The sequence below is a fragment of the Pinus tabuliformis genome, chromosome 1_1 (assembly GCF_031772625.1).
Source record: "Pinus tabuliformis cultivar Carrire ecotype Pingquan chromosome 1_1, CPIR1, whole genome shotgun sequence".
Taxonomy (NCBI): domain Eukaryota; kingdom Viridiplantae; phylum Streptophyta; class Pinopsida; order Pinales; family Pinaceae; genus Pinus; species Pinus tabuliformis.
Genome location: NC_142297.1, coordinates 731142356 through 731214444, shown reverse-complemented (window position 1 = coordinate 731214444; position 72089 = coordinate 731142356). Strand labels below are relative to the sequence as shown.

At 37.7% G+C, this 72089-nt stretch overlaps 1 protein-coding gene and 3 long non-coding RNA genes across 16 annotated transcripts; all 4 read right to left on the bottom strand.

Moving 5' to 3' along the window:
• Nucleotides 1–18822: 18822 nt before the first annotated feature.
• LOC149216015 (topless-related protein 3-like) lies at nucleotides 18823–22088 on the bottom strand. 7 transcript variants are annotated; one of them, XR_016251046.1, is made up of 10 exons: nucleotides 21978–22088; nucleotides 21602–21681; nucleotides 21366–21482; nucleotides 20989–21122; nucleotides 20289–20879; nucleotides 20045–20184; nucleotides 19801–19940; nucleotides 19374–19696; nucleotides 19124–19286; nucleotides 18823–18988 (listed from the first exon to the last, which is right to left on the bottom strand). XR_016251046.1 is itself a non-coding variant. In XM_089392652.1 (7 exons), the coding sequence occupies exons 4-7, from the start codon at nucleotides 21100–21102 to the stop codon at nucleotides 18889–18891; spliced, it is 309 nt and encodes a 102-aa protein (XP_089248778.1). In that variant the 5' UTR covers nucleotides 21103–21122; nucleotides 21366–21482; nucleotides 21602–21681; nucleotides 21978–22088; the 3' UTR covers nucleotides 18823–18888. The 7 variants fall into 7 exon arrangements, 2 of the variants coding, with proteins under 2 accessions (XP_089248778.1, XP_089248779.1); XR_016251047.1 differs by having other exon boundaries at nucleotides 19422–19696; XR_016251045.1 differs by having other exon boundaries at nucleotides 19124–19696.
• A 169-nt stretch (nucleotides 22089–22257) lies between these two features.
• LOC149216014 (uncharacterized) lies at nucleotides 22258–32915 on the bottom strand. Of its 6 annotated transcripts, none has more exons than XR_016251054.1 (12): nucleotides 32726–32915; nucleotides 28372–28450; nucleotides 28205–28281; nucleotides 28065–28102; nucleotides 27864–27940; nucleotides 27702–27776; nucleotides 27275–27598; nucleotides 27054–27135; nucleotides 26477–26556; nucleotides 22890–22997; nucleotides 22457–22609; nucleotides 22258–22355 (listed from the first exon to the last, which is right to left on the bottom strand). It is a non-coding gene; the product is annotated as an uncharacterized LOC149216014 (long non-coding RNA). The 6 variants fall into 6 exon arrangements; XR_016251051.1 differs by having other exon boundaries at nucleotides 22457–22614; nucleotides 32726–32909; XR_016251055.1 differs by lacking the exon at nucleotides 22890–22997 and having other exon boundaries at nucleotides 22457–22614.
• A 453-nt stretch (nucleotides 32916–33368) lies between these two features.
• LOC149216013 (uncharacterized) lies at nucleotides 33369–45907 on the bottom strand. 2 transcript variants are annotated; one of them, XR_016250518.1, is made up of 14 exons: nucleotides 45591–45907; nucleotides 44937–45451; nucleotides 40564–40642; nucleotides 40397–40473; nucleotides 40056–40294; nucleotides 39894–39968; nucleotides 39467–39790; nucleotides 39246–39327; nucleotides 38813–38891; nucleotides 34460–34538; nucleotides 34293–34369; nucleotides 33952–34190; nucleotides 33790–33864; nucleotides 33369–33686 (listed from the first exon to the last, which is right to left on the bottom strand). It is a non-coding gene; the product is annotated as an uncharacterized LOC149216013 (long non-coding RNA). The 2 variants fall into 2 exon arrangements; XR_016250517.1 differs by having other exon boundaries at nucleotides 38813–39327.
• A 110-nt stretch (nucleotides 45908–46017) lies between these two features.
• Nucleotides 46018–49761, bottom strand: LOC149216012 (uncharacterized). The gene is made up of 3 exons (XR_016250516.1): nucleotides 49265–49761; nucleotides 46180–46256; nucleotides 46018–46092 (listed from the first exon to the last, which is right to left on the bottom strand). It is a non-coding gene; the product is annotated as an uncharacterized LOC149216012 (long non-coding RNA).
• Nucleotides 49762–72089: the final 22328 nt, after the last annotated feature.

Sequence of the window (72089 nt, the reverse complement as noted above, 5' to 3'; positions counted from 1 at the left end):
CATTTATCAATCAAAGAAAAAGAAGACTAATCGAGATGTGTCATGAGAAAGGTATGGTTGTTTTTGTTGCACCAAAATTCTCTCACATGCCTCTCTTTCCCAAAGCAGAAATGAAATCAATTCTAAGTTTGTTGAAGCATGTTACTGTTAGAAACACTGAGAAGGGGCGAATTGATATTTCTTTTCAGTTGTTATTGTTTACTAGTTAGATCACTTATAACTTGAACACAAAAAGAACAATGATAGAATAAATAATTTTATTAACCAGAAATAATGAGGACTCCAATCCTCTTCTTTACAATAAATTAAGTACAATAATGTGTAGGGCTCCAACCCCAGATGAAGACACCAATCCTCAATCTCACAGGCTCCAACTTGTAGTTTGCTAAGCATCGACTTGGACTTCCCAAGGTTCCAACCTTGTCACTTTGAGGCACCAACCTCTAGGGCTCCAACCCTATCTTTTGTACAGGCTCCAACCTGGTCTTCTTAAGGACTCCTATCCTTTAGCGCTCCAATCCACTGCTTCAATCTATACTTTGCCAAGCACCAACTTGGACTTCACGAGGCTCCAACCTCTAGGGCTCCAACCCTATCTTTTCCATGGCACCAACCTTGTCTCTACAAGGCTCCTACCTCTAGGGCTCCAACCCTCAGCTGAAATTTGTCAAGATAAGATTGATGATCCTTTATGGCTCCCAATATCTTCTGCAACAAGCCCTATCTATCTTCAACAATGCCTCCTCCAAATCACTTTATCAATGAAAACCTTGTTTTCTTAGAATATGTTACCACAACTCTTCATGTTACCCAAACAATCTTTCCTTTTTTCACCTCATGATTGCTTCAACACCTCATAGTCTCCAATAATATCTCCAAGACCTTCAAGATGTCTTCAATAGGCAACCCAAGTTCTGCACCCACTCTAAGCCTCTTCAAGGGCTTCTTCAAGAACTCTTCAAGAGAGTCTTCACAATGCTTCAACAACAAAATATTTCTTAATGCTGCTACTGTAATATGAGTTTCTTCACGAGCCTTCTTTCAAGATGACTGTCTTGAGTTAACTCTAAAGGATGTCTATCCGAGCTCTCCACAAATGATACTGTTAGTTTGAGTCTCTCAAACTGTTTACTGGTTCGGGGTTTGCACAAGTCTGAGCTCTCTATTCGCTGTAGTGTAGGTTGAGCTGTTTACTGGTTCGGGGTTTGCACAAGTCTGAGCTCTCTATTCGTTGTAGTGTAGGTCAAGCTCCCAACAAACATAGGTGATTGTCCTTAAAGTAATCACAGATCCGATGCGTAGTTCGAGCTCCACTAGGATTGTACTACCCATGATTCCGTGCTCCACCAGAACTGCAATGTCCCATAGATCTGGGCTTCACCGAAATCGAAATGTTCCTCGATCTGAGCCACAAGTCTTCTATAGATCCAATTTTCGAACTCTAGAGCAGATATCCTTCAATTCCTTCTCGATGTTCCTCATTCACGAGTTGTGACTGTAATGTATCTCTGTAGTATATCTTCACTGAATCGATACTTGAAATGAAGTATTTGACTTGTGTTTATACGAGTTTCGCCAATAAATGAAAAGACATGTTCATTAGAGGAGAGGCCAACTTGTGCATGAGGTGGCACATTAAAAATTTATTAAATAACTGTCGGAATGGGTCTTTGTTAATAATTGACGAAATAGAACATAGTTTTATTGTTACAGAAATGATATTATAATAGCAAGATAGGAGGGATCATAGCGAATAACGCGAAACCATATTATAATGGATGCCGTGAAGTCCTACATGCCACATCATCACTTTAGTCTTCGTACATCGGCACTACAAGGATAACAAAGGTTTGTATTGAAAGCTTTAACATGACATGCCTGTAACACTTATGATATAGAAAAGTTCCGATGAGGCGGACATGATAATATATTAGACACATTATGATAAAGCCAATAGGGTTTGCAACCATATCAACAATCGACAATCGAAGGATCTTATTGGAGGTGCTATTCAAAAGTTCCGATAAAGGCAGATGTAATTAGATAATTAAGTCGTTAACTTAAATCATGTCGGGTCCGCATATAGGAAGTCAGAGATTAGAGGTCCATATCGGAGATCGAGGGTCCATATCGCACATCGGAGATCGGAGGTCCATATCGCATATCGGAGATCGGAGGTCCACATCGCATATCATAGGTTGAAGACTGGAGTTTTGAGTGGTGACACAATAAAAATGCCGATATGATATTTCCTTGGTTTGGTTTTATTATATCCATTGTGATATGTTCCAATAATGGATTATTAAGGTTTCCAAAGTCTATTACTCTCATAACACTGCTTTTCCTTTTGGCTCTTTCTCTTGGGCATATGCGGTCTTCTCTTGGATCTGCTCCTCCTTGGATTGTCTTGGCTCTTACTCTTGGCTTCCGATGACTTTCGTTTGGCTCCCGATGGCTTCTTTTTGAACTGCTTCTCGCTCTTCTCTTTGCTACTGCTCCTCTTTCTCTTTGGGTCCAACGCTTCTTGGGATTCTGTCTGTGTGTATATATATATATATTCAATGCTTATGCTATATTCGATCCATATGGCGATCAATGACGACACTGACATCTCAACAATTACGTCCTAAATGTTGTTTTTCCATGATATTGGTGTCTAGGATAGAATCTTAAATCACCGACGCTACCAAACCAAGTATCACAAGAAGTCTACTTTGCACAACGAAATATTATACAACAATAAATATACTATTGCACAAAATATACACAACTTTTTACACAATTTTACAACAATCCAACTTTGTTATATTTTAATTAATTTGATAATACAACAATCTAGGGCTCCTGTACCAGGGATAATGGCCCTCATCCACTAGTACAAGAATACAAGATACAAAATACACTGACGATCTAGCTGATGTAGTGCACAATCACAACTTGTTGTATCTTGTACACTGCGGGTCCTTTGCTTCTGTTCTACAACACTTGCCTCTATCAATGCAAGTCCTTTAGGCCATTGAACCTTAGCTATCCAATCTGCTCTCTAGCTGATCATAAGTCCATCTACAACCAACACATAGGGTCTTTATGCTCACTAGCTGCTCCTTTGTCCTTCAAGGCAATAACACTTTGAGACTTCTACCCACAGTTTCTCCTCAACTCTTTTGTGACTTTTCTTCCCATTATAGTCTTTTTGCGTTGTTTCAATGAAGACTAACATAGGGCAGGAGGGCTACCACGTATCATCATCGAATGTCGCTTCTCCAACAATGAACACGTGCTATCCAATTTGCTCCTGGTTAGCCAAACCTTGAGCTCCTCCAAATTGCCACTCCTAGCAACCACCTTTGTCCATCAAGGCGCTGCACTAGGGCACTTTCACGCTACTCTCCAACATACCTCAAATGCCCAATACCAATGTCCAATCTAGGACCTCATCCCTAGCATCAATTCAACATAAATACATCAATAATATACCTCTTTACTCCTCAAGGGTTAGTGTAGTACAATTGTAGGTCTGGTTCACCTAGTTAGGGCTATTGGCACGCTGCTACAACTCTCTTTTCTACCTCCTTACCTCCTCCAAAGGCTGTGACCTCCTTTCAAATAGTTCTTTGCACTCTCCTTAGCTGATTTGGGCTAATTCCAGCCCTCAAAGCTGCCTCACGACCCACTTGCTTCCAAAAGACAAGGCCTGCGGCATACTTGGACTGTTCCTCAACCTTTCGGCCCCCTGTCCAAGCTGTTGTAGGTCTGTGGCGTACTTGAATTAGCCTTTCAGAGCTATGACCCTCTTGTAGAAGAGAGTTCCCATGCAAAACAAGGCTAAGACACCGTGCAAAACTCCCTCAAGGACTGCAACTGCCTACCTGTAGCTTCTCAACCTTGAAAGATAGCTCAAGAGACACAAAATAGGCCTCGTCTTTCACGTCTAGCCTTCTTCTCTTGCTCGATTGCATAAGAGATGTATTATCTATGAAGTGATGCACTTGGATGTGAGGAAATGACCTCACAATCACCTTATATTTATATCTAATATAAGGGCTTCATTAAATCATCATGGAGGGCTTGTACAATTGTCATACAACACAAGCATACATGACTTGTCATCCACAAAACCCACCAGCTACAAAGAAAAATGAATATCTCATCATAGACACCTCAGATTTGAGTGATTTTTGTTGCCTCTTTCTCCTCTCGTGGTCCTCTATCATCTCACATAATCACATGTCAAAATATCCTCATGGTTTCACACCCACATCCTTGGGTGCAAAAGCCACACCTTGGGTTCCAAGCCCACAAAGCACTTTTGTGGTGCTCCAATGCCTAAACCTCAAACTCTAGGGCTTGGAGTACCTCCCAAGCTACCAAAAAGTCAGCACTAAGCTGCATTTGTTTTGGCTTAGGGAATTTCTGAAAGAAGAAAGACAATAAGAGCATAAATATTTGAAAACAACAACTAGAGAATACCAGTTCTAATCCTTTAAGAATATGGGTGATTTATGGTATTTGGGAACACGCGGACAACATTATGCATTTATATTAAAGAAAACATTCATGATATCAAACACCAAAATAGAAACTCAACTTCTCAACCTTGAGGTTCCAAGCTATTAAATGAGTTGTGTTTTTTTGGACTATTTGCACTCGTAACATTCATCTAAAAGAAAATATATAACCCAGTCTCACAAAAATGTAAACTTAAATCTGTTCTAAAATCCAAGAAAATAAATCAACAAAAGGTTCTGCACTAGTCCGCCAATATTTTTCAATTAGTTCACATAAATTCGCAATGCTTGACATTGAAGTGAACAAAATCTCTCATATCCCCAAGGCACATCTTGAGAGTCAATATAGAAAATGTATTTTTGGTGGATTCAATTTACTGGGACAATTTCATCATGGATCATATCTTGAATGCTTAATTCCTCTCATTAGAAGCTTGCATTCTCATTTCCAAACTCGACTGAAGTTGCACAATTATTTCTTTGCCTCAAGGTTGTTATGAAATACAAAATAAAATAGCAGTGGCAGTGGACAATATTTCAATTCTTAATGCCCCAATTTTCTAGGCAATCCAAGAGAAAAATATACTGAAGTGTTCTTGATAAGTTTCAGCGCTCTAGGAAAATTTTATCATACATAAACCAAAACTGAAAACTCTTATTTCAAGCATTAAAATAACGCTTATCTTCTCCAATTTAGATTTGACCGAACTCGCTGGTTTGATTGTTTTCCAGCAAAAGCTGGTCTGAACTACTACGAGGGGCTGGAAAAGACCAATTCAGTACCTAATCGACCTTTTTCCAACGAGCTTGCTAGTTTTGGTACGATGTGAATAAGGACCCTTGGAACACAATTTTTTTAAAAGAAAACAATAATTTATGAGTGGGGCAACCTAATATTTTGTTGAAATTCTAGTGTTGCAATGGTCAGAGTAGTTTTTCATAGTTGATAACGACTGTTGATATAAATTGTTTCTTCTTTATACTTTATTCAACAAGTAGCTATACATGAAAATCTTCAACCATTAATTCTTCAACAAGAGGAGTAAATAGAGATCATAGTAAACAATGAACAAAAGACAATAAGCAAGAGCCAAAGGACACCAAGATTAGGCTCATAGCCAGGGCAAAACCACAAGGCAAAACCCAAAAATTCTTTCCTTATGAGAGAGAGATTCAATCCATCAATAGTACATCAAAATGTTCCAACAAATCCAAAATAGTCAACAATGAAATACCCAATCAAAGTTTGCTCATAGAAGGAGAGAAATTCCACTTCTGTTAATGAGTAATGTTTGCGCAAGGAGGTCAAAAAATATGCTTGAAGTCATTGTGATAGGAGTTCAAAGTCCCATTGAAATAACCACAAAAGTTGCTAACGAGCTGTCCAAAACCCTAGATCAACTTCAGAATTATGTCACCTCAAAAGGAGCGAGTTTCTCTGCAATCTTTTGCCAGAAAAGAGTCAACAAAATAGAAGTATAGATGATCCCAACCAGACCCAAGTCATTGTAGTCAACGAGCCTTTGAAGGAGATCCAAACCGTAGTCAAAAGAACCCTCTTTATCCTCTTCGCACTTGTGGATATCTTTGTAATTGTAGACTGAATTGTTGTGATGGATGATGATTGAAATGAATGCCAATGAACTTGTAGGTGTCATGTGAGGGCTAGTTAGTCCTAATGGGGTCAACATGATGATCTTAAATGAGCTGACTTGAAGGGCTTAATTGAGCTCACTTGAAAGTGACCAAAAATTGATTTCTTCTTCGAGTATGCAATGAGAAATGTCAACCATAGATACGTTATATTTCAACATATTCGACCTTTAGGGCCTTACTAATGCAATGCAATTAATGGTAATGTTAAATCTATCACTTTTACTTAAATTTTTAACATTAACATTAATTATTTCAGAATGTTTGAGAGTAGTTCCAACCTCATTATATTTTGTATGGAGAAAGTAGAATTTTAGGTCCCACTCAAAATCCAACAAACTTAACAGTTTTTAGGATATCATGATTGGGGAGATTGCAATGTTTCCATTGGAGTTTGTCATATATGAGGGTATGGAACCGACATTTAATCAAGAGTAGCAAACTCTCTATGTACCTCGATTTTGGCGGCATTGATTGTTGAACTCCTTTGTCACGATCCTAGTAAAAATGTACCCATCACTCAAGCAAAATCTCGATTTGACATGTTAAGATTCTTTTATCTTATTTTAATGCTTAGAGGATGATAGCGACAATGAGGATCCCAATAAAGGCAATTATTTTGATGATATGTAGGTATTTGTTGTAGCATGATTTTTTTTTGGACTCTAGAGGCCATCTAGAACCAGTTTGTTGATGTATTTTTGGTTTAGAGATGGATTGCACTTTGTGCTATTTTGGTTATATGCACCCTTACTAGCTATATATATGAGAGTTTGCATGGTTGTTTATAACGGTCTGGATTCACATGAATATGCATTTTTTTTCAAAATTTGTATATTTATGAATTTTATGGTCGATTGGTTTTTTGGTTCGATTTTTTTAGGTTTTGGTCTAGTTCACATTTTTGGGCTTTTGCTGGTTCAGTGAATGATTCAGTTTGGATAACATTGATGTTAAATCACTTAAGGTAATTTCCCTTACATCAAATCGGGTTGTCTATATAGCTCGGAATTATAGACCATAAAGAACATAGATGGTAGAAAATCAAATTTGTGATTTACACAACTATTGAATAACTGAGAACTTCATTAAAAAGTAGTTGTATAGGTAAATACCATAGGTTTATTGCTCTCTAAAACCCTAGCTGGGGAAAACAAAAAAAAACTTTAGCTCAACCAAGGAGCTCCAACATCCATTAAGCACTCAAACAAGTCCTCCAAGGCAAGACATATTTTCCTCCTCTTCTTCTTCACCAAATATACTGCTAGGGTTTAATCTCAAAACTCTAATTTCAATACTCCAAGGAATGAAACCCTAATTATAGACTTCAAGATGTTGTGAGATGATCAATAAACCCTAGCAACTCCATGAGAGAGAGAAAGCAGATATAAATGAAGATATAATAGAGAGAGAATGAGTAGTGTGCTTATCTTAGTCACATCTCTAACCTAAGTTGTAGGAAACACACCCTCTCGTACTAGTCAGGTTTTTGTATTGAAACGTTGAAACATGACTAAAGTGTGTTTGAAACATTTTTCAATCCATATCAAATGCATTTCATGTGTGGAAATGTGTTTTGTGCATATTGAAATAGGTATCCAAAAAAAATATTGTCATGACTTTACCACAATTTGATTGTTGGGATACACATTTTTTGTTTTAATGCTTCATTAAAGGTTAATTATGAATTGATGAGACATTTAGAAGCATCTAAGACTAGCAAATTTTCTTTAAAAGATGGTTTCACTCTCAATTTGCACCAAAAATACTGCCAATTAATGGTAATGTTAAACTCTTTAAAGTTGAGAGTGGTTTAAACCTCATCAGACTTCATATGGAGAAAGTAGAATTTCATATCTCATTGAAAATTCAATAGACTTAATAGCTTTCAAGATTTTAGGATTGGTAGGATTGCAACATTTTCATTAGATTCCATCATGTATAAGGGTATGGGATTGACATTTATTTAAGAGCACCAAGACCTAATGTACCTTGATGTTGGTGATATTGATCTTTTGACTTCTGTTGTGGCCTTAGCAAAAGTGCACTCTTCACTCAAGCCAAAGTCATTGATTAGGTATGTTAACTTTTTCTACCATATTTTAAAGCTTGGATTTAAGTAGTTTCATCAAAACTGCATGTTGTTGACTAATGTGCTTCAAGGATTGAGATAGATGCAAAGGGTGATGATATTGATTAGGATCCCAATGTAAGAAATGGTGGAACATTGCTTGTCATTTATGTTTGTCATTTAAATGTTCTTGCTTGTTTATTAGTAATGCTTTCTTTTCAAGTTTCAGTATAATGTGCTATATATAAAATGAGACTATACACACGCACACACACACATGCATATATGTGTGTGTGTGTATAGTTCTATATATACACATGTATATGTGTGTGTGTGTGTGCATGCCTATATATATATATATATTGAGTGGGTCTAATGGTTAAAAACACTTGTTTCATCCTAAGAGTTCACATGTCCAAATCTAGAGGGGGGATAGAGTATGTGCACCTCCGTAAACTTTAGCACAATCAAATTGTTGCTTGGAGGTAGGTCCCTTATGCCACAAACAAAGGCGTATCATACTCCACTAGGTCCACTCTCCTTGCATGAACATCATCACAACCAAGTTTCCCCAAGCCAACTTCAAGCTTCCATATAGGAATTCAAGCTACCTCATGCTGTCTAGCGCTTGATGCCATCCTCAAAGATGTAATATGCTCCTTCTCTTAAGGACAACTTTCTCCAAGCGAGCAACATCATCATGTGGCCATCATGAAGGATGTGACTTAAGCTATTAAGGGAACTCCAAATCCATAAGGAAGAATGTCAGACAATCACCTATAACTAAGGTCGATCAATCACTAATTAAGCAATATCCAATGTGCAAATCCACCTCGAACCAACCAAGGGCTAAACATACACCATGCATCCCAAATCTCATTAAGCACCCCTAAACATGGTGTAAAGATTTTTGGAGTCACTTGAAAGTTGATAGGTTTCTGTGGTGAATTTTTTTCTTGAAATGGATTTAGGAGTCAATGGATTGCAACTTGTGCCTAAAGATTGTGAGTATTGTTATAGAAATCTCACTCATAATCAACTTTGGCAGGGGTTTGAAAAATGAAAATTGGGAAAATTCAACAAAAAATTGTCGACCAATAAAAGATTCATAAAGTAATATTTTTCAACTAAATGAAAACATGAACTTAAATCATCAGATAATTACATTGTGACATAAATATTAAAAGAAGGTATTCAATTATCATATATAGGTTGTCCAATCACATACATCATATATTAACCATCAATAGTTGACTAGGGTTGAGTTAAAATTCAAGAGTTTAAAATAAAATAAAAAATTAAACTATAATATGGATGCGTTAATGACCTTTGCCTCTTTTCTAGGGCCTATTGGTGGAGGGTCTTGGAATTGCATGTCCAATGGAGCTACAAATTGGTGGTTCCTACACTTGATTTTGTTGGTTGTGCATTGGTTGGTCGTGAGTTGGCTAATCTTGCTCTAGTTGGTCTTGTGCTCGATCATGCTCCCTATCTAACTAGGGAAATGAATCCTCCATAATAGGTCTCTCACCCTCCTCAACATTGAGTTAGAAGTGGGATGAATCACATCCAAGTAAATGGCTTGTACATCAAGTGGGTTCTTCAACTACCCCACCCATAATCAAAGGATGTCGTAAACATACATCATATCATTGAGGTGTTGATACTCCATCTTATTATGCTTTTGTGAGTGCTTTTTCAAAGAAACTCTAATTGTGTTGGCAATCCAAAGCACTAGAAAATTTACTTAGTACATTGATTACATTTTTTTGAAGATTTGATGTTTGTCCACCATAGTTATCCCACCACACATCTTAAAAATTAAGAAAAGAGAGAACAAGTAAATTAAATTTCCAAACAATATACTCTTATTAATAAAGTCTAAATGTGAACTTTAAAGTTGAACAATCAATCATACAATTTGAAAGTTGAAGTGAAATTGCTTATCTAGCCACAAAAATGTTCTTACCCACATTTCTATATCATAGCCAAATAATCCTAGAGCTCTCTTGTAATTCTTTAACTCAGACTATATTGCTGCATGCACCTATAGGTCTAGCACCATTTTCTACACACACTAAAGAACTTGGCCAATAATGTTAGTGGTGAAACTTGTAGTGAAATTCACTAGAGTAAAACAATGTGAACTTCTTGCTCTATGAACTGTAAAATGCTACATGTTGTTCCATATATCATCAATCAAATCCCATATAATGATGTGCTTGGCCTTTCCCTCGTCACCTTTTTAAACTAGAACAAGAAATTTGTATTAAGCAAAAATCTGCGACTGAAACATGCAGTTGAAGTACATCGACATAAATGGTACATGGAAAAACTTTTCCATGACTCTAGAAAGAGGGGGGCAAAAAGCCATCCTCCTCCCGACAAAAGAAGAAAGGGGGGAGATCCAAAACTAGACCTTCTAAGACTTGAGCCTATTGCTTTTTGAGAACAAGAGTAGTTTCTTACAAATTGCTTGCACAAAATGGTACAAAAATAAAACATTTCTAATATTTAATCAAAATTGACACCCCATTAGAATCGCGTGAGGCTAAAGAATTGTGGGCACTATATTTTGGAGATTTCTTGCTTCATTCTTTCTATTTCTTGTTAATGAAGGGGACGATCGTTGATTGCTTTCTAAAACTTCCGAATATGAAGGAGAAGAACAAGAGAGATTGACCCCATTCTCTTCCTCTGAATTGACCTCTTCTTCTTTTTTATTTGAAGGAGAGGCATTTCAATATCCTTAGAACTAGTCTCTTCCTCAATGTGACAACTAATGTTCTCTAAAGCCATTTGATCTTGATCTTCTTGAACTGTGACTTCTGTGTTTGAGGACTTCAAAGCTTCATATCTATTATTGGAGGGAGGATGTTGATTAGATTCATACTTGTTGGAATTAGGCCTCTTAAATGAATGATTCTTGTGCTTCCTTGAAATTGGTTTGAATGCTTCTTGCTCATCATTACTTTGAGAAGATGGAGGGATAGAAGGACACTGAGGTGCTATAAATTTTGGACAATGTCTTGCAAAGTTCCCATACTCATGGAAAAAATTGCATTTAAAAGGAACTTGCTCATAATCTAGAGCCTGAACCTAGGACTAACCCTCCAAGTCATGCTGAATCTCCTCAGGGAGTCCTTTGCAAAATCCATTTCAACACAAATTTTGATACAAGAGAAGTTTTGTGTTGAAATGGATTTTGCAAAAAAGAGAAGAAGTAAATTAAATTTCCAAACAATACAATGTTATTAATAAAATTTAAAATGTGAACTTTAAAGCTAAACAATCAACCATGCAGTTGAAGTGAAATTGCTTATCTAGCCACGCAAATGTTCTTACTCGCATTTCCATATCATAGCTAAATAATACTAGAGCTATCTTGTAATTCTTTAACTCAAATCATATGGTTGCATGCGCCTAAAGGTCTAGTACCATTTTCTACAAAGAACTAAAGAACTTGGTGAATTATGTTATTGGTGAAACTTGTAGTGAAATTCACTAGAGAAAAACAATGTGAACTTCTTGCTCTGTGAAGTGTGAAATTGCTACATGTTGTATCATATATATGTTAAAATTGGCAACTAGGGCCAAACTCCACATGGGTCATCTTATTTATGATAGTTGATATTTTTCTTGGATTCCTCTTTTCGAGAGGTCTAGGATTGATCTAAAGATCATCTGATTCCGACATGTAAAAATGAAGTTATGAATTTATTTTGATCATGGACAAATTGTCATGGTCGGCCAACAAACTTATGTAGGCTCAGAAGCCCAACAATCACGTCTATTCATCCACAATGTTTGCTATAAATAGATGATGCCTTAGCCACATTTGGATACACTCATCTTCACACTTCTCTCTCTCTCCTCATTGATTGGGTACGGATTTTGAGCTTCTCTCTCTCCACACGTTCGAAATTTCAGGAGAGCGAAATTTCAGGAGTGAGGAGACCGAATTTTTGGACAGTAAGACCAAGCGTTGACCAGCATGCATTGACCTCCTTTGATTGCGTTTTTGTGAGGGCTATCCCTGTTTGGCCAGGCCGCATTTCTGGTCACAAAAATCCATGCTAAACATTGACTGTTGACCAATGTTGACTGCAGCTAGGGCTGATCGTAGGTGGGTTGTTTGACCAGACTTTGGCTGGGCTGAATTTCACTGTTTTGAGGGTTGTTTTATCGCTGTTTAGGGGCCGAAGTTGACTGAAGTTGATCGACTTGCTGAGGGTCAAATCTGCCCTGTTGACCAACGTTGACTTTTGGTTAGGGCTCTTTTGCTGCTGTTATAAATTATCAGATTTGTAAATTGTACTATCTCTCTCTGCTGAACTATTGAAGACAAAGAAGATTTGATCAAGGGTTTCCCCACATTGGGGTTTGTCCCTGGTTGGTGCCACATCTTGTGTCCTCTTGTCTTGGCTTGTCTTATACTGTTTATGTTTATGTTTATGTTCTATCTGCATTTTACTATCATGTTGATGTGATTGCTAATCTGAATATTGATACTGGGCTAATAAAGAAATTGAAGTAAAATTGCTCTAAAGCATAAAACATATCATTGTTGCTTAAAATTAATATGGTATCAGAGCTGAGGTGAAGACAAAGCGCAAGCAAGAGTGAAAGAGCAATCACCAAAGACAGTTGGACAAGGACAAAAGGCTCAATGGGTTCCTCCTCCTACTTCCCTGCTGAAGACAAGCTCCATGATAAATCTGACTATCATGGATGGAAGAAGTCTCTTGATTTGACCTTGGAAGAAAAAGAAGTGATGGACTATGTGCAGGTTAAAATCCCTAAACCTCCTTCAAATGCACCCGCTGCTGTGAAGACCAATGTTTTAAAACTCCGACACCAACTCGGTTGAGGGTTGACTCCGACTTGGTATTGACTCGGCTGGCTCGATTTCAGTGACTTGGTCGTTGTAAAAAATACATTATATATATATATATATATATATATATATTTTTGGTTATATATAAAAAACATAATTTTAAAGATTTTCATTCATGTTTCCAAACACAACATTAGAATATAGATGGAAGACCACATATGATCAAAATAGGCTCATGAATATATCCATTATATCAAAATGGCACCCAGTGCACTGTCCAATATATACATGATCATGAATCATGATATGGAGATCAAAACAAAAATACATAACCAAGGAGGCTAGAAATGGCTTCTACAACAAAAGTAAACTGTGATCAGTACTACTGGCTAGTAGCTACTGCCAGAGGAGCCAAGATCACGTGGATCAATCTCTTGATCATCATCATAGTCAGGGCCACACTGTTAACCACCTAAGAGTTACTAAGCCCAAGCTAGATGAAAAGGGCGGCCCTAGAGGTCTATCTAGTATCAACCAAGCTTATGCTTGGAGGTAAGTTATTAATGCAAGTTAACTTAGAATGCGATGCAAGGATGGAGAGTGATTTTTAGGCTAAGTTTCTCTTAATGATTTAGTACTTTAAATTATGATCAAATTTTTAATTAAGAAAACAAGTACTCGACAATAATATCCAAGAGATAATCTTAACCATAAAACAAATGCTAATATGATATCAAGATATGCCCAACAACAGAAATGATTCATCAATATGCTCAAGATAGCAACACTATAAGCTAATAGCAACAAAATGCCAACTAGAGATAACAACAGAATACAATTTGCCAATGTTTCAGTATGAGATGCTAAAGCCAAGTATCCAAAGAAGCAGTGAGATTTGTAAATGCTCTTAGTCTACTTCAATACAAACTACCAAAGCTTGAGATTTTTAATAAATGCCCAAATAGCAAGTCCCTTAGAGCCTAAGTGCCCATGTAAGGTTACCTTTCAACAAGATGTATTAGCAATGAGACAAGAGAGTTATACCAAGGCTTCTCTCTATAGTAAATAGAAAATTTTTGTATAGTAAATACAAATTATAGCGACATTTCTCTCTGGTTTTTTAAAGGTTCCCTGATAGAGGAGAGAGTTGATTTATAGCCATATGATATGTATGTGCACTGTAATATAAAGTTGTAAATATACTATTGTTGGGATCGTTCCCATAGCCCAATAGCCCAATCCGAGTCAACCTGTAAATATATATTTTTTAAGTATTTTTTTTTTTAATTTTTCACTTCTGCAGTTTATTTTGACATTCTATTATAGAGTATATTACACTCTCCTTTCCTTATGATGTATTGTTTCTATGTTCAATTTTTTCCATTTTGTTTGGTTAATAGCCTCAGAAAAATAAGAATATTAGGGAATATTAGGGGATCTCGGCTATGACAAAAGCTTGTGCAATGCTTAGAATTGCCTCAAAGAAAAAACAATGAAGATAGCAAGATAAAAATGTACATCCATTTATCATTAAGTCAATTCGAATTTATATTTCTATTAAAACTTTCGAAAACAATGCAATAATGATATATAAAGAATATTTTCTAAGGACAACTAGGATATGAGGAAATATAGCTGTATATCATGATTTTTTTTCATGGGTCATTGGTACATTTCAATTAGATGTTTGGAGCCACAAATTTAAATGAGTTTTATAGTACAAAGTGCATGAGAGTAATTACTTAAAACAATTTTGTAGTGGTAATGATTCATTGATTCCTAGTACTTTCTCAAGAATAAAGTTCCACCCAAAATGGAAAAATAATAGTAATGTTTGTAGTGAGTTGTTTTTAATATAGGATATATTGTTAGTATTTCTTATCTTATTATGTTAAATTGCTTGAACATAATATTAAAAAAATACGAAGTAATTTATTAATGGGTAATATTTAATAATGTTTTTTCTATAGAGGAGAGGAGAGGAAAAGATCTCATGCAAATTCAACCATTTAATCATTATTAAAAATAACATTCATTTTATGTTATTTGTTGTTATAAAATAAGATAAAGTTTAGAGATACAATTATAATTACTCATAGTGAAGTTATAAAGTATGGGTCTTAGTTTTCATTTTATGACCAGTTGTAGTTTGTTTTGATGTAGAAAAATTAATATTATAAACTCTTCAGTGTGACTTGGCAAAGCCAAAATGGACATTCTATTCACACACACATGATCAAAATTTTCAACCTATTTTTCATGATTAGAAATAACATTCATTTTGTACTTTTTATTTTCTTATTATAATTGATAATTAAGATGAAGTTTAGAGAAATAATGAAATTACTCGTAATGAAGTTATAATGTTCAGGTTTTAGTTTTCATTTTATGACAAGTTGCAATTTGCTTGTGAAAGTGATTTATAAAAACCAAACAAAATAGGAGAACAAGTATTCTAAGCTCCTCAAAGTATGTCTTGGCAAGGCTAACATGAACATGCTATTTACACGCTATGGATGACACGGATGGTTATCAATTTATCACATCATATGGTCATGAAGGGTGATCTTGCAATAGAGGAATTAAGAGTTGTGGATCCACCATCTAACCATATTTTTTTGTACCAATAAAGCATTAATTAAGTCAATAAATTGTCACTATCATTATTTAGTCCACATTCATGTTGAAAATCTAGTTGGTTAATGGTATAACCATGACACCTAAGAAGAGCATGTTTCCCAATATTTCACAAGGTTTATGTCCTATTGCTACATCATCTTGTTTTGTGCTAAAGACTGTTTGTGTTAGTCATTCTTAATAAAGAATCTCATGTTAATAAAATACAATCTCATTTGCAAATGATGTTGAGGCTATTACTTGTACGAAAAAAATATATGCATGTTATCAATTGCAACATGGTAAGGCATTACGATAGTGGCCCAATAAACAAATTGATAGGTTGTGGTTAGCTAAACATAATCATTTTGAAAATAGTATATAGTGTGGTAATGTGACCAACCATGGTGAATAAAGCGATAATTTAAGAAAAGTTTCCCTCGAGGGGGGCATTGTGGTAGTGGTATTAAAAACTAAACTTATTTAAAACAAATAATGGTAATGGATTTAGGGATAAGCCAATATTAGGGAGAAATAAAATTCCTGCACATGGAACATTTGCAATCATAATTTTGGTATTCATCTATTCAAAACATCATAATTTTGATATTTATCTATTTATGTCATTTAATATGTTATTAATAATTAATTTTCATTTGGTTATATCAAACACTTTTCAATTAGCAATGTTGAAATGACATTTTTGAAATGCATTTATAAATTTAATAGGTTGATTACAAAACATTACTATGCATACTTACTATTAAAATATTAATAGTAACTTTTGAAGAAATGAAATATCCATTTTTATTTAACCCTACTTCAATTTAAGTTCGATAATAATAGTAAGGTAAAATGTTGACTTAATAGGTCAATTCAACAAGCACTCTAATCCATTGCAAGATACTATATTATTATGGACTGTGCAACCCAAACTAATTGTAAAAATCTAATATAAAATTGCTGTGATGCATCTCTTGAATGGGTCACTTAACAAAATTCAAATTCCAAACATAAAATATAAATAAAATTTAAAACTGCTGTGATGTTTCAAATTCAAAACATAAAATATAAATAAAATTTAAAATTTCTGTGATGTCTTAAATAGCTCACTTAACAAAATTCAAATTCAAAGCATAAAATTTAAAATTCCTAGAAAATTAAACATTATCAAAACATAAAATATAAATAAAATTTAAAATTGCTGTGATGTCTTAGATGGCTCACTTAACAAAATTCAAATTCAAAACATAAAATTTAAATAAAATTCCTAGAAAATTGAACATTAAATATAATGCTAAAATGTTTCCACCACATAATTAATATTATATAATAAAATTAAAACCTCCAAAATGTAACCTCCCATTAAGTTGATATCCAACAAAGTGTGATGTTAAACTTCACAAGGTAAGGATCTCATCTCTCCCCTCAACAAGTCCATAAAAAACACAAAGCTCCAAAATGTAACCTCCCATTAAGTTGGTATCAAAAAATGTGTGATATTAAACTTTACAAGGTAAGGATCTCATCTCTCCCCTCAACATGTCCATAAAAAAACACAAAAGGCTGTAGCAATATGAGCATTATCACATCAATTGAAAGGCTGCAGCAATATGAGTATTATCACATCAATTAAAAGACTGCAGTAATATAAGCATTACCACATCAATTGAAAGGCTACAACAATATAAAGATTATCCGATTAAGTTGATATATCCAAAATGTGTGATGTTACAACTTCACAAGGTAAGGATCTCATCTCTCCTCTCAACAAGTCAATAAAAAAAAACACTCCTCTCAACAAGTCAATAAAAAAAAACACAAAAGCTGCAGCAATACAAACATTATCACATCAATTGAAAGACTACAATAATATCAAGATTATCACATCAATTGAAAGACTACAGCAATATGAGAATTATTACATCAATTGAAGGCTATAGCAATATGAAGATTATCACATCAATTAAAAGGCTACAGCAATATGAGGATTATAAAAGGCTACAGCAATATGAGGATTATCACATCAATTGAAAGTTAAGGCTGCAGCAATATAAGCATTATCACATCAATTGAAAGGCTGCAGTAATATGAGCATTATCACATCAATTGAAAGGCTACAAAAATATAAGGATTATGACATCAATTCAAAGGTTTTTTTTCCTCAATTTAATTTAATTTAGTTACTTCATCTAAACTCCAATAGTACTCAACCCAAAAATGCTGATTCAGTTAATAAAAATAATATTCCCAAACCTGACAAAGCTTATGCATAAACCAGATTTGTCTGAATGCACATGAACATATGAAAAAAACTCATGCGGTAGAAATAAGGATGTCAAAAATGCTAATTCAGTTAATAAATATAATATTCCCGAGCCCGACAAAGCTCATGCATAAACCGGGTTTGTCTGAATGCACATGAACATATGAAAAGCACTCATGTGGTGCTAAGAAGGGTTTAAAAAATGCTGATTCAGTTAACACATATAATAATATAATATTCCCGAGCCTGACAAAAAGCTTATGCATAAACTAGGTTTCTCTGAATGCACATGAATGAGTTTCAAAAATAGACACTGAGAAACCATCGGAAAGAACATTCATAAATAGGGTTTAAAAAATGCTGATTCAGTTAATACATATAATAATATAATATTCCTGAGCCTGACAAAAAGCTTATGCATAAACTAGGTTTCTCTGAATGCACATGAATGAGTTTCAAAAATAGGCACTGAGAAACCCTCGGAAAGAACATTCATAAATTATGCTCCAATGACATACTTTCAGTTTTTACACGACCTAAGATCCAATGACGGAGTTTCAATTTTTACACGACCTAAGCTCCAATGGTAGACTTTCAATATTTCCTGGGTAAAAATTGGGAGCAGGATTGCACCTAGATACTCATTTTCATTTACATATCATTTACATTTGCTGAACAAAATATCTGATGAAAATTACAATCTTGATAGAATGTCTCGACAACTAGGACACAAGGGAGGCATTTCACTGACAAGACGCTCCCATTATTAACGCTCCCATTATTAATGGTATTCTTGTAAATAAAGAGTGCACTTCAAATTGTTCTTATGTTTCCAAGAACTACCTTGAGGGTGGTGCCGAACCTTGGTTACTTAAAATGATGGATTTAATCCGACAGTCCCATTATTTGGGGGAGTTCCAACACCCCATTTCCCTTCTTACTCTGAAGGCTCAATAACATGAACTCCATCTGTTTTTCCAAGAGCAAATTGATTCGGTTCGAATGGATGTGATGCAACGACTGGAGAATAGGCATTACTGCCGAATAAATAACCAAACAATAAATTAAATCATAATATGCCTGTCAAAATTCAAAAATCATAATATGCCTGTCAAAATTCAAATCTAAAAAACAGATGCATGAACCATGACAGAATGAAAGAGCCCATTTACCTGTTCATTCCTGATGGCAAATATGCAGAAGGTGCAATGGGCAGTGAGGCCTCAAGCGTTCTACATCAAACACTCCAACTGCACTTTAACAGAAGCTCAGAAGCCCGCATAAACTAGGACGCTGTCGCATGAGTATAAGGCACTTGAAATAGGAGAAGATATTCTGCATCAAACACTCCAACTGCACTATCACAGAAGCTCAGAAGCTCGCATAAACTAGGACACTGACAGAATGAAAGAGCCCATTTACCTGTTCATTCCTGATGGTAAATATGCAGAAGGTGCAATAGGCAGTGACCTGTTCATTCCTGATGGTAAATATGTAGAAGGTGCAATGGGCAGTGAGGCCTCGAGCGTTCTACATCAAACACTCGAACTGCACTTTAACAGAAGCTCAGAAGCCCGCATAAACTAGGATGCTGTCGCATGAGTACAAGGCACTTGAAATAGGAGCAGATATTCTGCATCAAACACTCCAACTGCACTATCACAGAAGCTCGCATAAACTAGGACGCTGTCACATGGGTATAGGGCACTTGAAATAGGAGCAGATAGGGGATCACGAGGAGACCACTGCAAATGCAACCATGTAACAAGGTCATCCAATCAGATACAGAAAATAAGTGACATTATATTATTTTCAATGTTTCATTTCAACACTGCTTACAAGTACTTACATAGGCACTTGAAATAGGAGCAGATATTCTACATCAAACACTCCAACTGCACTATCACAGAAGCTCGCATAAACTAGGACGCTGTCGCATGGGTATATGGCACTTGAAATAGGAGCAGATAGGGGATCACGAGGAGACCACTGCAAATGCAACCATGTAACAAGGTCATCCAATCAGATACAAAAGGTAAGTAACATTATATTATTGTCAATGTTTCATTTCAACACTGCTTACACGTACTTACATAGGCACTTGAAATAGGAGCAGATATTCTGCATCAAACACTCCAACTGCACTATCACAGAAGCTCGCATAAACTAGGATGCTGTCACGTGGGTATATGGCACTTGAAATAGGAGCAGATAGGGGATCACGAGGAGACCACTGCAAATGCAAGCATGTAACAAGGTCATCCAATCAGATACAGAAGGTAAGTGACATTATATTATTGTCAATCTTTCATTTCAACACTGCTTACAAGTACTTACATAGGCACTTGAAATAGGAGCAGATATTCTGCATTAAACACTCCAACTGCACTATCACAGAAGCTCGCATAAACTAGGACGCTGTCACATGGGTATATGGCACTTGAAATAGGAGCAGATAGGGGATCACGAGGAGACCACTACAAATCCAACCATGTAACAACGTCGGTCATCTAATAAGATACAGAAGATAAATTGACATTATATTATTGTCAATGTTTCATTTCAACACTGCTTAGAAGTTTATATAGCAGAAGCGCTCCAACTTTCCAACTTGGAAGCATCATATATAGCAAAGCCGACTCTCATGCACAACCAACAAGTGAATTCGATCATTATGAAACTGTACTCTTGTATCCCCCACTGGTGGTGACGATCTTCCTGGTTGTACAACTTTTGACTTTCGCTTGTCCTACCCATCTATGCCCCAGGGATATATTTGCCAAAAGACGTGGTTGTGAGTACATGAACATTTCTACTCTGGACATCAGCTCCAGAAGATACCAACACATTCATAAACATGTGAAAAGGCCCGGGTGAAAAAGCCAGGCCTGTGATTTTCTTTTGGTGGCCCTTGAGCTTTGCTTTTACCTGTAAAAATTACAGCAAGTTCAGAGAATGCCACTTAAAGGTGAGTTTTGGTAAAAGGGCACAATGAAGAAAAATGATAAGGATTGAAAGAGATATTCACAGGCAGCACCTCATCAACCTGAACATTGTATATTTGAAATGATGAATCCTCCATGCCAATTGCAATGGTGTTATTGTCCTGATGGTGGAAAGCCACAAAAGTGGCTGCAGGAGGAGGTGGCATAAAAGTTGAGTTGTCATGACCTGCAATGAATCACTAATTAACATCCCATGAAACCAGCGATTTAGATAAATTGGGAGCCTTTGGATAGAACATTACACAAGAAACTTATAGAGTAACTGAACCCCATTATCCACATAATTTGAAAGTTGAAGGTGAGACAGTAGAGAATAAACCCTAAGCAGACCAATGTACCAAAACTGAAATTATATATATCATCGGAAACATTAGAGTGAAACTGGTCTTTAGGTAAAAGGCTCTCTTACCTTAAATGTCATCATATTGAATAAGGAGACCTTGCCACCGGAAGCAGGCCAAACGCAATATATCTGCCAAATGGTTTTTTCCACGTTCGTATTCGCTTTTAGCTTTTTACCTTCAGCCTTCATCACCAAGTGCACCAGAAGCCATTAGCCAGAAGGAATCCGGAAGCCTTCACCTTTTTCCAGAAGCATGTAATCAGGAACCGTAAACAGTAAACAGATAATCTATAAACTCTTACCACTAGCCATAAGCCTATAGATAGAACCTTTGAACAGGAGCCTCTCAGCAGAAGTCATTCACCAGGAAGGAGCCTCAAACCTAGCAACAAAAGCCAGGTAAAATAGAATTAACAAGAAGATTAGAAAGGCAGGCTGCCCAGTTTGGATGCCTATTCAAAAGTGTTTTCTCTATTATGTTCTCCCAATTTCGATAACTACGGCTTTACAGTCCAGAAGTGACAGGCAGTACCTAAGGATCTCTCCACGGAAGGATATATCTACATCTAGTAATTGTACCTAAACAAAACAAAATGTCTTCTTTCCGCGTTGTTTTTACCAGGTCGACCTTTCGGGCGAATAAAAAAGAAGCAAACAACAACTACTAAAGAACCCCACCTTTCCGGATGGATTCCGTTCACTCCACAACCATTTCCATAGCTTATGGGGAGCACTGGATGTCAATGCTAAGACAACAACACCGGAATTGGTGTATATCAGTTTTACCACTTGCAAGAAATAGCATATTACTTGTTTGGATCAATATCGACAAAATTTGTAGAACCTAACATTGTAAAGTATGCTAACCTTTAGTGTTTTCTGTAATAGAGGGGGATGATTGCATACCTTGCTCGCATGCATTCTGTCAGGAAAACTGGGAGACCTACACTGACCCAAATCAGTGATATCAGTCAATTTCCAGTTGTTCTCTTGTCTGTGACCTCATCTAGAAGCCTTCGTTTGACATCTGGGGTCCAACTGTCTGTCTATACTACTCTGCACACATATTGTCTCGAGTGTCACATAATTTGTAGCACAGAAAATTGTAAAGTATGCCAACCTTTAATGTTTTCCGTAATAGAGGGATGATTGCATACCTTGCTCGCATGCATTCCGTCAGGCAACCTGAGAGACCTACACTGACCCGAATTAATGATATCAGTGAATATCCAATTGTTGCTCTTGTCTGTGACCTCATCTAGAAGCCTTCGTTTAACATCTGGGGTCCGACTGTCTGTCTATAGTATATACTACTCTGCACATATGTTGTCTTGAGTGTCACATAATTGTTAGCATTAATTGATCATATCATCCTATTCCTATAAAAGATATGCCAAAATAATGGCTAATAGAGCATGTGAAAGGGGAAAAGAACAAAATCCTATGCCATAAGGAAACTTGAAAGCAACAATATTTAGACTCTTGAGTGAAAGTTTGGAAAATAATAAGATATATGTAACAAACTAAACTGAATAATGCTGGACCAATATTCTAGATCCTAAAGAAATAATTCTAGGAGAAAGCTCTTACAAAATTGGTCGTTGAAAATGCAGGTGGAAGTCTTTCCAAACGTTCTATAGCACTAAGAAGGGAACCAGGAGCAGAGACTGCAGGAGGCATGGCATTCACAATTGGAGCCTGTGCATAAAAATGATCTAGTTAGAGTTTAAAATTTAGCATTAATAGGAAGTGCATGTACACAGTAAATGTGCATGGACGAAACAATTTACCTTTGTTGCCATTGTCTTTGGTGGCACCCTCATTCCTTCAAAGGATCTACTCTCCAGCATGCAAATTAAGCGAAATCCCTCTGCGTTGGGTAAGTTCTTTATGCCATTGTCATTCATTGTGACTGCCAATAGGGAACCATCTTTGCTAAAATAGTAGATTGGTGGTCAAAGTTGTTGACACAAAACCCTACTTTGTATTACTTGTATCAATGATTGCATGAGTGCCATGATCCCCGGTACAAGTGCCCTAAACAGTGGTAATATAGTTTGTTAATATAACGAAGTTGGGTTGTTAAAAAAATTGTAAAATGTTGTATATATTTGTGTAGTAGTTGATTTACTGTCCTTTATGTTCCATTAAGCAAAGTAGTCTGTTGTGGTATTTGGATTGGTAGTGTTAGTGATTCTAAGACCCTAACCTAGATTCTAGTACCGTGGAAAAACAACATGGTATCAGAACTACTTTGAAGGGCCAGTGAATCAGAGTGTCCACAGCGAAGCAACTCAAAGGGAGTTGAGATTGTCTTTGGATTGGTAGTGTTAGTGATTCTAAGACCCTAACCTAGATTCTAGTACCGTGGAAAAACAACATGGTATCAGAACTACTTTGAAGGGCCAGTGAATCAGAGTGTCCACAGCGAAGCAACTCAAAGGGAGTTGAGATTGTCTAGATCATGGACCATATGTTTCAGCTGAAGACATGGAGATGTGGTCTTGACTGACTTGGCAACGAGATTGGTTGGGATGTGCATGTGTTGTGTTTGACCTACGAGGATGAGTGCTTGCCGGATTAAGTTGCAGTGATGATGGCCGTATTTAAACATAGCTGAGATTGACCTTGTAGGGCACGAGATCAGTGACAGGTTGAACCAATGGAGATCGTGCATACTCAGAGGGAGTCTAGCTTCAAAGGGAGCAACCCTATAGAAGTGTTGAGATCTTTAGGTTCAAATGAGATGAGGCAGAGGCAATATTGAGATAGTGTGGTTCATTTTACAGAGTATGCTACAGTGAAGATGTGGCCTTGACTGGCTTGGCAGTGAGATTGGCTGGGATGTGCATGTGTTGTGTTTAACCTACGAGGATGAGTGCTTGCAAGATTAAGTTGCATGGATGATGGCCGTATTCGATCATAGCTCAAACTGACCTTGTAGGGCATGAGATCAGTGACAGGTTGAGCCAATGGAGATCGTGCAGACTCAGAGGGAGTCTAGCTTCAAAGGGAGCAACCCTATAGAATTGTTGAGATCTTTAGGTTCAAATGAGATGAGGGAGAGGCACTATTGAGATAGTGTGGTTCATTCTACAAAGTATGCTACAGTGGCAAACGTTAGATGGGCTAGTGTCGCCGGTGATGATGATGGATACTTCCTAGTGTTGGAAGTACCTCCCTTGCTAAGAGGGAGTGTTGAGATTGGTAGCTTTGGAGGTACTCCAAACCCTAGGCTATAGGGTTGTGGAGGAGTTGGGACCACAACGTCACTTTTGGATGACAAACCCAAGGGTGTGGGCTTTGCACCCAAGCTTGTGGGTGTGAACCTGTGTATGGATTTGGACACTTGGCACTTGGAGATTGTAGGTAACCCTTAAAGGAACAAGGGGCAGCTTGTAGCACCTTGTGGGTTGAGAGAAAATAATTTTTATGTGATTATGTGGGTGAATTTGTCTTAAGTTTAAAGTCAACCTTGACTTGAGGAGACCATTAGAGAATGTTAGACGTCATCCTAAGGAATGATATAAATAGGAGTGAGGAGGAGCCCCATTCATCACCCAATCAAGTCATTTATTTCTCATCTGAAGATTGAAATAGGAGGCCAATTCCACAACCAAGGAGAAAGGGTCAAGTTTGGTTAGGGCTGGTTTTGGGATGTGGTTATGCATGTAAAGGCAATGAGTAGAAGGAGACTAGGCTGTGACTTTTTAGGAAGAAATATGAGCATGAAAAAAGAAGCAAATTCTCTCTAACAGACCGATATTTATGAAGTATTGCAGGTGGACAAAAGTATGATTCTTGGAAGGCCAAGTAGCCTACTTAGCAACCAAGGATAGGCTACATTCATCTATAATACGAGAGATTAAATCAGAGGTTGTTGGAGTGGTTTGCAGGTGGGTTGGACCTACTTCAGGTTGCCCTAGTTATGGATGAGTTCTTTAGAAAACGTCTCACTGAAATCCAAGTGTTTTGGAGCGCAGAAGTGGATGTCTACAAGGACAAAAACTGCAGGATTGGTGTCTTAGTCTAGGACAATATTTGGAGCAACCAAAAGAACAATTTTGGGAGGGCTATAGTGGCTAGCTCCAAGCCCTCAGTACAATCACTTGAGAAGGAATTTGAGGATTGTTAGAAGGGAAAAAGAAGGGATGCTCAGGAAAAGGAGGAGGTCAAGGGAATAGTTTGACTATACCAAGTTTGTTGTTGAATGAATTTTGACAGTGATATGTGGCAACCATCCATTCCCTAAGTTTGCCTCATTGAAGCAACACATATAGGAAATACAGGGAAGTATTCCCTAAGAGTTGTGTTCTTGAAAGACTAAGGAGCAGCTAGTGGGCAAGAAGGCCCAAACGAGCCGAGGAGCAGCAGTCGACAGTTTAGAGTTGTTTGCAAACAGAGTTGTGTCGTGTTCAGAGTGTTAAGCTAGAGGGCAAATTGGTGTTGTGTTCAGTGACCTAAAGGAGCAGGATCATTCATAGAGGCAAATTGGTTATGCTGCAAATTGGGAGACAATGAACTGGGCAAATGTGTTCAGGAAACGACCAATGGAGTTGTGAAGTGCACTAGATCATCTAGTAAGTTAGTGTATATTTTTCAATGTACTTTGGTGGTCAAAGTTGTTGACATCAAACCCTACTTTGTATTCCTTGTATCAAATGATTGTATGAGAGCGATGATCCCTAATATGGGAGCCTTAGACAGTTGTATTACAGTTTGTTAATAACACGAAGTTAGGGTTATTAAAAAAATTGTAAAAAGTTGTCTATATTTGTGCACTTATTGATTACTGTTGTTTATATTTCATTGTGCAAAGTAGTTTGTTGTGGTATTTGGATCGGTAGTGTCAGTGATTTTATGACTCTAACCTAGATTCCAGTACCGTGGAAAAACAACAAAACACCCAAAATCCTAGTGTTGTCCACTAGCACAATGGTTGATTTGTTGAAGGCTCAATATGCTTGCTTAACCTTAACATCCTCCTCTCTAAGGCACGTTGTGTGGGGTTTTGCATGTGATGTTGACCAAATTAGCATATAATTTTAAACATACCATTTTATGTATATGTCAAACCATTATTTAAGTGGTACTACCCGAGAACCATGCTAGAAAGAGAAAATGTCGAAATAACAAATAATAATAACAATATTTTGTTGGAAAACAACATGACTCACCCATCCTCTGCGCTGCATGTATCTTTCTTAAGCTATCTTGCCCACTCGATCCTCCCAGACGCTACAATTCTAGTCACTCGCTGCACAAAGTAATATTATATATGAGATCACAAATAAACATTGGAGCTTAAAGGATAAATATACAAAGTGATGAATTAACCATACACATCCCTGCTCTCCATAGACATACCTACCCGCCATTGCGAATATTATAACAACAACAATCATGAAAAATAATCCCTAAACATGTGAACACCAATGTGGCATTTCCATTTCTTTCATATCAAAGTTCTAGGAAAAATATTGAACGTCACACCCATAAACAAGAGCATACTACTTCGAAAAAATGACAAAATGATAAATCATTGTGCAACTAACAAATATTTCAGCGTATTAAAGGACTAGTATTGTGCATGAGAAAAGTATGTTTCACCCTTCTTTTGTGCCATGTTTGTAGAATGTCTAATGCATCTTCATCACTTCACCTTTGTAGACCATACAATTGTAGTTGTTCACTACATAAAAAGATCAATATACTAAAAGGACTAGTATTGTGCATGAGAAAAGTATGTTTCACCCTTCTTTTGTGCCATGTTTGTAGAATGTCTAATGCATCTTCACCACTTCACCTTTGTAGACCATACAATTGTAGTTGTTCACTACATAAAAAAATCAATATACTTGACTATCAGAGCATAGATAAAACATATAATAATTTGAATAGCAAACAAATGGATCCACAAATAAGTGAAATATGCTTTTAAGCGAACTGCATTTCATGTAGATATGTTGACTCACCTTCATTCATGAACAATTACCTCAATTTTCTCTGTCTGCTTCATTCATTTCCATTTCCGCACCCAACGAACGAAACCAAGACAAATTTACAAGAAACATTGAAGAAATAAAAAAATAAAACAACGCAAGAGTACAACACACTCGACAAACGAAACCAAGACCAAACTACAAAAAAACAAAAAGAAATTCAAAACAAAGGAAAATGAGTACGACACAGCATGGCCATGCTAAAACTCAACAAAACCAAAAATGCACACAAGAACAAACAAAAAATTGCAAACATCCCCTCGGCACATCATCTCTCCTGCAATGTGTTGTCCTCCGCTGAAAGGGGAAAAAAGTGGGTTGAATATGGTTAAAATAAACACACAATTAGTAATGTTAAACATATTTCAAAAGCAATAATTATTCATAATAGGAAACACACCTCCCCTAGAGTTTGTTTTATAACAATGGACACTCTCCTGTATTCCACTTGCTTTTGCTCATCAAAACCAACCATCTACAAAAGATACACAATAAGCTATTAGAATCGTTACACAAGTTAAACTAGAGAGTACTCGATAATTGATCATAGTAAGAAACACACCTTTATTTGAGCTTGTTATATAAAATGGGAGAGTCGATTTTGTATTTCATGTATTCATGCTTATTGAAAAAAGGCATCTACAATAGATACACAATAAAATATTAGATTTCTAATAAAAGTCAAACTAGAGAGATTGAAGGCATGGACTTCAACAAAAGCAAAGCATGTAGACAACAACAAACAAAAAATTGCAAACTTCACTTTTGCACATTATATCTATTGTATTGTCCTCTCCTTCGCTGAAAGGGAAAAAAGTGGTGTGGATAAGGATAAAATAAAGACACAAATAGTAATAGCAGGCATAATTCAAAATAAATAACTATTAGTAATTGCAAACATACCTCGTCTTGAGTTTTCTATATAAATATAGACATTCCATTTTGTATTCCACTTACATATGCTCACCCGAACAAGTCATCTATAGCAGATACATAATAAGATATTAGCATCATTATTCAAGTTAAACTGTAGAGTTGAATGCAACAATCAATCATAATGTGAAATATACCTTGCTTTGAACTTTTTTTATATAAAGGAGGATAATCCATTTTGTATTTTATGTAATTCTACTCGCTGGAATCAACCATCTGCGGTAGATAGAAAATAAAATATTAGTGTTGTAATAAAAAATAAATAGAGAATTGAAGGCATGAACTTGTGAAACAACTTAATTCCAACCCATTTATATTTCATGCTACATCTCAGTTTATAAATTTCTAAACTAGACATAATTCTTGTAGGAATAATGCAATCAATGTTATCACAAGATAAATAATCCTTTTTGTAAGAGGGATCCAATCAAATTTAAACATATTGAACATGTTGAGATTGGTAACTTGGGAGGTACTCCAAACCCTAGGATACAGGGTTTTGGAGGAGTTGGCACCACAAAGTCATTTATGGGCGAAGAACCCAAGTGTGTCGACTTTGCACCCAAGCCTCATTCCTCACCCAATCAAGACACTTATTCCTCACGTGAAGATTGAAATAGGAGGACGAGTCCAAAACCAAGAAGGAGAAAGGATCAAGTCTAGTTTGGGTTGGTTTTGACACTGTTTTGGGTTGTGGTTATACAGGTAAAGACAACGAGTAAAAGGGGACTAGGCCGAGACTTTTGAGGACGAAATCTGAGCATGAAAACAGAAGCAAGCTCTCTCTAACAAGGCAATATTTTTGAAGTATTGTAGGTGGATGAAATTATGACTATTGGAGGGTCGAGTAGCATACTTGGCAGCCAAGGTTAGGCTGCATTCATCTACAGTAGGAGCGAAAAATGAAAGGTTCTTGGAGTGGTTTGAATGTAGGTTGGATCTGGTTAAGGTTGTCGTAGTTAGGGTTGAGTTCTTCCAAAAATGTCTCACTTAGATCCAAGGGTTTTGGAGAGAAAAAGTGGATGTCTAACAGGAGGAAAAGTACAGGATTGGTGTCCTCGTTTAGGTGAGTATTAGGAGTAGCCAAAAGAACAGTTTTCGGAGGGTTGTGGTGGCTTGCTCCACGCTCTAAGTAAATTCACTTCAGGAAGAATTTCAGGACTGTTAGAACGACAAAAGAAGGGATGCTCAGGGAAAGGAGGAGGTTAAGGGAGTAGTTTGACAAGACCAAGTTTGTTGTTGAAGAAGGACTTTTGACAATGATAAGTGGAAGCCCTCCATGCCATAACTTTTTCTCATTGAAGCAACACAACTAGGAAAAAGAAGAAGTCCCTAAGAATTGTGTTCTTGAATGACTAAGGAACAGCTAGTTTACAAGAACTCCCAAAGGAGATGAGGAGAAGTAGTCGACAGTCTAGAGTTGTTCACAGACTGAATTGTCAGCAACTCAACAAAAGATCCTATGTCTTGGTTGTTAATATACTAATGATCAACTGGAGCACAGATTGGGGCTGTGTTCAGTCACCAAAAGGAACAATAACATTGATAGAGGCAAATTGGTGTTGATGCAGATTGGGAGCTAAAGGGCTGGGAAGATGTGTTCAAGATATGTCTAGTGGAGCTGTGATGTACACTAGATCAACTAGTAAGTCAGTGCAACTTGTTAAGGGTATATTAGTGGTCAAAGTTGTTGACACCAAACCCTACTTTGTATTACTTGTATCACTGATTGTATGAGGGCCATGATCCTTGGTACAAAAGCCCTAAACAATTGTATTATAGTTTGTTAATATAACAAAGTTGGGTGATTAAAAAAAAATTGTAAAAAGTTGTATATATTTGTTCAGTAATTGATTTGCTGTCGTTTATATTTCGTTGAGCAAAGTAGTTTGTTGGGGTATTTGGATTGGTAGTGTTAGTGATTCTAAGACCTTAACCTAGATTCCAGTACCGTGGAAAAACAACATGGTATCATAACTACTTTGAAGGGCCATTGAATCAGCGTGCCCACAGCGAAGCAACTCAGAGGGAGTTGAGATTGTCTAGATCATGGAGCATATGTTTCAACGGATGTAATGGAGATGTGGTCTTGACTGGCTTGGCAACGAGATTGGCTGGAATGCGCATGTGTTGTGTTTGACCTACGAGGATGAGTGCTTCAGGATTAAGTTGCAGTGATGATGGTCGTGTTGGACCAGAGCTCAGACTGACCTTGTAGGGCACGAGATCAGTAACAGGTTGAGCCAATGGAGATCGTGGAGACTCAGAGGCAGTATAGCTTCAGAGGGAGCAAACCTATGGAAGTGTTGAGATATTTCGGTTCAAATGAAATGAGGCAGAGGTAGAGGCAAAGGCACTAATGAGATAGTGTTGTTCATTCTACAGAGTATGCTACAATGGCAGACGTTAGATGCACTAGTGTCGCCGGTGATGATGATGGAGACTTCCTAGTGTTGGAAGTACCTCCCTTGCTAAGAGGGAGTGTTAAGATTGGTAGCTTTGGAGGTACTCCAAACCCTAGGATACAGGGTTGTGGAGGAATCAGCAGTACAAAGTCACTTCTCGACTAAGAACCCAAGGGTGTGGGCATTGCACCCAAGCTTGTGGGTGTGAAACCGTGTATGGATTTGGACACCTGGCACTTGGAGATTGTAGGGAACCCTTAAAGGAACAATGGGCCGCTTTTAGCACCAAGAGAGGCCTTGCGGGTTGAGAGTTTTTTTTTTTTTTTAATGTGATTATGTGGGTGAATTTGTCTTAAGTTTCAAGTCGTCCTTGACTTGAGGAGACTAATAAGAAAGATGTCATCCTAAGGAATGATATAAATAGGAGTGAGGAGGAGCCTCATTCCTCACCAAATCAAGTCATTTATTTCTCATCTGAAGATTGAAATAGGAGGCCAATTCCGCAACTAAGAAGGAGCAAGGTTCAAGTCTGGTTAGGGCTGGTTTTGGGTTGTAGTTATGCAAGTAAAGGCAACAAGTAGAAGGAGACTAGGCCGTGACTTTTTAGGAAGAAATATGAGCATGAAAACAAAAGCAATCTCTCTAACAGTTCGATATTTCTGAAGTATTGGAGATGGACAAAAGTATGGTTCTTGGAGGGCCAAGTCGCCTACTTAACAGCCAAGGATATGCCAAATTCATCTATAGTACGAGAGAATAAATCAGAGGTTGTTGGAGTGGTTTGCAAGTGGGTTGGACCTACTTCACGTTGCCCTAGTTAGGGGTGAGTTCTTAAGAAAAAGTCTAGCTGAAATCCAAGTGTTTTGGAGAGTAGAAGTGGATGTCTACAAGGAAGAAAAGTGTAGCATTGGTGTCTTAGTTTAGGACAGTAGTTGGAGCAGCCAAAAGAGTTGTTTTGGGAGGGCTAGAGTGGCTTGCTCCAAGCCCTAAGTACAATCACTTGAGAAGGAATTTGAGGATTGTTAAAAGGGCAAAAGAAGGGATGCTCAGGAACAGGTGGTCAAGGGAACAGTTTGACTAGCCCAAGTTTGTTGTTGGACTTTTGACAGTGATAGGTGGCATCTATCAATTCCCTAAGTTTGCCTCATTGATGCAAAACAAATAGGCAATACAGGGAAGAATTCCCTAAGAGTTGTGATCTTGAACGACTAAGGAGCAGCTAGTGGGCAAGAAGTCCCAAAGGAGCTGAGGAGCAGCAATAGGCAGTCTAGAGTTGTTCGCAAACAGAGTTGTGTACAACTCAACAGAAGGCCCTATGTCTTGGTTGTTAATGGACTAATGCTAAGCTAGAGGGAAAATTGGCATTGTGTTCAGTGACCTAAAGGAGCAGGATCATTCATAGAGGCAAATTGGTGTTCCTGCAAATTGGAAGACATTGAACCGGGCAGATGTGTTCAGGAAACGACCAATGGAGTTGTGAAGTGCACTAGATCATCTAGTAAGTTAGTGTATCTTTTTCAATGTACTTTGGTGGTCAAAGTTGTTGACATCAAACCCTAGTTTGTATTCCTTGTATCAATGATTGTATGAGAGTGATGATCCCTAGTACGGGAGCCTTAGACAGTTGTATTAAAGTTTGTTAATATCACGAAGTTGGGTTATTAAAAAAATTGTAAAAAGTTGTCTCTATTTGTGCACTAATTGATTACTGTTGTTTATATTTCATTGTGCAAAGTAGTTTGTTGTCGTATTTGGATTGGTAGTGTCGGTGATTTTATGACTCTAACCTAGATTCCAAAACAACAAAACACCCAAAATCCTAGTGTTGTCCACTAGCACAATGGTTGATTTGTTGAAGGCTCAGTATGCTTGCTTGCTCGACCTTACCATCCTCCTCTCTAAGGCACGTTGTGTGGGGTTTTGCGTGTGATGTTGATCAAATTAGCATATAATTTTAAACATACCATTTTATGTATATGTCAAACCATTATTTAAGTGGTACTACTCGAGAACCATGCTAGAAGAAGAAAATGCCGAAATAACAGATAATAATAACAATATTTTGTTGGAAAACAACATGACTCACCATCCTCTGCTATGTATGTATATTTCCTAAGCTATCTTGCCCACTCGATCCTCCCAGACACTACAATTCTAGTCACTCGCTGCACAAAGTAATATTATATATGAGATCACGAATAAACCATTGCAGCTTAAAGGACAAATACACAAAGTGATGAATTAAACATACACATACCTACCCTCCATACACATACCTACCCTCCCTTGCTAATATTATAACATCAACAATCATGAAAAATAATCCAATGTGACATTTCCATTTCTTTCATATCAAAGTTCTAGGAAATATATTGAATCTCACACCGATGAACAAGATCATACTACCTCGAAACCATGACAAAATGATAAATCATTGTGCAACTAACAAATATTTCAGGGTATTAAAGGACTAGTATTGTGCAGGAGAAAAGTATGCTTCACCCATCCTTTGTGCCATGTTTGTAGAATGTCTAGTGCATCTTCACCACTTGACCTTTGTAAACCATACGATTGTAGTTGTTCACTACATAAAAAAATCAATATAGTTGACTATCAGAGCATAAATAAAACATATAATAATTTGAATAGCAAACAAATGGATCCACAAATAAGTGAAATATGCTTTTAAGCGAACTGCATTTCATGTAGATATGTTGACTCACCTTCATTCATGAACAATTACCTCAATTTTCTCTGTCTGCTTCATTCATTTCCATTTCCGCACCCAACGAACGAAACCAAGACAAATTTACAAGAAACATTGAAGAAATAAAAAAATAAAACAAAGCAAGAGTACAACACACTCGACAAACGAAACCAAGACCAAACTACAGAGAAACAAAAAGAAATTCAAAACAAAGGAAAATGAGTACGACACAGCATGGCCATGCTAAAACTCAACAAAACCAAAAATGCACACAAGAACAAACAAAAAATTGCAAACATCCCCTCCGCACATCATCTCTCCTGCAATGTGTTGTCCTCCGCTGAAAGGGGAAAAAAGTGGGTTGAATATGGTTAAAATAAACACACAGTTAGTAATGTTAAACATATTTCAAAAGCAATAATTATTCATAATAGGAAACACACCTCCCCTAGAGTTTGTTTTATAACAATGGACACTCTCCTGGATTCCACTTGCTTTTGCTCATCAAAACCAACCATCTACAAAAGATACACAATAAGCTATTAGAATCGTTACACAAGTTAAACTAGAGAGTACTCGATAATTGATCATAGTAAGAAACACACCTTTATTTGAGCTTGTTATATAAAATGGGAGAGTCCATTTTGTATTTCACGTATTCATGCTCATTGAAAAAAGGCATCTACAATAGATACACAATAAAATATTAGATTTCTAATAAAAGTCAAACTAGAGAGATTGAAGGCATGGACTTCAACAAAAGCAAAGCATGTAGACAACAACAAACAAAAAATTGCAAACTTCCCTTTTGCACATTATATCTATTGTATTGTCCTCTCCTTCGCTGAAAGGGAAAAAAGTGGTGCGAATAAGGTTAAAATAAAGACACAAATAGTAATAGCAAGCATAATTCAAAATAAATAACTATTAGTAATTGCAAACATACCTCGTCTTGAGTTTTCTATATAAATATAGACATTCCATTTTGTATTCCACTTACACATGCTCACCCGAACAAGTCATCTATAGCAGATACATAATAAGATATTAGCATCATTATTCAAGTTAAACTGTAGAGTTGAATGCAACAATCAATCATAACGTGAAACATACCTTGCTTTGAACTTTTTTTATATAAAGGGGGATAATCCATTTTGTATTTTATGTAATTCTACTCGCTGGAATCAACCATCTGCGGTAGATATAAAATAAAATATTAGTATTCTAATAAAAAATAAATAGAGAATTGAAGGCATGAACTTGTGAAACAACTTAATTCTTATATTTCATGCTACATCTCAGTTTATAAATTTCTAAACTAGACATAATTCTTGTAGGAATAATGCAATCAATGTTATCACAAGATAAATAATCCTTTTTGTAAGAGGGATCCAATCAAATTTAAACATATTGAACATGTTGAGATTGGTAACTTGGGAGGTACTCCAAACCCTAGGATACAGGGTTTTGGAGGAGTTGGCACCACAAAGTCATTTATGGGCGAAGAACCCAAGTGTGTCGACTTTGCACCCAAGCCTCATTCCTCACCCAATCAAGACACTTATTCCTCACGTGAAGATTGAAATAGGAGGACGAGTCCGAAACCAAGAAGGAGAAAGGATCAAGTCTAGTTAGGGTTGGTTTTGAAACTGTTTTGGGTTGTGGTTATACAGGTAAAGACAACGAGTAAAAGGGGAATAGGCCGAGACTTTTGAGGACGAAATCTGAGCATGAAAACAGAAGCAAGCTCTCTCTAACAGGCCAATATTTTTGAAGTATTGTAGGTGGATGAAATTATGACTATTGGAGGGTCGAGTAGCATACTTGGCAGCCAAGGTTAGGCTGCATTCATCGACAGTAGGAGCGAAAAATGAAAGGTTCTTGGAGTGGTTTGAATGTAGGTTGGATCTGGTTAAGGTTGTCGTAGTTAGGGTTGAGTTCTTCCAAAAATGTCTCACTTAGATCCAAGGGTTTTGGAGAGAAAAAGTGGATGTCTAACAGGAGGAAAAGTACAGGATTGGTGTCCTCGTTTAGGTGAGTATTAGGAGTAGCCAAAAGAACAATTTTCGAAGGGTTGTGGTGGCTTGCTCCACGCTCTAAGTAAATTCACTTCAGGAAGAATTTCAGGACTGTTAGAACGACAAAAGAAGGGAAGCTCAGGGAAAGGAGGAGGTTAAGGGAGTAGTTTGACAAGACCAAGTTTGTTGTTGAAGAAGGACATTCGACAATGATAAGTGGAAGCCCTCCATGCCATAACTTTGTCTCATTGAAGCAACACAACTAGGAAAAAGAAGAAGTCCCTAAGAATTGTGTTCTTGAATGACTAAGGAACATCTAGTTTACAAGAACTCCCAAAGGAGATGAGGAGAAGTAGTCGACAGTCTAGAGTTGTTCACAGACTGAATTGTCAGCAACTCAACAAAAGATCCTATGTCTTGGTTGTTAATATACTAATGATCAACTGGAGCGCAAATTGGGGTTGTGTTGAGTCACCAAAAGGAACAATAACATTGATAGAGGCAGATTGGTGTTGATGCATATTGGGAGCTAAAGCGCTGGGAAGATGTGTTCAAGATATGTCTAGTGGAGCTGTGACGTACACTAGATCAACTAGTAAGTCAGTGCAACTTGTTAAGGGTATATTAGTGGTCAAAGTTGTTGACACCAAACCCTACTTTGTATTACTTGTATCATTGATTGTATGAGGGCCATGATCCTTGGTACAGAAGCCCTAAACAATTGTATTATAGTTTGTTAATATAACAAAGTTGGGTGATTAAAAAAAAATTGTAAAAAGTTGTATATATTTGTTCAGTAATTGATTTGCTGTCGTTTATATTTCGTTGAGCAAAGTAGTTTGTTGTGGTATTTGGATTGGTAGTGTCAGTGATTCTAAGACCTTAACCTAGATTCCAGTACCGTGGAAAAACAACATGGTATCATAACTACTTTGAAGGGCCATTGTATCAGCGTGCCCACAACGAAGCAACTCAGAGGGAGTTGAGATTGTCTAGATCATGGAGCATATGTTTCAACGGATGTAATGGAGATGTGGCCTTGACTGGCTTAGCAACGAGATTGGCTGGAATGCGCATGTGTTGTGTTTGACCTACGAGGATGAGTGCTTCAGGATTAAGTTGCAGTGATGATGGTCGTGTTGGACCGGAGCTCAGACTGACCTTGTAGGGCACGAGATCAGTAACAGGTTGAGCCAATGGAGATTGTGGAGACTCAGAGGCAGTATAGCTTCAGAGGGAGCAAACCTATGGAAGTGTTGAGATATTTCGGTTCAAATGAGATGAGGCAGAGGTAGAGGCAAAGGCACTAATGAGATAGTGTTGTTCATTCTACAGAGTATGCTACAATGGCAGACGTTAGATGGACTAGTGTCGTCGGTGATGATGATGGAGACTTCCTAGTGTTGGAAGTACCTCCCTTGCTAAGAGGGAGTGTTAAGATTGGTAGCTTTGGAGGTACTCCAAACCCTAGGATACAGGGTTGTGGAGGAATCAGCAGTACAAAGTCACTTCTCGACTAAGAACCCAAGGGTGTGGGCATTGCACCCAAGCTTGTGGGTGTGAAACCGTGTATGGATTTGGACACCTGGCACTTGGAGATTGTAGGGAGCCCTTAAAGGAACAATGGGCCGCTTTTAGCACCAAGAGAGGCCTTGCGGGTTGAGAGTTTTTTTTTTTTCTTTTTAATGTGATTATGTGGGTGAATTTGTCTTAAGTTTCAAGTCGTCCTTGACTTGAGGAGACTAATAAGAATGTTAGATGTCATCCTAAGGAATGATATAAATAGGAGTGAGGAGGAGCCTAATTCCTCACCAAATCAAGTCATTTATTTCTCATCTGAAGATTGAAATAGGAGGCCAATTCCGCAACCAAGAAGGAGAAAGGTTCAAGTCTGGTTAGGGCTGGTTTTGGGTTGTAGTTATGCAAGTAAAGGCAACGAGTAGAAGGAGACTAGGCCGTGACTTTTTAGGAAGAAATATGAGCATGAAAACAAAAGCAATCTCTCTAACAGTTCGATATTTCTGAAGTATTGCAGATGGACAAAAGTATGGTTCTTGGAGGGCCAAGTCGCCTACTTAGCAGCCAAGGATATGCCAAATTCATCTATAGTACGAGAGAATAAATCAGAGGTTGTTGGAGTGGTTTGCAAGTGGGTTGGACCTACTTCAGGTTGCCCTAGTTAGGGGTGAGTTCTTCAGAAAAAGTCTCGCTGAAATCCAAGTGTTTTGGAGAGCAGAAGTGGATGTCTACAAGGAGGAAAAGTGTAGGATTGGTGTCTTAGTTTAGGACAGTAGTTGGAGCAGCCAAAAGAGTTGTTTTGGGAGGGCTGGAGTGGCTTGCTCCAAGCCCTAAGTACAGTCACTTGAGAAGGAATTTGAGGATTGTTAAAAGGGCAAAAGAAGGGATGCTCAGGAAAAGGAGGTCAAGGGAACAGTTTGACTAGCCCAAGTTTGTTGTTGGACTTTTGACAGTGATAGGTGGCATCTATCAATTCCCTAAGTTTGCCTCATTGATGCAAAACAAATAGGCAATACAGGGAAGAATTCCCTAAGAGTTGTGATCTTGAACGACTAAGGAGCAGCTAGTGGGCAAGAAGTCCCAAAGGAGCTGAGGAGCAGCAATAGGCAGTCTAGAGTTGTTCGCAAACAGAGTTGTGTACAACTCAACAGAAGGCCCTATGTCTTGGTTTTTAATGGACTAATGCTAAGCTAGAGGGCAAATTGGCGTTGTGTTCAGTGACCTAAAGGAGCAGGATCATTCATAGAGGCAAATTGGTGTTCCTGCAAATTGGAAGACATTGAACCGAGCAGATGTGTTCAAGAAACGACCAATGGAGTTGTGAAGTGCACTAGATCATCTAGTAAGTTAGTGTATCTTTTTCAATGTACTTTGGTGGTCAAAGTTGTTGACATCAAACCCTAGTTTGTATTACTTGTATCAATGATTGTATGAGAGTGATGATCCCTAGTACGGGAGCCTTAGACAGTTGTATTACAGTTTGTTAATATCACGAAGTTGGGTTATTAAAAAAATTGTAAAAAGTTGTCTCTATTTGTGCACTAATTGATTACTGTTGTTTATATTTCATTGTGCAAAGTAGTTTGTTGTGGTATTTGGATTGGTAGTGTCGGTGATTTTATGACTCTAACCTAGATTCCAAAACAACAAAACACCCAAAATCCTAGTGTTGTCCACTAGCACAATGGTTGATTTGTTGAAGGCTCAGTATGCTTGCTTGCTCGACCTTACCATCCTCCTCTCTAAGGCACGTTGTGTGGGGTTTTGCGTGTGATGTTGATCAAATTAGCATATAATTTTAAACATACCATTTTATGTATATGTCAAACCATTATTTAAGTGGTACTACCCGAGAACCATGCTAGAAGAAGAAAATGCCGAAATAACAGATAATAATAACAATATTTTGTTGGAAAACAACATGACTCACCATCCTCTGCTCTGTATGTATATTTCCTAAGCTATCTTGCCCACTCGATCCTCCCAGACACTACAATTCTAGTCACTCGCTGCACAAAGTAATATTATATATGAGATCACGAATAAACCATTGCAGCTTAAAGGACAAATATACAAAGTGATGAATTAAACATACACATACCTGCTCTCCATAGACATACCTACCCGCCCTTGCTAATATTATAACAACAACAATCATGAAAAATAATCCCCAAACATTTGAACACCAATGTGGCATTTCCATTTCTTTCATATCAAAGTTCTACGAAAAATAATGAATGTCACACCCATGAACAAGAGCATACTACCTCGAAACAATGACAAAATGATAAATCATTGTGCAACTAACGAATATTTCAGCGTATTAAAGGACTAGTATTGTGCATGAGAAAAGTATGTTTCACCATTCTTTTGTGCCATGTTTGTAGAATGTCTAATGCATCTTCACCACTTCACCTTTGTAGACCATACAATTGTAGTTGTTCACTACATAAAAATATCAATATACTTGACTATCAGAGCATGGATAAAACATATAATAATTTGAATAGCAAACAAATGGATCCACAAATAAGTGAAATATGCTTTTAAGCGAACTGCATTTCATGTAGATATGTTGACTCACCTTCATTCATGAACAATTACCTCAATTTTCTTTGTCTGCTTCATTCATTTCCATTTCCGCACCCAACGAACGAAACCAAGACAAATTTACAAGAAACATTGAAGAAATAAAAAAATAAAACAAAGCAAGAGTACAACACACTCGACAAACGAAACCAAGACCAAACTACAGAAAAACAAAAAGAAATTCAAAACAAAGGAAAATGAGTACGACACAGCATGGCCATGCTAAAACTCAACAAAACCAAAAATGCACACAAGAACAAACAAAAAATTGCAAACATCCCCTCCGCACATCATCTCTCCTGCAATGTGTTGTCCTCCGCTGAAAGGGGAAAAAAGTGGGTTGAATATGGTTAAAATAAACACACAGTTAGTAATGTTAAACATATTTCAAAAGCAATAATTATTCATAATAGGAAACACACCTCCCCTAGAGTTTGTTTTATAACAATGGACACTCTCCTGGATTCCACTTGCTTTTGCTCATCAAAACCAACCATCTACAAAAGATACACAATAAGCTATTAGAATCGTTACACAAGTTAAACTAGAGAGTACTCGATAATTGATCATAGTAAGAAACACACCTTTATTTGAGCTTGTTATATAAAATGGGAGAGTCCATTTTGTATTTCACGTATTCATGCTCATTGAAAAAAGGCATCTACAATAGATACATAATAAAATATTAGATTTCTAATAAAAGTCAAACTAGAGAGATTGAAGGCATGGACTTCAACAAAAGCAAAGCATGTAGACAACAACAAACAAAAAATTGCAAACTTCCCTTTTGCACATTATATCTATTGTATTGTCCTCTCCTTCGCTGAAAGGGAAAAAAGTGGTGTGAATAAGGTTAAAATAAAGACACAAATAGTAATAGCAAGCATAATTCAAAATAAATAACTATTAGTAATTGCAAACATACCTCGTCTTGAGTTTTCTATATAAATATAGACATTCCATTTTGTATTCCACTTACACATGCTCACCCGAACAAGTCATCTATAGCAGATACATAATAAGATATTAGCATCATTATTCAAGTTAAACTGTAGAGTTGAATGCAACAATCAATCATAATGTGAAACATACCTTGCTTTGAACTCTTTTTATATAAAGGGGGATAATCCATTTTGTATTTTATGTAATTCTACTCGCTGGAATCAACCATCTGCGGTAGATAGAAAATAAAATATTAGTATTCTAATAAAAAATAAATAGAGAATTGAAGGCATGAACTTGTGAAACAACTTAATTCCAACCCATTTATATTTCATGCTACATCTCAGTTTATAAATTTCTAAACTAGACATAATTCTAGTAGGAATAATGCAATCAATGTTATCACAAGATAAATAATCCTTTTTGTAAGAGGGATCCAATCAAATTTAAACATATTGAACATGTTGAGATTGGTAACTTGGGAGGTACTCCAAACCCTAGGCTACAGGGTTTTGGAGGAATTGGCACCACAAAGTCATTTATGGGCGAAGAACCCAAGTGTGTCGACTTTGCACCCAAGCCTCATTCCTCACCCAATCAAGACACTTATTCCTCACGTGAAGATTGAAATAGGAGGACGAGTCCGAAACCAAGAAGGAGAAAGGATCAAGTCTAGTTAGGGTTGGTTTTGACACTGTTTTGGGTTGTGGTTATACAGGTAAAGACAACGTGTAAAAGGGGACTAGGCCGAGACTTTTGAGGACGAAATCTGAGCATGAAAACAGAAGCAAGCTCTCTCTAACAGGCCAATATTTTTGAAGTATTGTAGGTGGATGAAATTATGACTATTGGAGGGTCGAGTAGCATACTTGGCAGCCAAGGTTAGGCTGCATTCATCGACAGTAGGAGCGAAAAATGAAAGGTTCTTGGAGTGGTTTGAATGTAGGTTGGATCTGGTTAAGGTTGTCGTAGTTAGGGTTGAGTTCTTCCAAAAATGTCTCACTTAGATCCAAGGGTTTTGGAGAGAAAAAGTGGATGTCTAACAGGAGGAAAAGTACAGGATTGGTGTCCTCGTTTAGGTGAGTATTAGGAGTAGCCAAAAGAACAGTTTTCGGAGGGTTGTGGTGGCTTGCTCCACGCTCTAAGTAAATTCACTTCAGGAAGAATTTCAGGACTGTTAGAACGACAAAAGAAGGGAAGCTCAGGGAAAGGAGGAGGTTAAGGGAGTAGTTTGACAAGACCAAGTTTGTTGTTGAAGAAGGACTTTCGACAATGATAAGTGGAAGCCCTCCATGCCATAACTTTGTCTCATTGAAGCAACACAACTAGGAAAAAGAAGGAGTCCCTAAGAATTGTGTTCTTGAATGACTAAGGAACAACTAGTTTACAAGAACTCCCAAAGGAGATGAGGAGAAGTAGTCGACAGTCTAGAGTTGTTCACAGACTGAATTGTTAGCAACTCAACAAAAGATCCTATGTCTTGGTTGTTAATATACTAATGATCAACTGGAGCGCAGATTGGGGCTGTGTTGAGTCACCAAAAGGAACAATAACATTGATAGAGGCAGATTGGTGTTGATGCAGATTGGGAGCTAAAGCGCTGGGAAGATGTGTTCAAGATATGTCTAGTGGAGTTGTGACGTACACTAGATCAACTAGTAAGTCAGTGCAACTTGTTAAGGGTATATTAGTGGTCAAAGTTGTTGACACCAAACCCTACTTTGTATTACTTGTATCACTGATTGTATGAGGGCCATGATCCTTGGTACATAAGCCCTAAACAATTGTATTATAGTTTGTTAATATAACAAAGTTGGGTGATTAAAAAAAAATTGTAAAAAGTTGTATATATTTGTTCAGTAATTGATTTGCTGTCGTTTATATTTCGTTGAGCAAAGTAGTTTGTTGTGGTATTTGGATTGGTAGTGTCAGTGATTCTAAGACCTTAACCTAGATTCCAGTACCGTGGAAAAACAACATGGTATCATAACTACTTTGAAGGGCCATTGAATCAGCGTGCCCACAGCGAAGCAACTCAGAGGGAGTTGAGATTGTCTAGATCATGGAGCATATGTTTCAACGGATGTAATGGAGATGTGGTCTTGACTGGCTTGGCAACGAGATTGGCTGGAATGTGCATGTGTTGTGTTTGACCTACGAGGATGAGTGCTTGCAGGATTAAGTTGCAGTGATGATGGTCGTGTTTGACCGGAGCTCAGACTGACCTTGTAGGGCACGAGATCAGTAACAGGTTGAGCCAATGGAGATCGTGGAGACTCAGAGGCAGTATAGCTTCAGAGGGAGCAAACCTATGGAAGTGTTGAGATATTTCAGTTCAAATGAGATGAGGCAGAGGTAGAGGCAAAGACACTAATGAGATAGTGTTGTTCATTCTACAGAGTATGCTACAATGGCAGACGTTAGATGGACTAGTGTCGCCGGTGATGATGATGGAGACTTCCTATTGTTGGAAGTACATCCCTTGCTAAGAGGGAGTGTTAAGATTGGTAGCTTTGGAGGTACTCCAAACCCTAGGATACAGGGTTTTGGAGGAATCAACATTACAAAGTCACTTTTCGACTAAGAACCCAAGGGTGTGGGCATTGCACCCAAGCTTGTGGGTGTGAAACCGTGTATGGATTTGGACACCTGGCACTTGGAGATTGTAGGGAGCCCTTAAAGGAACAATGGGCCGCTTTTAGCACCAAGAGAGGCCTTGCGGGTTGAGAGTTTTTTTTTTTTCTTTTTAATGTGATTATGTGGGTGAATTTGTCTTAAGTTTCAAGTCGTCCTTGACTTGAGGAGACTAATAAGAATGTTAGATGTCATCCTAAGGAATGATATAAATAGGAGTGAGGAGGAGCCTCATTCCTCACCAAATCAAGTCATTTATTTCTCATCTGAAGATTGAAATAGGAGGCCAATTCCGCAACCAAGAAGGAGCAAGGTTCAAGTCTGGTTAGGGCTGGTTTTGGGTTGTAGTTATGCAAGTAAAGGCAACAAGTAGAAGGAGACTAGGCCGTGACTTTTTAGGAAGAAATATGAGCATGAAAACAAAAGCAATCTCTCTAACAGTTCGATATTTCTGAAGTATTGGAGATGGACAAAAGTATGGTTCTTGGAGGGCCAAGTCGCCTACTTAACAACCAAGGATATGCCAAATTCATCTATAGTACGAGAGAATAAATCAGAGGTTGTTGGAGTGGTTTGCAAGTGGGTTGGACCTACTTCAGGTTTCCCTAGTTAGGGGTGAGTTCTTAAGAAAAAGTCTCGCTGAAATCCAAGTGTTTTGGAGAGCAGAAGTGGATGTCTAGAAGGAAGAAAAGTGTAGCATTGGTGTCTTAGTTTAGGACAGTAGTTGGAGCAGCCAAAAGAGTTGTTTTGGGAGGGCTAGAGTGGCTTGCTCCAAGCCCTAAGTACAGTCACTTGAGAAGGAATTTGAGGATTGTTAAAAGGGCAAAAGAAGGGATGCTCAGGAACAGGTGGTCAAGGGAACAGTTTGACTAGCCCAAGTTTGTTGTTGGACTTTTGACAGTGATAGGTGGCATCTATCAATTCCCTAAGTTTGCCTCATTGATGCAAAACAAATATGCAATACAGGGAAGAATTCCCTAAGAGTTGTGATCTTGAACGACTAAGGAGCAGCTAGTGGGCAAGAAGTCCCAAAGGAGCTGAGGAGCAGCAGTGGGCAGTCTAGAGTTGTTCGCAAACAGAGTTGTGTACAACTCAACAGAAGGCCCTATGTCTTGGTTGTTAATGGACTAATGCTAAGCTAGAGGGCAAATTGGCGTTGTGTTCAGTGACCTAAAGGAGCAGGATCATTCATAGAGGCAAATTGGTGTTGCTGCAAATTGGGAGACATTGAACCGGGCAGATGTGTTCAGGAAACGACCAATGGAGTTGTGAAGTGCACTAGATCATCTAGTAAGTTAGTGTATTTTTTTCAATGTACTTTGGTGGTCAAAGTTGTTGACATCAAACCCTAGTTTGTATTCCTTGTATCAATGATTGTATGAGAGCGATGATCCCTAGTACGGGAGCCTTAGACAGTTGTATTACAGTTTGTTAATATCACGAAGTTGGGTTATTAAAAAAATTGTAAAAAGTTGTCTATATTTGTGCACTAATTGATTACTGTTGTTTATATTTCATTGTGCAAAGTAGTTTGTTGTGGTATTTGGATTGGTAGTGTCAGTGATTTTATGACTCTAACCTAGATTCCAGTGCCGTGGAAAAACAACAAAACACCCAAAATCCTAGTGTTGTCCACTAGCACAATGGTTGATTTGTTGAAGGCTCAGTATGCTTGCTTGCTCGACCTTACCATCCTCCTCTCTAAGGCACGTTGTGTGGGGTTTTGCGTGTGATGTTGACCAAATTAGCATATAATTTTAAACATACCATTTTATGTATATGTCAAACCATTATTTAAGTGGTACTACCCGAGAACCATGCTAGAAGAAGAAAATGCCGAAATAACAGATAATAATAACAATATTTTGTTGGAAAACAACATGACTCACCATCCTCTGCTTTGTATGTATATTTCCTAAGCTATCTTGCCCAGTCGATCCTCCCAGACACTACAATTCTAGTCACTCACTGCACAAAGTAATGTTATATATGAGATCACGAATAAACCATTGCAGCTTAAAGGACAAATATACAAAGTGATGAATTAACCATACACATACCTGCTCTCCATAGACATAGCTACCCGCCCTTGCTAATATTATAACAACAACAATCATGAAAAATAATCCCCAAACATTTGAACACCAATGTGGCATTTCCATTTCTTTCATATTAAAGTTCTACGAAAAATATTGAATGTCACACCCATGAACAAGAGCATACTACCTCGAAACAATGACAAAATGATAAATCATTGTGCAACTAACGAATATTTCAGCGTATTAAAGGACTAGTATTGTGCATGAGAAAAGTATGTTTCACCATTCTTTTGTGCCATGTTTGTAGAATGTCTAATGCATCTTCACCACTTCACCTTTGTAGACCATACAATTGTAGTTGTTCACTACGTAAAAAAATCAATATACTTGACTATCAGAGCATAGATAAAACATATAATAATTTGAATAGCAAACAAATGGATCCACAAATAAGTGAAATATGCTTTTAAGCGAACTGCATTTCATGTAGATATGTTGACTCACCTTCATTCATGAACAATTACCTCAATTTTCTCTGTCTGCTTCATTCATTTCCATTTCCGCACCCAACGAACGAAACCAAGACAAATTTACAAGAAACATTGAAGAAATAAAAAAATAAAACAAAGCAAGAGTACAACGCACTCGACAAACGAAACCAATACCAAACTACAAAAAAACAAAAAGAAATTCAAAACAAAGGAAAATGAGTACGACACAGCATGGCCATGCTAAAACTCAACAAAACCAAAAATGCACACAAGAACAAACAAAAAATTGCAAACATCCCCTCCGCACATCATCTCTCCTGCAATGTGTTGTCCTCTGCTGAAAGGGGAAAAAAGTGGGTTGAATATGGTTAAAATAAACACACAATTAGTAATGTTAAACATATTTCAAAAGCAATAATTATTCATAATAGGAAACACACCTCCCCTAGAGTTTGTTTTATAACAATGGACACTCTCCTGTATTCCGCTTGCTTTTGCTCATCAAAACCAACCATCTACAAAAGATACACAATAAGCTATTAGAATCGTTACACAAGTTAAACTAGAGAGTACTCGATAATTGATCATAGTAAGAAACACACCTTTATTTGAGCTTGTTATATAAAATGGGAGAGTCCATTTTGTATTTCACGTATTCATGCTCATTGAAAAAAGGCATCTACAATAGATACACAATAAAATATTAGATTTCTAATAAAAGTCAAACTAGAGAGATTGAAGGCATGGACTTCAACAAAAGCAAAGCATGTAGACAACAAAAGCATAGCATGTAGATATGACTAGTGGAGCTGTGACGTACACTAGATCAACTAGTAAGTCAGTGCAACTTGTTAAGGGTATATTAGTGGTCAAAGTTGTTGACACAAAACCCTACTTTGTATTACTTGTATCAATGATTGTATGAGGGCCATGATCCTTGGTACAGAAGCCCTAAACAATTGTATTATAGTTTGTTAATATAACGAAGTTGGGTGATTAAAAAAAAATTGTAAGAAGTTGTATATATTTGTTCAGTAATTGATTTGCTGTCGTTTATATTTCGTTGAGCAAAGTAGTTTGTTGTGGTATTTGGATTGGTAGTGTCAGTGATTTTAAGACCTTAACCTAGATTCCAGTACCGTGGAAAAACAACATGGTATCATAACTACTTTGAAGGGCCATTGAATCAGCGTGCCCACAGCGAAGCAACTCAGAGGGAGTTGAGATTGTCTAGATCATGGAGCATATGTTTCAACGGATGTAATGGAGATGTGGTCTTGACTGGCTTGGCAACGAGATTGGCTTGAATGTGCATGTGTTGTGTTTGACCTACGAGGATGAGTGCTTCAGGATTAAGTTGCAGTGATGATGGTCGTGTTCGATCGGAGCTCAGACTGACCTTGTAGGGCACGAGATCAGTAACAGGTTGAGCCAATGGAGATCGTGGAGACTCAGAGGCAGTATAGCTTCAGAGGTAGCAAACCTATGGAAGTGTTGAGTTATTTCGGTTCAAATGAGATGAGGCAGAGGTAGAGGCAAAGGCACTAATGAGATAGTGTTGTTCATTCTACAGAGTATGCTACAATGGCAGACATTAGATGGACTAGTGTCGCCGGTGATGATGATGGAGACTTCCTAGTGTTGGAAGTACCTCCCTTGCTAAGAGGGAGTGTTAAGATTGGTAGCTTTGGAGGTACTCCAAACGCGAGGATACAGGGTTATGGAGGAATCAACAGCACAAAATCACTTCTCGACTAAGAACCCAAGGGTGTGGGCATTGCACCCAAGCTTGTGGGTGTGAAACCGTGTATGGATTTGGACACGTGGCACTTGGATATTGTAGGGAACCCTTAAAGGAACAATGGGCCGCTTTTAGCACCAAGAGAGGCCTTGTGGGTTGAGAGTTTTTTTTTTTTTTTAATGTGATTATGTGGGTGAATTTGTCTTAAGTTTCAAGTAGTCCTTGACTTGAGGAGACTATTAAAGAATGTTAGATGTCATCCTAAGGAATGATATAAATAGGAGTGAGGAGGAGCCTCATTCCTCACCAAATCAAGTCATTTATTTCTCATCTGAAGATTGAAATAGGAGGCCAATTCCGCAACCAAGAAGGAGCAAGGGTGAAGTCTGGTTAGGGCTGGTTTTGGGTTGTAGTTATGCAAGTAAAGGCAACAAGTAGAAGGAGACTAGGCCGTGACTTTTTAGGAAGAAATATGAGCATGAAAACAAAAGCAATCTCTCTAACAGTTCGATATTTCTGAAGTATTGGAGATGGACAAAAGTATGGTTCTTGGAGGGCCAAGTCGCCTACTTAACAACCAAGGATATGCCAAATTCATCTATAGTACGAGAGAATAAATCAGAGGCTGTTGGAGTGGGTTGGACCTACTTCAAGTTTCCCTAGTTAGGGGTGAGTTCTTAAGAAAAAGTCTCGCTGAAATCCAAGTGTTTTGGAGAGCAGAAGTGGATGTCTACAAGGAAGAAAAGTGTAGCATTGGTGTCATAGTTTAGGACAGTAGTTGGAGCAGCCAAAAGAGTTGTTTTGGGAGGGCTAGAGTGGCTTGCTCCATGCCCTAAGTACAGTCACTTGAGAAGGAATATGAGGATTGTTAAAAGGGCAAAAGAAGGGATGCTCAGGAACAGGTGGTCAAGGGAACAGTTTGACTGGCCCAAGTTTGTTGTTGAAGGACTTTTGACAGTGATAGGTGGCATCTATCAATTCCCTAAGTTTGCCTCATTGATGCAAAACAAATAGGCAATACAGGGAGGAATTCCCTAAGAGTTGTGTTCTTGAACGACTAAAGAGCAGCTAGTGGGCAAGAAGTCCCAAAGGAGCTTAGGAGCAGCAATGGGCAGTCTAGAGTTGTTCGCAAACAAAGTTGTGTACAAGTCAACAGAAGGCCCTATGTCTTGGTTGTTAATGGACTAATGCTAAGCTAGAGGGAAAATTGGCATTGTGTTCAGTGACCTAAAGGAGCTGGATCATTCATAGAGGCAAATCGGTGTTCCTACAAATTGGAAGACATTGAACCGGGAAGATGTGTTCAAGAAACGACCAATGGAGTTGTGAAGTGGACTAGATCATCTAGTAAGTTAGTGTATCTTTTTCAATGTACTTTGGTGGTCAAATTTGTTGACATCAAACCCTAGTTTGTATTCCTTGTATCAATGATTGTATGAGAGTGATGATCCCTAGTACGGGAGCCTTAGACAGTTGTATTACAGTTTGTTAATATCACGAAGTTGGGTTATTGAAAAAAATGTAAAAAGTTGTCTCTATTTTTGCACTAATTGATTACTATTGTTTATATTTCATTGTGCAAAGTAGTTTGTTGTGGTATTTGGATTGGTAGTGTCAGTGATTTTATGACTCTAACCTAGATTCCAGTGCCGTGGAAAAACAACAAAACACCCAAAATCCTAGTGTTGTCCACTAGCACAATGGTTGATTTGTTGAAGGCTCAGTATGCTTGCTTGCTCGACCTTACCATCCTCCTCTCTAAGGCACGTTGTGTGGGGTTTTGAGTGTGATGTTGATCAAATTAGCATATAATTTTAAACATACCATTTTATGTATATGTCAAACCATTATTTAAGTGGTACTACCCGAGAACCACGCTAGAAGAAGAAAATGCCGAAATAACAGTTAATAATAACAATATTTTGTTAGAAAACAACATGACTCACCATCCTCTGCTCTGTATGTATATTTCCTAAGCTATCTTGCCCACTCGATCCAACCAGACACTACAATTCTAGTCACTCGCTGCACAAAGTAATATTATATATGAGATCACGAATAAACCGTTGCAACTTAAAGGACAAATATACAAAGTGATGAATTAACCATACACATACCTGCTCTCCATAGACATACCTACCCGCCCTTGCTAATATTATAACAACAACAATCATGAAAAATAATCCCCAAACATTTGAACACCAATGTGGCATTTCCATTTCTTTCATATCAAAGTTCTACGAAAAATATTGAATATCACACCCATGAACAAGTGCATAGTACCTCGAAACAATGACAAAATGATAAATCATTGTGCAACTAAAGAATATTTCAGCGTATTAAAGGACTAGTATTGTGCATGAGAAAAGTATGTTTCACCCTTCTTTTGTTCCATGTTTGTAGAATCTCTAATACATCTTCAACACTTCACCTTCGTAGACCATACAATTGTAGTTGTTCACTACATAAAAAGATCAATATACTTGACTATCAGAGCATAGATAAAACATATAATAATTTGAATAGCAAACAAATGGATCCACAAATAAGTGAAAAATGCTTTTAAGTGAACTGCATTTCATGTAGATATGTTGACTCACCTTCATTTATGAACAATTACCTCAATTTTCTCTGTCTGCTTCATTCATTTCCATTTCTGCACCCAACGAACGAAACCAAGACAAATTTACAAGAAACATTGAAGAAATAAAAAACCAAAACAAAGAAGAGTACAACACACTCAACAAACGAGACCAAGACCAAACTACAAAAAAACAAAAAAAAATTCAAAACAAAGGAAAATGATTACAACACAGCATGGCCATGCTAAAACTCAACAAAACAAAAAATGCCCACAAGAACAAACAAAAAATTTCAAACATTCCCTCTGCACATCATCTCTCCTGCAATGTGTTGTCCTCCGCTGAAAGGGTAAAAAAGTGAGGTGAATATGGTTAAAATAAATACACAATTAGTAATGTTAAACATATTTCAAAAGCAATAATTATTCATAATAGGAAACACACCTCCCCTAGAGTTTGTTTTATAACAATGGACACTCTCCTGTATTCCACTTGCTTTTGCTCATCAAAACCAACCATCTACAAAAGATACACGATAAGCTATTAGAATCATTATATAAGTTAAACTAAAGAGTACGTGATAATTGTTCATACTAAGAAACACACCTTTATTTGAGATTGTGATATAAAATGGGAGAGTCCATTTTGTATTTCACGTATTCATGCTCATTGAAAAATGGCATCTACAATAGATATACAATAAAATATTAAATTTCTAATAAAAATCAAACTAGAGAGATTGAAGGCATGGACTTCAAATAAAACAAATCACGTAGACAACAACAAACAAAAAATTGCAAACTTCCCTTTTGCACATTATATCTATTGTAGTGTCCTTTCCTATGCTGAAAGGGAAAAAAGTGGTGTGAATAAGCTTAAAATAAAGACACATATTAATAGCAAGCATAATTCAAAAAAAATAACTATTAGTAATTGAAGGCATGAACTTGTGAAACAACTTAATTCCAACCCATTTATATTTCATGCTACATCTCAGTTTATAAATTTCTAAACTAGACATAATTCTAGTAGGAATAACGCAATCAATGTTATCACAAGATAAGTAATCCTTTTTGTAAGGGGGATCCAATCAAATTCAAACATATTGAACATGTTGAGATTGGTAACTTGGGAGGTACTCCAAACCCTAGGCTACAGGGTTTTGGAGGAATTGGCACCACAAAGTCATTTATGGGCGAAGAACCCAAGTGTGTCAACTTTGCACCCAAGTTTGCATCTGTGAAACCGTGCATGGATTTGGACACTTGGCACTTGGAGATTGTGTGGCACCCCTAAAGGAATAAGGGGTCACGTGTAGCACCAACAGAGGCCTTGTGGACTGAGTGAGAATAATTTTTATTTGATTATGTGGATGAACTTGTCTTAAGTTTCAAGTCGGTCTTAAATTGAGGAGATAATTTGAGAAGTTTAAATGTCACCCTAAGGAATGATATAAATAGGAGTGAGGAGGAGCCTCATTCCTCACCCAATCAAGACACTTATTCCTCATGTGAAGACTGAAATAGGAGGATGAGTCCACAACCAAGAAGGAGAAATGATCAAGTCTAGTTAGGGTTGGTTTTGACACTATTTTGGGTTGTGGTTATGCAGGTAAAGACAACGAGTAAAAGGGGACTAGGTCGAGACTCTTGAGGATGAAACCTGAGCATGAAAACACAAGCAAGCTCTCTCTAACAGGCCAAGGTTTTTGAAGTATTGCAGGGGGATAAAATTATGACTATTGGAGGGTCGAGTAGCTTACTTGGCAGCCAAGGTTAGGCTTCATTCATCTACAGTAGGAGCGAAAAATCAAAGGTTCTTGGAGTAGTTTGAATGTAGGTTGGATCTGGTTAAGGTTACTATAGTTAGGGTTGAGTTCTTCCAAAAAAGTCTCACTTAGATCCAAGGGTTTTGGAGAGAAAAGGTGGACCCCTACAAGGAGGAAAAGTACATGATTGGTGTCCTCGTTTAGGTGAGTATTAAGAGTAGCCAAAAGAACAGTTTTCGAAGGGTTGTAGTGGCTTGCTCCATGCTCTAAGTAAACTCACTTCAAGAGGAATTTGAGGACTGTTAGAACGACAAAAGAAGGGATGCTCAGGGAAAGGAGGAGGTTAACGGAGTAGTTTGACAAGACCAAGTTTGTTGTTGAAGAAGGACTTTTGAAAATGATAAGTGGAAGCCCTCCATGCCATAACTTTGTCTCATTGAAGCAACACAACTAGGAAAAAGAAGAAGTCCCTAAGAGTTGTGTTCTTGAATGACTAAGGAGCAGCTAGTTTGCAAGAACTCCCAAAGGAGATGAGGAGAAGTAGTCGATAGTCACAGACTGAATTGTCAACAACTCAAGAAGAGATCATATGTCTTGGTTGTTAATATACTAATGATAAACTGAACCACAGATTGGAGCTGTGTTCAGTCACCAAAAGGAACAATAACATTGATAGAAGCATATTGTTATTGATGTAGATTAGGAACTAAAGGGTTGGGAAGATGTGTTCAAGATATGACTAGTGGAGCTGCGACGTACACTAGATCAACTAGTAAGTCAGTGCAACTTATTAAGAGTATATTAGTGGTCAAAGTCGTTGACACCAAACCCTCTACCTTGTATCACTTGTATCAGTGATTGTATGAGGGCCATGATGATTGGTACAGAAGCCCTAAACAATCGTATTACAGTTTGTTAATATAACGAAGTTGGGTTGTTAAAAAAATTGTAAAAAGTTGTACATATTTGTTCAGTAATTGATTTACTGTCGTTTATATTTCGTTGAGAAAAGTAGTTTGTTGTGGTATTTGGATTGGTAGTGTCAGTGATTCTAAGACCTTAACCTAGATTCCAGTACCGTGGAAAAACAACATGGTATCATAACTACTTTGGAGGGCCATTGAATCAGCGTGTCCACGGCGAAGCAACTCGGAGGGAGTTGAGATTGTCTAGATCATGGAGAATCTGTTTCAGCTGAAGACATAAAGATGTAGTCTTGATTGGCTTGGAAACGAGATTGGCTGGAATGTGCATGTGTTGTGTTTGACCTACGAGGAAGAGTGCTTGCAGGATTAAGTTGCAGTGCTGACAGTCGTGTTCGACCGGAACTCAGACTGACCTTGTAGGGCACGAAATCAGTAACAGGTTGAGCCAATGGAGATCGTGCAGACTCAGAGGGAGTCTAGCTTCAAAGGGAGCAAACCTATGGAAGTGTTGAGATAATTCGGTTCAAATGAGATGAGGCAAAGGCAGAGGCACTATTGAGATAGTGTTGTTCATTCTACAGAGTATGCCACAGTGGCAGACGTTAGATGGGCTAGTGTCGCCAGTTATGATGATGGAGACTTCCTAGTGTTGGAAGTACCTCCCTTGCTAAGAAGGAGTGTTAAGATTGGTAGCTTTGGAGGTTCTCCAAGCCCTAGGCTACAGGGTTGTGGACGAATTAGCACCACAAAGTCACTTTTGGACTAAGAACCCAAGGGTGTGGACATTGCACCCAAGCTTGTGGGTGTGAAACCATGTATGGATTTGGACACTTGGCACTTGGAGATTGTAGGGAACCCTTAAAGGAACAATGGGCCACTTGTAGCACCAAGAGAGGCCTTGTGGGTTGAGAGAATTTTTTTTATGTGATTATGTGGGTGAATTTGTCTTAAGTTTCAAGTCCTCCTTGACTTGAGGAGACTATTAAAGAATGTTAGATGTCATCGTAAGTACTAAGGAATGATATAAATAGGAGTGAGGAGGAGCCTCATTCCTCACCAAATCAAGTCATTTATTTCTCATCTGAAGATTGAAATAGGAGGCCAATTCCACAACCAAGAAGGAGAAAGGGTCAAGTCTAGTCAGGGCTGGTTTTGGGTTGTAGTTGTGCAAGTAAAGGCAACGAGTAGAAGGAGACTAGGCCATGACTTTTTAGGAAGAAATATGAGCATGAAAACAAAATCAATCTCTCTAACAGTTCGATATTTCTGAAGTATTGCAGATGGAAAAAAGTATGGTTCTTGGATGGCCAAGTCACCTACTTAGCAGCCAAGGACATGCCAGATTCATCTATAGTACGAAAAAATAAATCAGAGGTTGTTGGAGTGGTTTGCAAGTGGGTTGGACCTACTTCAGGTTGCCCTAGTTAGGGGTGAGTTCTTCAGAAAAGGTCTTGCTGAAATCCAAGCGTTTTGGAGAGCAGAAGTGGATGTCTACGAGGAGGAAAAGTGTAGGATTGGTATCTTAGTTTAGGACAGTAGTTGGAGTAGCCAAAAACGTTGTTTTGGGAGGGCTGGAGTGGCTTGCTCCAAGCCCTAAGTACAGTCACTTGAGAAGGAATTTGAGGATTGTTAAAAGGGAAGAAGAAGGGATGCTCAGGAAAAGGAGGTCAAGGGAAGAGTTTGACTAGCCCAAGTTTGTTGTTGAAGGACTTTTGACAGTGATAGGTGGCATCCATCCATTCCCTGAGTTTGCCTCATTGATGCAGAACAAATAGGCAATACAAGGAAGAATTCTCTAAGAGTTGTGTTCTTGAACGACCAAGGAGCAGTTAGTGGGCAAGAAGTCAGTGGGCAGTCTAGAGTTGTTCACAAACAAAGTTGTGTACAACTCAACAGAAGGCCCTATGTCTTGGTTTTTAATGGACTAATGCTAAGCTAAAGGGAAAATTGGTGTTGTGTTCAGTGACCTAAAGGAGCAGGATCATTCATAGAGGCAAATTGGTGTTGCTGCAAATTGGCAGACAATGAACCGGGCAGATGTGTTCAGGAAACGATCAATGGAGTTGTGAAGTGCACTAGATCATCTAGTAAGTTAGTGTATCTTTTTTAATGCACTTTGGTGGTCAAAGTTGTTGACATCAAACGCTAGTTTGTATTCTTTGTATCAATGATTGTATGAGAGCGATGATCCCTAGTATGGGAGCCTTAGACAGTTGTATTACAATTTGTTAATATCACGAAATTGGGTTATTAAAAAAATTGTAAAAAATTGTCTATATTTGTGCACTAATTGATTACTGTTGTTTATATTTCATTGTGCAAAGTAGTTTGTTGTGGTATTTGGATCGGTAGTGTCAGAGATTTTACGAATCTAACCTAGATTCCAGTACCGTGGAAAAACAACAAAACACCCAAAAGCCTAGAGTTGTCCACTAGCACAATGGTTGATTTGTTGAAGGCTCAGTATGCTTGCTTGCTTGCTCGACCTTATCATCCTCCTCTCTAAGGGAGGTTGTGTGGGGTTTTGCGTGTGATGTTGACCAAATTAGCATATAATTTTAAACATACCATTTTATGTATATGTCAAACCATTATTTAAGATGTACTACCCGAGAACCATGCTAGAAGGAGAAAACTCCGAAATAACAAATAATAATAATAATATTTTGTTGGAAAACAACATGACTCACCCATCCTCTGCGCTGCATGTATATTTCCTAAGCTATCTTGCCCACCCGATCCTCCCAGACACTACAATTCTAGTCACTTGCTGCACAGAGTAATATTATATATGAGATCACGAATAAACCATTGTAGCTTAAAGGATAAATATACAAAGTGATGAATTAACCATACACATACCTACTCTCCATAGACATACCTACCTGCCCTTGCTAATATTATAACAACAACAATCATGAAAAATAAACCCTAAACATGTGAACACCAATGTGGCATTTCCATTTCTTTCATATCAAATTTCTAGGAAAAATATTGAATGTCAAACCCATGAACAAGAGCATACTACCTCGAAAAAATGACAAAATGATAAATCATTGTGCAACTAACGAATATTTCAGCGTATTAAAAGACTAGTATTGTGCATGAGAGAAGTATGTTTCACCCTTCTTTTGTGCCATGTTTGTAGAATGTCTAATGCATCTTCACCACTTCACCTTTGTAGACCATACAATTGTAGTTGTTCACTACATAAAAAGATCAATATACTTGACTATCAGAGCATAGATAAAACATATAATAATTTGAATAGCAAACAAATGGATCCACAAATAAGTGAAAAATGCTTTTAAGTGAACTGCATTTCATGTAGATATGTTGACTCACCTTCATTTATGAACAATTACCTCAATTTTCTCTGTCTGCTTCATTCATTTCCATTTCCGCACCCAACAAACGAAACCAAGACAAATTTACAAGAAACATTAAAGAAATAAAAAAACAAAACAAAGCAAGAGTACAACACACTCCACAAACGAAACCAACACGAAACTACAAAAAAACAAAAAGAAATTCAAAACAAAGGAAAATGAGTACAACACAGCATGGCCATGCTAAAACTCAACAAAAAAAAAAATCACACAAGAACAAACAAAAAATTGCAAACATCCCCTCCACACATCATCTCTCCTGCAATGTGTTGTCCTCTGCTGAAAGGGAAAAAAATTAGGTTGAATATGTTTAAAATAAACACACAATTAGTAATGTTAAACATATTTCAAAAGCAATAATTATTCATAATAGGAAACACACGTCCCCTAGAGTTTGTTTTATAACAATGGAGACTCTCCTGTATTCCACTTGCTTTTGATCATCAAAACTAACTATCTACAAAAGATACACGATAAGCTATTAGAATCGTTACACAAGTTAAACTAAACAGTACGCGATAATTGATCATAATAAGAAACACACCTTTATTTGAGCTTCTTATATAAAACGGGAGAGTCCATTTTGTATTTCACGTATTCATGCTCATTGAAAAATGTAATCTACAATAGATATACAATAAAATATTACATTTCTAATAAAAGTCAAACTAGAGAGATTGAAGGCATGGACTTCAACAAAAACAAATCATGTAGACAACAACAAACAAAAAATTGCAAACTTCCCTTTTGCACATTATATCTATTGTAGTGTCCTCTCCTTTGTTGAAAGGGAAAAAAAATGGTGTGAATAAGGTTAAAATAAAGACACAAATAGTAATAGCAACCATAATTCAAAACAAATAACTATTAGTAATTGCAAACATACCTCGTCTTGAGCTTGCTATATAAAGATAGACATTCCATTTTGTATTCCAATTACACATGCTCACCCAAACTAGCCATCTACAGCAGATAAATAATAAGATATTAGTATCATTATACAAGATAAACCGTAGAGTTGAATGCAACAACCAATCATAATGTGAAAAATACGTTGCTTTGAACTTTTTTTATATGAAGGGGGATAATCCATTTTGTATTTTATGTAATTCTACTCACTGGAATCAACCATCTGCGGTAGATAGAAAATAAAATATTAGTATTCTTATAAAAAATAAATAGAGAATTGAAGGCATGAACTTGTGAAACAACTCAATTCCAACCCATTTATATTTCATGATACATCTCAGTTTGTAAATTTCTAAACTAGACATAATTCTAGTAGGAATAATGCAATCAATGTTATCACAAGATAAATAATCCTTTTTGTAAGAGGGATCCAATCAAATTTAAACATATTGAACATGTTGAGATTGGTAACGTGGGAGGTACTCCAAACCCTAGGCCACAGGGTTTTGGAGGAGTTGGCACCACAAAGTCATTTATGGGCGAAGAACCCAAGTGTGTCAACTTTGCACCCAAGCTTGCATCTGTGAAATCGTGTATAGATTTGGACACTTGGCACTTGCAGATTCTAGGCCACCCCTAAAGGAATAAGGGGTCGCTTGTAGCACCAATAGAGGCCTTATGGATTGAGTGAAAATAAATTTTAATTGATTATGTGGATGAACTTGTCTTAAGTTTCAAGTCCGCCTTGAATTGAGGAGATAATTTGAGAAGTTTAAATGTCACCCTAAGGAATGATATAAATAGGAGCGAGGAGGAGCCTCATTCCTCACCCAATCAAGACACTTATTCCTCACGTGAAGATTGAAATAGGAGGATGATTCCGAAACCAAGAAGGAGAAAGGATCAAGTCTAGTTAGGGTTGGTTTTGAGACTGTTTTGGGTTGTGGTTATGCAGCTAAAGACGAGGAGTAAAAGGGGACTAGGCCGAGACTTTTGAGGACGAAATCTGAGCATGAAAACAGAAGCAAGCTCTCTCTAGCAGGCCAATATTTTTGAAGTATTGCAGGTGGATGAAATTCTGACTATTGGAGGGTAGAGTAGCTTACTTGGCAGCCAAGGTTAGGCTAAATTCATCTATATTAGGAGCGAAAATTAAAAGTTTCTTGGAGTGGTTTGAATGTAGGTTGGATCTGGTTAAGGTTACCGTAGTTAGGGTTGAGTTCTTCCAAAAAAGTCTCACTTAGATCCAAGGGTTTTGGAGAGAAAAAGTGGACGTCTACAAGGAGGAAAAGTACAAGATTTGTGTCCTCGTTTAGGTGAGTATTAGGAGTAGCCAAAAGAAAAATTTTCGGAGGGTTCTAGTGGCTTGCTCTACACTCTAAGTAAATTCACTTCAGGAGGAATTTGAGGACTGTTAGAATGACAAAAGAAGGGATGCTCAAGGAAAGGAGGAGGTTAAGGGAGTAGTTTGACAAGACCAAGTTTGTTGTTGAAGAAGGACTTTTGACAATGATAAGTGGAAGCCCTCCATGCCATAACTTTGTCTCATTGAACTAACACAACTAGGAAAAAGAAGAAGTCCCTAAGAGTTGTGTTCTTGAATGACTAAGGAGCAACTAGTTTACAAGAACTCCCAAGGGAGATGAGGAGAAGTAGTCGACAGTCTAGAGTTGTTCACAGACTGAATTGTCAACAACTCAACAAAAGATCCTATGTCTTGGTTATTAATATACTAATGATGAACTGGAGCGCAGATTGGAGCTATGTTCAGTCACCAAAAGGAACAATAACATTGATAGAGGTAGATTATCATTGGTGTTGATGCAGATTGGGAGCTAAAGGGCTGGGAAGATGTGTTCAAGATATGACTAGTGGAGCTGTGACGTACACTAGATCAACTAGTAAGTCAGTGCAACTTGTTAAGGGTATATTAGTGGTCAAAGTTGTTCACAACAAACCCTACTTTGTATCACTTATATCAGTGATTGTATGAGGGCCATGATCCTTGGTACAGAAGCCCTAAACAATTGTATTACAGTTTGTTAATATAACGAAGTTGGGTCGTTAAAAAAAATTGTAAAAAGTCGTATATATTTGTTCAGTAATTGATTTACTGTTGTTTATATTTCGTTGAGCAAAGTAGTTTGTTGTGGCATTTGGATTGGTAGTGTCAGTGATTCTAAGACCTTCACCTAGATTCCAGTAGCGTGGAAAAACAACATGGTATCATAACTGCTTTGAAGGGCCATTGAATCAGTGTGCCTATAGCAAAGCAACTCAAAGGGAGTTGAGATTGTCTAGATCATGGAGCATATGTTTAAGGGTTCAAATGAGATGAGGCAGAGGCAGAGGCACTAATGACATAGTGTTGTTCATTCTACAGAGTATGCCACAGTGGCAGACGTTAGATGGGCTAGTGTCGTCGGTGATGATGATGGAGACTTCCTAGTGTTGGAAGTACCTCCCTTGCTAAGAGGGAGTGTTAATATTGGTAGCTTTGGAGGTACTCCAAACCCTAGGCTACAGGGTTGTGGAGGAATCAACACCACAAAGTCACTTCTGGACTAAGAACCCAAGGGTGTGGGCATTGCACCCAAGCTTGTGGGTGTGAAACCGTGTATGGATTTGGACACTTGGCACTTAAGCATTGTAGCAAACCCTTAAAGGAACAATGGGCCGCTTGTAGCACCAAGAGAGGCCTTGTGGATTGAGAGAATTTTTTTTTATGTGATTATGTGGGTGAATTTGTCTTAAGTTTCAAATCGTCCTTGACTTGAGGAGACTATTAAAAAATGTTAGATGTCATCCTAAGGAATGATATAAATAGGTGTGAGGAGGATCCTCATTCCTCACCAAATCAAGTCATTTATTTCTCATCTGAAGATTGAAATAGGAGGCCAATTCCGCAACCAAGAAGGAGAAAGGGTCAAGTCTGGTTAGGGCTAGTTTTGGGTTGTAGTTATGCAAGTAAAGGCAACGAGTAGAAGGAGACTAGGCCGTCACTTCTTAGGAAGAAATATGAGCATGAAAACAAAAGCAATCTCTCTAACAGTTCGAGAGAATAAATCGCCTACTCAGCAGCCAAGGATATGCCAAATTCATCTATAGTACGAGAGAATAAATCAGAGGTTATTGGAGTGGTTTGCAAGTGGGTTGGACCTACTTCAGGTTTCCCTAGTTAGGGGTGAGTTCTTAAGAAAAAGTCTCGCTGAAATCCAAGTGTTTTGGAGAGCAGAAGTGGGATGTCTACAAGGAAGAAAAGTGTAGGATTGGTGTCTTAGTTTAGGGAAGTAGTTGGAGCAGCCAAAAGAGCTGTTTTGGGAGGGCTAGAGTGGCTTGCTCCAAGCCCTAAGTACAGTCACTTGAGAAGGAATTTGAGGATTGTTAAAACGGAAAAAGACAGGATGCTCAGGAAAAGGAGGTCAAGGGACAGTTTGACTAGCCCAAGTTTGTTGTTGAAGGACTTTTGACAGTGATAGGTGGCATCCATCCATTCCCTAAGTTTACCTCATTGATGCAGAACAAATAGGCAATACAGGGAAGAATTCCCTAAGAGTCGTGTTCTTGAACGACTAAGGAGCAGCTAGTGGGCAAGAAGTCCCAAAGGAACTAAGGAGCAGGAGTGGGCAGTCTAGAGTTGTTCGCAAACAGAGTTGTGTACAACTCAACAAAAGGCCCTATGTCTTGGTTGTTAATGGAATAATGCTAATCTAGAGGGCAAATTGGCATTGTGTTCAGTGACCTAAACGAGCAGAATCATTCATAGAGGCAAATTGGTGTTGCTACAAATTGGAAGACAATGAACCGGGCAAATGTGTTCAGGAAACGACCAATGGAGTTGTGAAGTGCACTAGATCATCTAGTAAGTTAGTGTAAGTTGTGTGCACTAGGTCAAAGTTGTTCAAATCAAACCCTAGTTTGTATTCCTTGTATCAATGATTATATGAGAGTGATGATCCCTAGTATGTGAGCCTTAGACAGTTGTATTACAGTTTGTTAATATCACGAGGTTGGGTTATTAAAAAAGTTGTAAAAAGTTGTCTATATTTGTGCACTAATTGATTACTGTTCTTTATATTTCATTTTGCAAAGTAGTTTGTTGTGGTATTTGGATTGGTAGCGTCAGTGATTTTATGACTCTAACCTAGAATCCAGTACCGTGGAAAAACAACAAAACACCCAAAATCCTAGTGTTGTCCACTAGCACAATGGTTGATTTGTTGAAGGCTCAGAATGCTTGCTTGCTCGACCTTAACATCCTCCTCTCTAAGGCACGTTGTGTGGGGTTTTACGTTTGATGTTGACCAAATTAGCATATGATTTTAAACATACCATTTTATGTATATGTCAAACCATTATCTAAGTGGTACTACCCGAGAACCATGCTAGAAGGAGAAAACGCATAAATAACAGATAATAATACAAATATTTTGTTGCAAAACAACATGACTCACCCATCCTCTGCGCTGCATGTATATTTCCTAAGCTATCTTGCCCACTCGATCCTCCCAGACACTACAATTCTAGTCACTCGCTGCACAAAGTAATATTATATATGAGCTCACGAATAAACCATTGCAGCTTAAAGGATAAATATACAAAGTGATGAATTAACCATACACATACCTGCTCTCCATAGACATACCTACCCACCCTTGCTAATATTATAACAACAACAATCATGAAAAATAATCCCTAAACATGTGAACACCAATGTGGCATTTCCATTTCTTTCATATCAAAGTTCTAGGAAAAATATTGAATGTCACACCCATGACCAAGAGCATACTACCTCGAAACAATGACAAAATGATAAATCATTGTGGAACTAACGAATATTTCAGCGTATTAAAGGACTACTATTGTGCATGAGAAAAGTATGTTTCACCCTTCTTTTGTGCCATGTTTGTAGAATGTCTATTGCATCTTCAACATTTCACCTTTGTAGACCACACAATTGTAGTTGTTCACTACATAAAAAGATCAATATACTTGACTATCAAAGCATAGATAAAACATATAATAATTTGAATAGCAAACAAATGGATCCACAAATAAGTGAAAAATGCTTCTAAGTGAACTGAATTTCATGTAGATATGTTGACTCACCTTCATTTATGAACAATTACCTCAATTTTCTCTATCTGCTTCATTCATTTCCATTTCTGCACCCAACGAACGAAACCAAGACAAATCTTCAAGAAACATTAAAGAAATAAAAAAACAAAACAAAGCAAGAGTACAACACACTCAACAAACGAAACCAAGACCAAACTACAAAAAAACAAAAATAAATTCAAAACAAAGGAAAATGAGTACAACACAGCATGGCCATGCTCAAACTCAACAAAACAAAACATGCACACAAGAACAAACAAAAAATTGCAAACATCCCCTCCACACATCATCTCTCCTACAATGTGTTGTCCTCCGCTGAAAGGGAAAAAAGTGAGTTGAATATGGTTAAAATAAACACACAATTAGTAATGTTAAACATATTTCAAAAGCAATAATTATTCATAATAGGAAACACACCTCCCCTAGAGTTTGTTTTATAACAATGGACACTCTCCTGTATTCCATTGCTTTTGCTCATCAAAACCAACCATCTACAAAAGATACAGAATAAACTATTAGAATTATTATATAAGTTAAACTAAAGAGTACGCGATAATTGTTCATAAACACACCTTTATTTGAGATTGTTATATAAAATGGGAGAGTCCAGTTTGTATTTCACATATTCATGCTCATTGAAAAATGGCATCTACAATAGATATACAATAAAATATTAGATTTCTAATAAAAGTCAAACTAGAGAGATTGAAGGCATGGACTTCAACAAAAACAAATCATGTAGACAACTGCAAACAAAAAATTGCAAACTTCCCTTTGGCACATTGTATCTATTGTAGTGTCCTCTCCTTCGCTGAAAGGGAAAAAGGTGGTGTGAATAAGGTTAAAATAAAGACACAAATAGTAATAGCAAGCATAATTCAAAACAAATAACTATTAGTAATTGCAAACATACCTCGTCTTGAGCTTGATATATAAAGATAGACATTCCATTCTGTATTCCTCTTACAAATGCTCACCCAAACTAGCCATCTACAGCAGATACATAATAAGATATTAGTATCATTATACAAGTTAAACTCTAGATTTGAATGCAACAATCAATCATAATGTGAAAAATACCTTGCTTTGAACTTTTTTTATATAAAGGGGGATAATCCATTTTGTATTTTATGTAATTCTACTCACTGGAATCAACCATCTGCGGTAGATAGAAAATAAAATATTAGTATTCTAATAAAAAATAAATAGAGAATTGAAGGCATGAACTTGTGAAACAACTTAATTCCAACCCATTTATATTTCATGCTACATCTCAGTTTATAAATTTCTAAACTAGACATAATTCTAGTAGGAACAACGCAATCAATGTTATCACAAGATAAATAATACTTTTTGTAAGAGGGATCCAATCAAATTTAAACATATTGAACATGTTGAGATTGGGAACTTGGGAGGTACTCCAAACCCCAGGCTACCGGGTTTTGGAGGAATTGGCACCACAAAGTCATTTATGGGCGAAGAACCCAAGTGTGTTGACTTTGCACCCAAGCTTTCATCTGTGAAACCGTGTATGGATTTGGACACTTGGCACTTGGAGATTGTGTGGCACCCCTAAAGGAATAAGGGTTCACTTGTAGCACCAACAGAGGCCTTGTGGATTGAGTGAAAATAATTTTTATTTGATTATGTGGATGAACTTGTCTTAAGTTTCAAGTTGGTCTTGAATTGAGGAGATAATTTGAAAAGTTTAAATGTCACCCTAAGGAATGATATAAATAGGAGTGAAGAGGAGCCTCATTCCTCACCCATTCAAGACACTTATTCCTCACGTGAAGATTGAAATAGGTGGACGAGTCCGCAACCAAGAAGGAGAAACAATCAAGTCTAGTTAGGGTTGGTTTTGACACTGTTTTGGGTTGTGGTTATGCAGGTAAAGACAACGAGTAAAAGGGGACTAGGCCGAGACTTTTGAGGACGAAATCTGAGCATGAAAACACAAGCAAGATCTCTCTAACAGGCCAAGATTTTTGAAGTATTGCAGGTGGATGAAATTATGACTATTGGAGGGTCGAGTAGCTTACTTGGCAGCCAAGGTTAGGCTGCATTCATCTACAGTAGGAGCGAAAAACCAAAGGTTCTTGGAGTAGTTTGAATGTAGGTTTGATCTGGTTAAGGTTACTGTAGATAGGGTTGAGTTCTTCCAAAAAAGTGTCACTTAGATCCAAGGGTTTTGGAGAGAAAAGGTGGACGTCTACAAGGAGGAAAAGTACATGATTTGTGACCTCGTTTAGGTGAGTATTAAGAGTAGCCAAAAGAACAGTTTTCGGAGGGTTGTAGTGGCTTGCTCCATGCTCTAAGTAAATTCACTTCAAGAGGAATTTGAGGACTGTTAGAACAACAAAAGAAGGGATGCTCAAGGAAAGGAGGAGGTTAAGGGAGTAGTTTGACAAAACCAAGTTTGTTGTTGAAGAAGGACTTTTGACAACGATAAGTGGAAGCCCTCCATGCCATAACTTTGTCTCATTGAAGCAACACAACTAGGAAAAAGAAGAAGTCCCTAAGAGTTGTGTTCTTGAATGGCTAAGGAACAGATAGTTTGCAAAAACTCCCAAAGGAGATGAGGACAAGTAGTCGACAGTCTAGAGTTGTTCACAGATTGAATTGTCGACAGCTCAACAAGAGATCATATGTCTTGGTTGTTAATATACTAATGATCAACTGGACCACAGATTGGCGTTGTGTTCAGTCACCAAAAGGAACAATAAAATTGATAGAAGCAGATTGTTGTTGATGTAGATTGGGAGCTAAAGGGCTAGGAAGATGTGTTAAAGATATGACTAGTGGAGCTGTGACGTACACTAGATCAACTAGTAAGTCAGTGCAACTTGTTAAGGGTATATTAGTGGTCAAAGTTGTTGACACCAAACCCTACTTTGTATCACTTGTATCAGTGATTGTATGAGGGCTATGATCCTTGGTACAGAAACCCTAAACAATCGTATTACAGTTTGTTAATATAACGAAGTTGGGTTGTTAAAAAAATTGTAAAAAGTTGTATATTTTTGTTCAGTAATTGATTTACTGTGGTTTATATTTCCTTGAGCAAAGTAGTTTGTTGTGGTATTTGGATTGGTAGTGTTAATGATTCTAAGACCTTAAATTAGATTCCAGTACCGTGGAAAAACAACGTGGTATCATAACTACTTTGGAGGGCCATTGAATCAGCGTGTCCACAGCGAAGCAACTCAGAGGGAGTTGAGATTGTCTAGATAATGGAGCATCTGTTTCAGCTAAAGACATAAAGATGCGGTCTTGATTGGCTTGGCAACGAGATTGGCTGGAATGTGCATGTGTTGTGTTTAACCTACAAGAAAGAGTGCTTGCAGGATTAAGTTGCAGTGATGACAGTCGTGTTTGACCGGAACTAAGACTGACCTTGTAGAGCACGAAATCAGTAACAGGTTGAGCCAATGGAGATCGTGCAGACTCAGAGGGACTCTAGCTTCAAAGGGAGCAACCCTATGGAAGTGTTATGATATTTCGGTTCAAATGAGATGAGGCAGAGGCAGAGGCACTATTGAGATAGTGTTGTTCATTCTATAGAGTATGCTACAGTGACAGACGTTAGATGGACTAGTGTCGACAGTGATGATGATGGAGACTTCCTAGTGTTGGAAGTACCTCCCTTGCTAAGAGGGAGTGTTAATATTGGTAGCTTTGGAAGTACTCCAAGCCCTAGGCTACAAGGTTGTGGAGGAATTAGCACCACAAAGTCACTTTTGGACTAAGAACCCAAGGGTGTGGGCATTGCACCCAAGCTTGTGGGTGTGAAACCGTGTATGGATTTGGACACTTGGCACTTGGAGATTGTAGGGAACTCGTAAAGGAACAATGGGCCGCTTGTAGCACCAAGAGAGGCCTTGTGGGTTGAGAGAATTTTTTTTTATGTGATTATGTGGGTGAATTTGTCTTAAGTTTCAAGTCCTCCTTGACTTGAGGAGACTATTAAAGAATGTTAGGTGTCATCCTAAGGAATGATATAAATAGGAGTGAGGAGGAGCCTCATTCCTCACCAAATCAAGTCATTTATTTCTCATCTGAAGATTAAAATAGGAGGCCAATTCCACAACCAAGAAGGAGAAAGGGTCAAGTCTGGTTAGGGCTGGTTTTGGGTTGTAGTTATGCAAAGGCAATGAGTAGGAGACTAGGCCGTGACTTTTTAGGAAGAAATATGAGCATGAAAACAAAAGCAATCTCTCTAACAGTTCGATATTTCTGAAGTATTGCAGATGGACAAAAGTATGGTTCTTGGATGGCCAAGTCGCCTACTTAGCAGCCAAGGATATGCCAAATTCATCTATAGTACAAAAGAATAAATCAAAGGTTGTTGGATTGGTTTTGCAAGTGGGTTGGACCTACTTCAGGTTTCCCTAGTTAGGGGTGAGTTCTTAAGAAAAAGTCTCGCTGAAATCCAAGTGTTTTGGAGAGCAGAAGTGGATGTCTACAAGGAAGAAAAGTGTAGCATTGGTGTCTTAGTTTAGGATAGTAGTTAGAGCAGCCAAAAGAGTTGTTTTGGGAGGGCTAGAGTGGCTTGCTCCAAGCCCTAATTACAGTCACTTGAGAAGGAATTTGAGGATTGTTAAAAGGGCAAAAGAAGGGATGCTCAGGAATAGGTGGTCAAGGGAACTTTTTGACTAGCCCAAGTTTGTCGTTGAAGGACTTTTGACAGTGATAGGTGGCATCCATCCATTCCATAAGTTTGCCTCATTGATGCAGAACAAATAGGCAATACAGGGAAGAATTCCCTAAGAGTTGTGTTCTTGAACGACTAAGGAGCAGCTAATGGGCAAGAAGTCCCAAAGGAACTGAGGAGCAGCAGTGGGCAGTCTAGAGTTGTTCGCAAACAAAGTTGTGCACAACTCAACAGAAGGCCCTATGTCTTGCTTGTTAACAGACTAATGCTAAGCTAGAGGGAAAATTGGCGTTGTGTTCAGTGACCTAAAGGAGCAGGATCATTCATAGAGGCAAATTGGTGTTGCTGCACATTGGAAGACAATGAACCGGGCAGATGTGTTCAGGAAACGACCAATGGAGTTGTGAAGTGCACTAGATCATCTAGTAAGTTAGTGTATCTTTTTCAATGTACTTTGGTGTTCAAAGTTGTTCAAATCAAACCCTAGTTTGTATTCCTTGTATCAATGAATGTATGAGAGTGATGATCCCTAGTACGTGAGCCTTAGACAGTTGTATTACAGTTTGTTAATATCACGAAGTTGCGTTATTAAAAAAGTTGTAAAAAGTTGTCTATATTTGTGCTCTAATTGATTACTGTTGTTTATATTTCATTGTGCAAAGTAGTTTGTTGTGGTATTTGGATTGGTAGTGTCAGTGATTTTATGACTCTAACCTAGATTCCAGTACCGTGGAAAAACAACAAAACACCCAAAATCCTAGTGTTGTCCACTAGCACAATGGTTGATTTGTTGAGGGCTCAGTATGCTTGCTTGCTCGACCTTACCATCCTCCTCTCTAAGGCACGTTGTGTGGGGTTTTGCATTTGATGTTGACCAAATTAGCATATAATTTTAAACATACCATTTTATGTATATGTCAAACCATTATTTAAGTGGTACTACCCGAGAACCATGCTAGAAGAAGAAAACGCCGAAATAACAGATAGTAATAACAATATTTTGTTGGAAAACAACGTGACTCACCCATCATCTGCGCTGCATGTATATTTCCTAGGCTATCTTGCCCACTTGATCCTCCCAGACACTACAATTCTAGTCACTCGCTGCACAAAGTAATATTATATATGAGCTCACGAATAAACCATTGCAGCTTAAAGGATAAATATACAAAGTGATGAATTAACCATACACATACCTGCTCTCCATAGACATACCTACCCGCCCTTGCTAATATTATAACAACAACAATCATGAAAAATAATCCCTAAACATGTGAACACCAATGTGGCATTTCCATTTCTTTCATATCAAAGTTCTAGGAAAAATATTGAATGTCACACCCATGAACAAGAGCATACTACCTCGAAACAATGACAAAATGATAAATCATTGTGCAACTAACGAATATTTCAGCGTATTAAAGGACTAGTATTGTGCATGAGAAAAGTATGTTTCACCCTTCTTTTGTGCCATGTCTAATGCATCTTCACCACTTCACCTTTGTAGACCATACAATTGTAGTTGTTCACTACATAAAAAGATCAATATACTTGACTATCAGAGCATAGATAAAACATATAATAATTTGAATAGCAAACAAATGAATCCACAAATAAGTGAAAAATGCTTTTAAGTGAACTGAATTTCATGTAGATATGTTGACTCACCTTCATTTATGAACAATTACTTCAATTTTCTCTGTCTGCTTCATTCATTTCCATTTCTGCACCCAACGAACGAAACCAAGACAAATCTACAAGAAACATTAAAGAAATAAAAAAACAAAACAAAGCAAGAGTACAACGCACTCGACAAACGAAACCAAGACCAAACTACAAAAAAACAAAAATAAATTCAAAACAAAGGAAAATGAGTACAACACAGCATGGCCATGCTAAAACTCAACAAAAGAAAAAATGCACACAAGAACAAACAAAAAATTCCAAACATCCCCTCCGCACATCATCTCTCCTGCAATGTGTTGTCCTCCGCTGAAAGGGAAAAAAAGTGGGTTTAATATGGTTAAAATAAACACACAATTAGTAATGTTAAACATATTTCAAAAGCAACAATTATTCATAATAGGAAACACACCTCCCCTAGAGTTTGTTTTATAACAATGGACACTCTCCTGTATTCCACTTGCTTTTGCTCATCAAAACCAACCATCTACAAAAGATACACGATAAGCTATTAGAATCGTTACACAAGTTAAACTAAAGAGTATGTGATAATTGATCATAATAAGAAACACACCTTTATTTGAGCTTGTTATATAAAATGGGAGAGTCCATTTTGTATTTCACGTATTCATGCTCATTGAAAAATGGCATCTACAATAGATATACAACAAAATATTAGATTTCTAATAAAAGTCAAACTAGAGAGATTGAAGGCATGGACTTCAACAAAAACAAATCATGTAGACAACAACAAACAAAAAATTGCAAACTTCCCTTTTGCACATTATATCTATTGTAGTGTCTTTTCCTTTGCTGAAAGGGAAAAACGTGGTGTGAATAAGGTTAAACATACCTTGGTTTGAACTTTTTTTATATAAAGGGGGATAATCCATTTTGTATTTTATGTAATTCTACTCCCTGGAATCAACCATCTGTGGTAGATAGAAAATAAAATATTAGTATTCTAATAAAAAATAAATAGAGAATTGAAGGCATGAACTTGTGAAACAACTTAATTCCAACCCATTTATATTTCATGCTACATCTCAGTTTATAAATTTCTAAACTAGACATAATTCTAGTAGGAATAACGCAATCAATGTTATCACAAGATAAATAATCCTTTTTGTAAGAGGGACCCAATCAAATTTAAACATATTGAACATGTTGAGATTGGGAACTTGGGAGGTACTCCAAACCCTAGGCTACAGGGTTTTGGAGGAATTGGCACCACAAAGTCATTTATGGGCGAAGAACCCAAGTGTGTTCACTTTGCACCCAAGCTTGCATCTGTGAAACCGTGTATGGATTTGGACACTTGGCACTTGGAGATTGTGTGGCACCCCTAAAGGAATAAAGGTTCACTTGTAGCACCAACAGAGGCCTTGTGGATTGAGTGAAAATAATTTTTATTTGATTATGTGGATGAACTTGTCTTAAGTTTCAAGTTGGTCTTGAATTGAGGAGATATTTTGAAAAGTTTAAATGTCACCCTAAGGAATGATATAAATAGGAGTGAGGAGGAGCCTCATTCCTCACCCAATCAAGACACTTATTCCTCACGTGAAGATTGAAATAGGAGGACGAGTCCGCAACCAAGAAGGAGAAACGATCAAGTCTAGTGTGGGTTGGTTTTGGCACTGTTTTGGGTTGTGGTTATGCAGGTAAAGACAACGAGTAAAAGGGGACTAGGCCGAGACTTTTGAGGACGAAATCTAAGCATGAAAACAGAAGCAAGCTCTCTCTAACAGGCCAAGATTTTTGAAGTATTGCAGGTGGATGAAATTATGACTATTGGAGGGTCGAGTAGCTTACTTGGCAGCCAAGGTTAGGCTGCATTCATCTACAGTAGGAGCGAAAAATCAAAGGTTCTTGGAGTAGTTTGAATGTAGGTTGGATCTGGTTAAGGTTACTGTAGTTAGGGTTGAGTTCTTCCAAAAAAGTCTCACTTAGATCCAAGGGTTTTGGAGAGAAAAAGTGGACGTCTACAAGGAGGAAAAGTACATGATTGGTGTCCTCGTTTAGGTGAGTATTAAGAGTAGCCAAAAGAACAGTTTTCGGAGGGTTGTAGAGGCTTGCTCCATGCTCTAAGTAAATTCACTTCAAGAGGAATTTGAGGACTGTTAGAACGACAAAAGAAGGGATGCTCAGGGAAAGGAGGAGGTTAAAGGAGTAGTTTGAAAAGACCAAGTTTGTTGTTGAAGAAGGACTTTTGACAATGATAAGTGGAAGCCCTCCATGCCATAACTTTGTCTCATTGAAGCAACACAACTAGGAAAAAGAAGAAGTCCCTAAGAATTGTGTTCTTGAATGACTAAGTAGCAGCTAGTTTACAAGAACTCCCAAAGGAGATGAGGAGAAGTAGTTGACAGTCTAGAGTTGTTCACAGACTGAATTGTCAGCAACTCAACAAAAGATCCTATGTCTTGGTTGTTAATATACTAATGATCAACTGGAGCGCAGATTGGGGCTGTGTTCAGTCACCAAAAGGAACAATAACATTGATAGAGGCAGATTGGTGTTGATGCAGATTGGGAGCTAAAGGGCTGGGAAAATGTGTTCAAGATATGACTAGTGGAGCTGTGACGTACACTAGATCAACTAGTAAGTCAGTGCAACTTGTTAAGGGTATATTAGTGGTCAAAGTTGTTGACACCAAACCCTACTTTGTATTACTTGTATCAGTGATTGTATGAGGGCCATGATCCTTGGTACAGAAGCCCTAAACAATTGTATTAGAGTTTGTTAATATAACGAAGTTGGGTGATTAAAAAAAAATGTAAAAAGTTGTATATATTTGTTCAGTAATTGATTTGCTGTCGTTTATATTTCGTTGAGCAAAGTAGTTTGTTGTGGTATTTGGATTGGTAGTGTCAATGATTCTAAGACCTTAACCTAGATTCCAGTACCGTGGAAAAACAACATGGTATCATAACTACTTTCGAGGGCCATTGAATCAGCGCGTCCACAGCGAAGCAACTCAGAGGGAGTTGAGATTGTCTAGATCATGGAGCATCTGTTTCAGCTAAAGATATAAAGATGCGGTCTTGATTGGCTTGGCAACGAGATTGGCTGGAATGTGCATGTGTTGTGTTTGACCTACGAGGAAGAGAGCTTGCAGGATTAAGTTACAGTGGTGACAGTCGTGTTCGACCGGAACTAAGACTGACCTTGTAGAGCACGAAATCAGTAACAAGTTGAGCCAATGGAGATCGTCCAGACTCAGAGGGACTCTAGCTTCAAAGGGAGCAACCCTATGGAAGTGTTAAGATATTTCGGTTCAAATGAGATGAGGCTGAGGCAGAGGCACTATTGAGATAGTGTTGTTCATTCTACAGAGTATGCTACAGTGGCAGACGTTAGATGGGCTAGTGTCGCCAGTGATGATGATGGAGACTTCCTAGTGTTGGAAGTACCTCCCTTGCTAAGAGGGAGTGTTAAGATTGGTAGCTTTGGAAGTACTCCAAGCCCTAGACTACAGGGTTGTGGAGGAATTAGCACCACAAAGTCACTTTTGGACTAAGAACCCAAGGGTGTGGGCATTGCACCCAAGCTTATGGGTGTGAAACCATGTATGGATTTGGACACTTAGCACTTGGAGATTGTAGGGAACCCTTAAAGGAACAATGGGCCGCTTGTAGCACCAAGAGAGACCTTGTGGGTTGAGAGAGTTTTTTTTTTTTTTTAATGTGATTATGTGGGTGAATTTGTCTTAAGTTTCAAGTCCTCCTTGACTTGAGGA

Bases quoted from the DNA above. Each gene is read 5' to 3' on its own strand.
- LOC149216015 (XM_089392652.1), bottom strand. From the start codon at position 21,102: ATGCCACCTCCTCCTGCAGCCACTTTTGTGGCTTTCCACCATCAGGAC. The intron at 20,880-20,988 runs GTGCTGCCTGTG...TAATTTTTACAG, and splicing joins ACAATGTTCAGGTTGATGAG to GTAAAAGCAAAGCTCAAGGG. The intron at 19,005-19,084 runs GTTTTTTAGATT...ATTTATTGTTTG, and splicing joins CTGTCATGGTTCATGCATCT to GTTATTTATTCGGCAGTAAT.